Here is a 72,089-nt window from a genome sequence, read left to right as displayed (position 1 = left end):
ATAAAACCTCGTCCACCTCAGGGCGAGATAAAATGGGTGGCCGAGAAAGATATTGCTTAAGCTGTTGGAAAGCTACCTCGCACTCCTCGGTCCATTGAAACCCTTTCCACTTGTTCAACAACCGAAAGAAAGGACGGCACCGGTCGGTGACCGAGAAATAAATCTATTCGGCGCGGCAATCATTCCGGTCAATTTTTGAATATCTTTTGGGGTCCGAGGCGGCTGCAAATTTTGAATAGCCTTAACCTGCACTGGGTTCACCTCTATGCCCCTATGAGTGATCATATACCCTAGGAACTTTCCGGATCCCACGCCAAAAGAACACTTGGAGGCGTTAAGGCGCAGCTTATACTTCCTCAGCATTTTGAAGGTGTCGGCCAAATCTGTCATGTGCGAAGGTACTGTCTTACTCTTCACCACCATATCATCCACGTATACTTCTATGTTTTTCCCCAATTGCTGTTCAAACATTCGGGTCATCATTCTTTGGTAAGTAGCCCCAGCATTTTTTAACCCAAATGGCATGACCTTATAATGATAGTTCCCGGTTGGAGTAATGAAAGCAGTTTTCTCCTGATCCTCTAACGCCAAGGGAATTTGGTGGTAACCCTGGAAGGCGTCCAAGAAACTCATCCGAGGATGTCCAACAGTAGCATCTACCAGTTGATCAATCTGTGGCATTGGGAACGAATCTTTAGGACAGGCCTTGTTCAGATCGGTAAAATCTACACACACTCTCCACTGCCGTTCTTCTTCTTAACGACAACGGTATGAGCCAACCATTCGGGGTAGAAAACTTCTTTGATAGCCCCCGCCCTTTTGAGTTTAAGAACCTCTTCCTTCACGGCCTCGAATGTTCTCGGGAAGATCGCCGAGGTGGCTGCCTCCTCGGAACAATGGCCGGATTGACGTTTAAACGATGACAAATAAAGCTCGGATCCACGTCCGGAGCCTCATAAGGGTCCCACGCAAAGACATCTATATTGTCCTTTAGGAATTCCAACAACTCCATCTTCTCTTGGTATGGCGAAAGCATGCCAACTTGGAAGAATCTCTGCGGATCATCTGCTATTACAAACTTCTCTAACTCCTCGCAAACGGCCTCATCTTCGTCATCGCTCCAGGGTGCCTCGGAGCCGTTAATTGCTATGACTCTGGATGGGCAAGGTTGATAACTCGACTTCGACCGACGAAATACTGCCGCCGATATGCATTGCACGGCCACTACACAGGCTGCCGAGGATCTCCTCAACGTGTTCCCCCGAGGGGAATTTAACCTTAACGTGCAAGGTAGAGGAGACGGCTCCCAGAGCGTGTAGCCATGGCTGGCGAGGATGGCTGTATATGGAGAGTACGCGTCAACCACAATGAAATCTACTTCAACCGTTTCGTGCCGGATTGAACGGGTAAACGGATCTGTCCTTTTGGCACAACGGCTCTCCCTTCAAAGGCGATAAGAGGTGAGTCATAAGGAGTTAAATCTTCCAACTCCAACCTTAACCCCTTAAATAGATCGGGGTACATGATATACGCACCGCTGCCACGATCTATCATCACCCTTCTCACATCATAGTTGCCTATTCGAGGGTAACGACAAGAGCATCGTCATGGGGCTGGATAGTCCCTACCTTATCCTCCTCGGAGAAACCCAAGACAGGTAAGGTGCTCCTTAATCTCTTCGGCCTGCTACCGACATCCTCGGCTTTGCGGATGAGAAACCGCCATAATCCTAGTGGGACTGAACCGGTCCTACCGGGTGCGACGAAGATAACATTAATTGTTCCCAATGCTGGCCGAGATGAAGCTGTTCCTCCGGTTGTTTGAACCAACTTGACTTACTTGCCCGGTGGGGTGACACAAGTCTTTGCTTTAACTTTCCCTCACCGACGAGTTGCTCCGGATGGTTCCACGGGGTCCGACGGTTCTCGGTAGTATGGCCCACATCTGATGGTGCCGACGAGAAAAGGTTTTGATTTCTTCTCGCGGGGTCCCCTGCCATCTTGCCGGGCCATCGAAGAAGGGCTCCTTGCGAACTTTTTCTAATAGCGATGCCTTGGTTCTCGGAACACCGTACTTACGGCTGGGGTGCTTGCCAAGCCGGATTGTCCGATGTAATCCCTCCTCGGCTTGTTGTTGTGATATCTGTCCGACCTGAAATCCCTTCTCTCCTGCGGGATAACCTTCTCCTTTCCTTTTCCTTGCTGCTGGTCTTCCTCTACCCTTTTATATTCGTCGATACGATCCATAAGACGGCGTACGCTGCGGACGGGCTTTTTCGTCAAAGACTTTCTTAGGTCGTGATCAGTAGGGAGGCCTACCTTAAAGGTATTAAGCGCCACCTCATCAAAGTCGCCATCTATTTCATTAAACATCTCCCAATATCTGTCGGAGTATGCTTTCAGTGTCTCCCCCTCCTTCATGACCATGGATAGCAACGAATCCAATGGCCGAGGGACTCTGCTACACGTGATGAAGCGCGAAGCAAATGCCCTAGTTAACTCCCCAAACGAGCCCACAGACCCCGATTTGAGACCGTTAAACCATCTCATAGCCTCAGGGCCCAAGCTGGAGGGGAAGACTTTACACATCAAAGTCTCGTTATGAGAGTGCACTGCCATCCTTTGGTTGAAGTGACTCACGTGTTCCACCGGATCAGTCCGGCCATTGTAGATGGTAAAGGTGGGCTGGGTGAACCTCCTGGGAAGCCTTCCCCTCTCAATCCTCCGCGAAAACGGAGATTTAGAGAGTTGGTGCAACGCTCTACTCATGGTATCGTTGCCTAAGCCCCTAGAACGAAGCTTCTTACGTCTGCGAGTTGATTGGTCGTCCTCCTCGCCGGAGGATGTTGCGCTAGTGGGGGAATATGACCTTGAGCTGTAGCCAACTCCCTATCCTTCTGCGAGGAAGAACTAGATGAGGACGGAGAAACCTTACGTTTAGCACGGCGTAACTTCCTCTTCAAACGATTAATTTCCTTCGCATGGATTTAGAGCCCTCATCGTGGGTAGTGCTACCCCCTCCTTGAGTATGGCTATCCCCTGGGTATTCTGTATGGACGCTTCCCTCACGATCCCTATGACGTTCAAGACGTTCGAAATGATCTTCCGGTTGTGATCCTTGTGACTCTGCATGGTGAGAGCCTAAGCCTGCCATAATATCTCTACTACTTCCAGACTAGATTTCCCACAGACGGCGCCAATTGTAAGTGCACAATTGCACCTGGACCCAAGAACAGTTATGGGCTCAGGCCCAATGAGCCTTAAACAATGAAAATTTGTAGAGAGTGGGCTTGAAACCCAGGTTAGAAGTGAGTGAAGATTAAATGACAAACTAAAGATTGCCAGTATTAGGAAACAACAAAGAGTAATGTAAATAAGTCTCCTCGGACGTAAGCCGAGAGCTGTTCTTATATTATCTCTCTCTTTGTCTTTTTTCTTTTTAGGTTACAAAAAGTTCCGTCCCCATTTCTGTTCTAGGTCTTTCCTTAAATACTCTTCTTCTTAATACTTTATACACGTGTTGCCCCCAACTCCTCCCTTAGTATAGATATTTCTTTTCTTAGTGCCTTTGAACAGTAACTAGAAGTTTCCCTTCCACTGTTTAAGTGTCACCTCCCCATTAATGCGGCCAGGGTGGTAGGTGCAGGGTCTTTAATGTGGAGGTAGCAGCCTTTGTCTTTGACATTTCTTCAACACTTGGTGCTTCGGGGCATTCAAGGGTTCACCCCTTTTAACCATTGGTCTTGACCGTGTCATTCCCTAACCTGTACCATGAAGTCCCGGGTTCTCTGGTGTCAGTCCGAGGGTAAGTTCACCCTCGGCTGGGTCCTCGGACCCTCGGCGCATGGGCCGACCCATAGTATTAACAATTTCCAAACCCAGGGTCAGGTCGGCCCTCCTTAACACGGCCCAAAAGGCCCATGTTCCCATCAGGATCTTTTTACCCCCCACAATTAATATAAAAAAAAATGTTAAATATCATTTTTTTTTGTCTCTATTTTGATATATGGCATGGTAAATAGATAGGATTTTAGATATAACAAGTGGATTTACCTAAAAAAATCTTAGCAAATATTCTAATCCCTTGTTGAACCATGCAGTACTGGTATAGCTTATAGGTTCTGAACAAATTATTAGCTAGCTGCAAAATAAGATAACCATGATACATGTGTAGATTAGGCTCATTTTTCACTGTTCTTTTTCAAAATATACTTTCAAATTCCATCTTCACATCTCTAGGCCCGTCTTCTTTTTGCTAATATATCTTTAGTCCCGTCTCAGCTGCCTGCATACATCCACTTTCAAGTTCCTTCTTGTTGGGGGTGGGGCTGATATTGAACTATAAAATAATTTCAGCTTCTCCTTGTCTCTTTCTCTGTATTAATTATTTTTTGGGTATGTGATATTTTCCCTTATTTTTCAGTTTTCCCTGTCTACAGAGGAAAAGATTTTCTTCCGACCAGAAATTGATCATGGAACCTGACTGTATGTCCATATACCTATTGATTTCGTCAATAAATTTGAAATGTCTTAATTTCAAATCCATTAATTTTAGATATTATTTTTAATCCACAGATTTTTAAGGTTTAAAATCTTTAGTGAATTTTGACAAATTCAAATCTTTGATCTTTGAAAACTATCCAAATAATAAAAGGATTTTAATCGCCCAAATCCAATCCACATACCCAAATACTGCTATCCAAACACACAACAAATTCATTTTCTCGATCATTATCTTTTCTTCTATTTTAATCAACATGAAAGAAAGGTGGACTTCTTCCTTCACTCCTTCCTAACACTACAACAAAATGTATTTTCAGTGACGAAAAAATTCGTTACTAAAATTCCAATACTTCATCACTAAAAACTTTTAGTGACGAAATTGGACTTTTATTGACGAAATTCATTTCGTCACTAAAACCCCGTCACTAAAAGTCCTGGTGACGAAAAATTTCGTCACTAATAGTCCGACTTAATTTAATTTTTTTTAAAATTTTTAGAGACGAAAACATTTCGTCACTAAATGTTTTCCTCACTAAAAACACCATTCAGTGACGAAAATATTTCGTCACTAAAAACACTTTAGTTTATTAAATCATATTTAGTGACGAATAATGTCGTCACTAAAACTATTTATCGGGTACATATAGTGACGAAAAAGTTCGTTACTAAAACTATTTTTAAGAAAATCCATGCACATATAGTGATGAAAATTTTTGTCACTAAAACCATTTCTTACAAAATTTTGTTACATTTAGTGACGAAATATTTCGTCACTAAAACTTATTTTCTATTTTCATTTTTTTCATGGTTTTGATATTAACCTGTAACCTGTTTTTACATTACTAAAACCTCACATTTTAATAATACATTTATTTCAACAACGCATTTATAAAAAAAGATCCATACATTCCACAAGTAAAAACTAAAACAAGTATCTAATTCAAACTCCTTTCATACAATAATTGTTTTCAACATATACAATAACTCAAGATGTTTTATAACAATACAAAAAGTGTAGCATAATATAATTAGAACTAACGGAAGATGTCCTCATATGTCTTCAAGTAATGCCAAAAGTAAATCTTCTTAAAACCACCAATAAGAAATCTGCACAAATATAAAACCAATACTACATCAAAATCATAAAGTAAAAACATTAATTATGTTAGAAGAAACATTTCTAACAATACATTAAGAGTAGTCACACCATGTAATATGGGTCAATTACTAAAAGAAAGTACTAACCAAAACATGTTTTAACTTGAAGTTGAACCACCCCCATAGGTAAGAGTGTCATCATAACCATTCCTCCTTAAAAAATTAAGAATATTCTTTTGGACCTCTTCTTGCTTAGCTCGTGCTTCTTGGTTCCTAGCTCGTGCCTCTTGGTCCCTAGCTCGCTCTTCTTGGTCCTTAGCTCTTGCCTCTTTGAGCTCAATGATCTCATTTTCTAACCGTTGAATATACTCCACCGAGGAATTAGATGAGGCGGTGGTTACTAGAGAAGAAGAAGGTCTCATGCCAAGTCCTTTCACAACACCGGACTTCTTCTTAAAAACCAAGTTTGAGATTTCCTCATGTGTAAGGGGAATTGCATTAGGATCTTGACAATGATCCTCTTGCACTTTGAGAATATTTTCCTATCATTTGAAAAGGAGAAAGAAACAAACAATCACAACATTAATAATACATATGCTATAGCTTTACAAACATGATAGAGATGGAATGATAAGGATGGAATGATATACATACATATGTAGATTCATCCTCATGGTGTATCCACATATTTGTATTTGGATTGAAATGAACATCTTTGAAGATTTTTGCCAATTCAGGAACTTGACCGTCATTACTATTTGTCTGATTAATTAATATTCAAGTGTTAGATAGTTATACTTATTAATCACAACATGTAATATACTAAAGTTTAAGAAAAATGAAAAAATAGCATCTTCTCATCAACCCTAACAGCAAGTGCCTTTGTCCCGCATCTATGTTTGCCTGAAGTTTTCTTTCTATTTTCAGAGTTCTTTATTGATTTTTCCTAATAAACAACATTCAAGATATCTATTAGATTATGAATAAAACAGTATACATTTACTTTATCTAAGTATTAATCTAATTAGTTTACAACATAATATAGTAAACATTGGATAATAATAATATATGCATAAATAATTTACCAGTCAGTCCTTATTGGTCCATCTCTCATCAATAAGTTCAGTCCACAGCTCAAGTTTGGCATTCTTTGGCGGGTGGTTTCTTGCATAGTCAGCACCATGAGATTGTACGAGCTTTTTATAAGCTTGATGCAACTTGTAGGAGTTGGAACTCAATAATCTTCCACATTTTGTATTTAATGTTTTCGTTACCAAGTTGGAATCCCCTTGTAGCTCAAACTGATCCTGTAAAATGAAGTTTATATATATTATTAAAATACTATTATATGAATTTAATATGCTTAGTGACAACAAAGACGAGCTAGACATTATCAATGTAAATTTACTGCGATATTTTGAAGCATCACATCTCTAGTAGCAGCATCAACATTTTTCCAATTTTTCACGTTGTAACTGGACAAATTACTTCACACTTGTAGGCCAATTTGATTGACAAGCTTACACGCATTCTTCCCAACAGGAGCATCATATTCTGCAGCTATACGTACTGGTAACTTACCATTTTTTTAAACAAGTGCCCGTACTGCTAACCACGTGTTGTTCCACGGGTATTTCTGCTAGCAGATCCTATTTAAACATTATTAATGTTAAGAAATTATACATTCCATGTATATTATAACTAAATTAAGTGAAGTATAATCTCAATAGTAAAAATAGGGTGCAGTTGTAATTAAGTATATTCTATGTAATTACCAATCGTGCTAGTTAATGTGCCATTAGTCTGCGCCTCCGCAGTAGAAGAACTTTGGATTGGAGGATTTACTTCAGGAGGTGTTTCCGTAGATTGGACCGTAGATTGAACAACCGGGATAGATGCCTCACCTCGTGAGCGTGTAAGTTGTCCTGGTGCCATCTGTAACTAACAAACATACATATAATGGAACAACAAAGTTATTACAAGTAATGGAACATTAAAATTATTATCATCTATTGTATCCTATGAAACATCTATTGTACCTTATGGATTATAGAATTAGATGACTCATCATCATTGTCATCGTCACCAATAGGTGGTACATAATCATCATCTACCATAACACTAGCTCTACTTTTTTTTCCTTTTGCACAATTGGACTGAACAGTATCCTTTAGAGAAGTTGAGATGTGCTTCAATCCCAAAGCATCAATTCTCTCTTGGTTTTGCCTCATTTTATCCAATCTTTCCATCTTATACCTCGGTATGTTATGAGTGTATTTGGCATTTTTGGGCATTTTTTGAAACTATGTATTGATGTCATCAAGTTCAAAATAAGTACAAAACATCCCAATAACAATTACTACTAACTTTACATATCATAGTCTACGCCATTATCCATATCAAGCAATTCACAAGTGCAAATTTAAACACAATTACTACTAACTCAACACAACAAATGACCACATCAATATCCATATCAAGTTCAAGATAAGTACAAAACAATTGCTACTTAGACAAGCATAAAACTTTAAGATAAGCACACAACATTTAAGACAATTTTTATGAACTCTACATATCATAATCCATATCAAGATCAACATTAGATATGTCATGCTCTTCATTTTGATTAGCATCTCTTGAAGTTTCACCTTCAAGAACAACCTCAGTTTCAACATCACCCATACAATAGTCAATAATATTGTCCTCAACATTGATAGAGACAACATCAACAATCGCTTCTTGTTGAAATGCGTCACTATCTTCTGTATTATCATTGGATTCTCCACCCCCGACTTCCGGGACATCAAACACTCCCCTATGTTGGATGGATTGCACAAATTTCCAAGGTTCACCCAATTTGGTATCTTGAAGGTAAAAAACTTGTCTCGCTTGACTAGGAAGTATAAAATGGTCATTTTCATACCACCGACTTGTAACATCAATGCTTGTGCAGTGTGCATCAGTTCTTATTGTTCTCCTTCGACCATTGGTACTAGTATTGTACCATTCACACTGGAATAAAACAACTTTATGGCGAAACACATACTCCAATTCCCAAATTTTGCACACATGACCATAGAAGTCGTGCATTTCCCCCCCATGGTCCCCTTCCGTACATACACCACTGTTTTGGGTTACATGAAGATTGTCTAGGTCCTTTGTATGGAACTTTACACCATTGACCATACAAACTATGTACTCCTTCACATGCGGCTTAGGACCATTTGCTAATGACCATAACTCTTTAGTAGCTTCTAGTGACTCATTAACTTTCAATCTATTCATCTATAATGACATACAACAAGTGATATTAATTAGTAATAAGTAATGATGAAACTATTTAAATGTTTAATTTTTATTAGTGTGTGATTAAATTTCAAATGTCTTACACGTTCTCTGAACCACTTGGAAAACTCTTGTCATTGGATTTGAGTTATGGCTTCTCCAGTAGAATTATGCAATGTATTTTTGTGTTCACTGTTAAAAATAAGGTGATTTATTTTCAGCTAAACATTGCAAATAATATTCAAAACTTGATTAAACAATACATGCATATGAAATCACATACTTTAAATAAGGCTCTAGTTCAGGACTATTGTACAATAAGTACCAATGAGCAGTATCAAGCAATGCATGAGACAAGTTGCCATCATTCCGCCTACCACCTGTAGGTCGGGCAGTCTGTGAAAAAACTATCAATCATTCACTAGATTCACCAAAATCTTCATTTCTTTCTCTTCGATTATGCACAGTTTCGATTCCATCAATATACAAAGACCAGTTGTTAATACATTCTTTGAGAATGTAAGCCTCTGCAATCGAACCTTCTGGTCGAGCTCGATTCGATACATCTTTTCAATTTTCCAAGGTACCTACGAGGAAAAAATATACACATTATGTGATTTTATACCATGTGGGAAATATACAATTGATGGATGCATTAAAGGGTCTAATTACCTTTCAATTGGGTACATCCACCGATATTGTACCGAGCCTCCTAGAATTGCTTCTCGAGGCAAGTGAACAGCAAGGTGGGCCATAACATTAAAGAATGCTAGAGGAAAGAACCTCTCAAGCTTGCATAGTATAAGAACTATACGTTCTTCTAGTTTCTCTAATTCACTCCGCTTTAGGGTCCTTGAGCATAAGTCTTGAAAAAAGCTGCCCAACTCAAATAATACAATACTAATATCTTTATGTGCAAACCCTCGCAACCCAATTGGAAGAATTCGTTGTAGTAGCACATGACAGTCGTGGCTTTTCAAACCAGATAATCTACCATTTTTTGTATTCACTGACCTTGATATGTTGGCTGCATAGCCATCCGGATACTTGACTAATTTCAAAAAGTCATAGAAAGCATCCCTTTCATTTGGGCTTAATGAAAAAAAAAGCCCGAGGCTTGTCATATGATCCATCAGGACGTTGTTTCAAATGTAACGTGTGCCTAAAGTTCATATTTTGCAAGTCTATCCGTGCCTTGTCAGTATCCTTGTTTTTCCCCTCAATGCCCAACAAAGTACCGTAAGTACTCTCACTAATGTTCTTCTCCACATGCATGACATCAATGTTGTGCTTAAGCTTCTTATTCTTCCAGTATGGAAGCTTATACAAAATACTTACCTTTGACCAATTTGGCTCCCCAATGAGTTGTCTCTTCTTATTACTTAGATGCTTTCCTAAAATTATATTTGGCATTCTATCTAACTGCTCTTGTATCTTTCCCACTTGTAACTCTAAAGATCTCTTCCGTTTCTCTGATAAACCATTATGCAACTGAAACGATGTTCCATAGGCAAATAAGCTCGATGGTTAATAAATCCAATTTTACTTTCCAAAGCTTCTGAATATGGTTCATCGTTGCAAGTGTAACAAGAATGATAACCCTTTGTCCTCCACCCAGACATGTTACCAAATCCAGGATAGTCATGTATTGTCCACAACAAAAGTTGCACGCATCTGAAAATGCTCTTTACTATAAGCATCATAAGTTTCTACACCTTCTTCCCATAACTCCTTCAACTCGTCAACCAATGGTTTCAAGTAAGTATCAATCTCATTTCCTGGTTGATGGGGACCAAGAATAAGCAAGGACAATATAAAATATGGCTCATTCATAACCAGCCAAGGCGGTAGGTTATAGGGGATAAGTATGACAGGCCACATACTATAGTTGTTGTTCATATTCCCAAAAGGGTTAAATCCATCAGTAGCCAACCCCAACCTTACATTGCGAGGTTTGAGGGCAAAATCAAGATGTTGTAAATCAAACTCCTTCCACTCCTCACTATCAGCCGGATGCCTCATTATCCCATCATCCACTCGTTTGTCTATATACCATCTCATGTCCTTAGCTCTTTGGCCTAACATGTACAATCTCCTTAATCTCGGTGTCAACGGGAAGTAACGCAATACCTTATGAGGACTCTTTTTACCTTGGGCATGTGTATCCTTGTACCTAGGCGTCTCACACACCGGACATTTATCAAGATTTTCATTTTCCTTCCAAAATAGTGCACAATCATTTTTGCATGCATCTATATGCTCATATGACATGCCCAAGTCACGTAATATCTTCTTTGCTTCATAATTTGACCTTGGAACCAAGTTATCTTTTGGTAAAACCTTTGTTAGCAATTCTAGCATCATATCAAGTCCCTTATTACTCAAGTTAGTCATTACCTTTACATGTAACATCTCAATAACAAACTTCAAGATACTATAATCAGTGCAACCCGGATACAACTCGCGCTTTGCATCTTCCTCAAGTTTGTCAAAATGATGCACCTCCTCATCTTTGGTTGCATTTCTTGGATCCCCTCTAATTCGGTCACCTACCAAGGCATCGATATCATCCATATGATCATCATCCGACATTTCATTATCATGAATGTTCTCGTTCAATACACGAGGTTCTCCATGATTATACCAATTAACGTAAGATTGCATAATCCCACGATGAAGCAAATGGATACGCACAATTTGAAGAGATTGTCGATAGCAATTCACACAGTGAATACACGGGCACAGAATATTACCACTCAAGTCCACAACTGATCTTGCAAATTTAATAAATGTATTGACCCCTTCAATATATTGACTACTTAATCTGCCATCAGGTGTCTTAGCCATTGGCATCCAACTTTTATCCATGTTTGATTACAATAAGGTAAATTCTACTTTAGTAAAATAAGAATAACTCATGCATAATGTATTCTAACATCTAAGTCTATAAGCTACTTAGATAAAGTTCTATCTCATTCATGAATGCACAAGTTTTGAAATCAAATAAAATCATGCAAGAAATGAAAAACACTCCAATATTAGTTTAACCCATCTTATAACATCATGCAAGCCACCCGCTTGCTCTAACACAACATACCACCACAAAACCAATCACAAATATCACAAGTATAGAGTTTTACAAGTATTTAAATCAAATAAAATACTATTCATCATATCTAATCAACAATACTCATTAACATTTGCAAGAAATGAAAAACACTCCCAATATTAGTTTAACCCACCTTATAACACTATGCAAGCCACCCGCTTGCTCCAACACAACAGACCACCACAAAACCAATCACAAATATCACAAGTATAGAGTTTTACAAGTATTTAAATCAAATAAAATATTATTCATCACATCTAATCAACAATACTCATTAACATTTGCAAGAAATGAAAAATACTCCCAATATTAGTTTAACCCACCTTATAACACCATGCAAGCCACCCGCTTGCTCCAACACAACATACCACCACAAATCCAATTTCCAACATCACACGTATAGAGTTTTATAAGGTTTTCTAGTAAAATTTACTTACTTTGCTCAAACTAAGCTTACAACTTTCAGAAAAAATCCAAAGTTATTGCAAACAATGTGTATTTAACCTGCAAAAGAAAAGTTAAATTTATAAATACTTCAATCTTGAAAATGATCCTCATAATAAAAAGAAGCAAAGGCACTAGGCCAGGAGTGATCAATCACTAGTTTTTGCCAAAGGTACACTTACTGTCGAAATGCTTTCCTACAGAAAGAGAAACAAAATTGAAAATTGAGGAACACAAAAAATAATCTAAAATAACTAACTAAACCATAAAACAATAATCTAGCTTTATCAAAGTGAAGACCCAAAACTGAGACCCAAAAACATTTCACAACAATTTCAGTTAACCCAAAAAGGGTACCATCAAAGTCACCAAAATGTTAAAACAATCACCATTCCACAACCACAACCACCATTCCAGTTCACAAACAACAACAACGCAGCCCTCATCCAAAACAATCTATACAAAATGAGAACAGTCTCTATTCAAACTTAGACAAACCCACCAGAAGCCTAGATGGCAAAGGATCTTCTTTGTCAAAACAATGAAAAGAAATAAGATGTAGTGATATATATTTACAATTTAAACTTTGGGAGAGATCCTTTATTATGCAGCATGTATACTAAGGTTACTCCTTATGAGTTCTTGTATACTTCCTTTGCTTTTAATTTTATAAAGTCATCTTTAACACTAGGATAACCAAGCAATGTTACATGCATTGGATAAAATGAAGTTATTTTTTACTGAAATCAAGTTCCTGGTTTGGTGAACATTGAGGACAAGCCACATTGTGAAATGATCCTTACAGATTATTATAAACTTAGACATCTTATTTCAAAGACAGAAAAATGTAGACAATAACCATTTCCAATCAAGAGCAAAAACCCCTGCAGTTTGAATAAGTTTTGTGAGTGACTGTAATATTTGTTTGGATGTGAGTTTCACAACGATCTAAATTTTGCTAGCGAATTACACTCGAAGTCAATGTTGGAGGATCTGTACACTACGCATGCAAAAGAACCACAAAGGCTTGCAAAAGCAAAAACAACCAAATCAAAATAGCATGAACACAACAATACCACATGTAATAAAAGTAGGACCTTTTGGCCACATACAGCAACAAATACAAGTGAGGAACAAACAAGATTATGCAAAAAAGCATACTTTGAAAACAACACAATCTTCATTCAAAAAAAGAAAAGGAAACAACACAATCCATTAAAGCAATTCTCCACATTTTTAAGTCTAAACATAAACTTTGACACAATACATCAACATTACCAAACATAACCCATATCTCTCTTCCCTCACAAAACTTATCACACAATAAGTTGCTTAAAAATTATATCCAATTACAATAAGCAGAATTAATTAACAAAACCAGCCAAGATCATGATTCAAATTCAAACATAACCCATATCTCTCTTCCCTCACAAACCTTGTAGCAGTACAGTAGGCCCAAGAATGAGCTTGGGGCTGATACTTCTCAATGTCAAGGTGGAAGATGAGAGACCAACTTCAGTCTTAGGTGAGCATAGAATTTGAAAAGTCCATCAAAATCAAGTGTTGCCAAATAGAACTTAAAGAATCAAGCAAAAAAAAAAAAAAAAAAAAAACTGTAAAAAACAACAAAAGAGAAAAGCGTACAGAGAAGAGAAAGAAACTTACAAGTCGGCGTTGGGAGTTGAATCAGCGAAGGGAGGTGAACGGTCGGCGAAGGGAGGCGAAGAGTCAGTTGAGGTTGAATCGGCAACGGCAAGTTAAATTGTCGCGATTGGGAGAGAAGCGTCGCCGGAGAATCGTCGCGATTGGGAGAGAAGCTTCGCCGGAGAGTTGAATCGTCGTGATTGGGGTTGAATCGGCGATGGCGAGCTGAAGAGTCGCGATTGGGAGGAAGCGTCGCGGAGAATCGTTGCGATTGGAGAGAAGCGTCGCCGGAGACCGTCGTGATTGGAGAGAAGCGTCGCCGGAGACCGTCGTGATTGGAGAGAAGCGTCGCCGGAGATCGTTGCGATTGGAGAAAAGCATCGCCGGAGATCGTCACGATGGGAGAGAAGCGTCGCCGGAGATCGTCGCGATTGGAAGCGTCGCTGTCGCCGAATGGAAGCGTCGCCGTCGCCGACAGGAAGCGTCGCCAATTGTGTGTTGATCTGAAGGTTTGTGTATTTGGTCTGAAGGTTTGTGTGGGAGACTTTTGGGAGCTGAAATAAAAGAGAGAAATGACAATGAAGAAAGGGTTAAGGGACCTTATATACTTAGGTCTTTAGCAATGAACCTTTTCTGTTGCTAATGCCTACTTTGTCGTCGCTAAAGATATCAGGTTTTTATGTTTTTAGTGGCAAATGTCAATTTCGTCACTATAGAACCAAGGCTTTGTTAAGGTTTTTAGAGCCAAAATTCATATTTCGTCACTAAAGCATACTTTTAGTGACGAAATATTTCGTCACTATAAATTAATTAAATTTGAGCCAAAGTTTCCCTCCCCTGGCGCCCATTTTTCAGATCACAATAGTGACGAAATTTATTTTTCGTCACTAAATGTTATAATTTTTTTCACCATTAGTGACGAAATGAATATTTCGTCACTAAAGCTGTATTTTTAGTGACAAAAAATATTTCCTCACTAATTTTCGTCACTAAAAATACATTTTGTTGTAGTGTAAGTTACTTACCTTTCTTCCTTTCACTCTCCATCCCTCCTACCAAACATAATTTTCAGTTGTTATTAATATAGGAGCATTGGTGTCTATATGAAACAACAAATAATTTTATCAATGTTTTTTTTTTCTTTTCCTTTTTTGGGTTCCATCCCCCTCCCCTTTAATCCATTTTTGGCTTATATGATTGGCTCAGAATATCTTCAACTGAGGCAATTAAACCACCAACTGTATTTATAAGGAAAAGGGGCCTTGTGATATAGACTGGAAAAACTACGAAATTAAGAAAATAGGAAATAAAACTGAATAATGCTATTCAAAATTACAAAATAGCCGTTGATCTTTTTCGTGGTGCTGGCATTTGCATCTCATTTGGTAGAAGATGGAGCTGTCTCACTCTCACCTCATTAACCATGTGCCAGAAATCATCAACACACAATAATTCATCTGTTTTTCTTTGCATGCGACACCTAACCATATTACATAGGTTAGGTGCCATATCCTACGTACATATATATATATATTAGGCTTCTCAATTTTCATGAACAGGGAAAATGGGCAGTGCAGCAGTACTCTTTTCATTTGTTGTACTATTTTAGATAGTAAGGGTCCGTTTGGATAGAGCTTATTTTTTAAAACTGAAAACACTGTAGCAAAATAATTTTTAAATGTGTGAATAGTGCTGTGGGACCCATTTTTAATATTTTTTCTGAATAAAATACTTGTGGGTCCTATGAACAGTGCGTGAACAGGGCAGATACAGTGCGTGAACAGTGAAATTAGTCTCTCGCACAGTGAAAAAACGCGCATGAACAGTACCGGTTACTGTTCATGCACGTTGAAAAAAAAAAAAAAAAGCTACAAAACGCAAAATTTTGAAAACGTGGCAACAATAATCTGTATCCAAACTAAGCTTAAGAGTCCGTTTGGATAGAGCTTATTGTTGAAAACTGAAAACTGAAAAACACTGTAGCAAAATAATTTTTAAATGTGTGAATAGTGCTGTGGGACCTATTTTTAATATTTTTTTCTGAATAAAGTGCTTGTGGGTCCCATGAACAGTGCGTCAACAGTGCAGATACAGTGCGTAAACAGTGAAATTGGTCTCCCGTACAGTGAAGTAACGTGCATGAACAGTACCAGTTACTGTTCATGCACGTTGAAAAAAAAAGAAAAAAAAGCTACAAAATGTAGAATTTTGAAAACGTGGCAACAATAATCTGTATCCAAACTAAGCTTAAAGAAGAGAGAAGATATTAATAAATGCAGAGAATTTACGTGGCTCAGTAATGTGCCTAAGCAGGCTATGTCCACTGGAGCGCGTGACTAATAATCCATTATATGAGAAAATAAGGTTACAACAGTGGTAAGCACCTTTGCTCCATTCCCACTCCACTCCATTCTGCCCATAAGGCCATGCCTGACAGTTGCTAATCTGGTTAGTCCTAACAATGTATGAGGAAATCAAAGAGCTATAAAGTGTGTTTGATTTTATTTGGAAATTGAGGAATAATATCCACGGGGCAAGGGGCTGATCAAATTTCAAGAATTCCCCACTCAAAGTTTCAAAAGCCTTTGAGATGAATTTGATAGCTCTTTCAAATATAGGTGGAGGGGGAAAAAAAAGAAGCTTTGGGTGAAACTTGGCAATATAAATTTAGTGATGATGCTAAAATGGGGTAAAAAACATACGGCTAGTTTGGCTCTATTAATCTGAAATGAAAGAGGAGAAATAGTTGCAGCAATGCCTAAATTAATCCACACAGCAGGCCTAGAAGTAAATTGCTTTTGTCTGGTGGATGCCTTGGGAAAAGATTGTGGTCCTTTGTCTCTTTTGTCATTTCTTTTTTGTTGCTTCTTTTCTGTTGTTTTTCTGTTTGTACCTTTCTATCTTTTCCCTGGTTATAAAACTTTTCCATTTATATAAGAAATTTAAACATTATATTATTATAATTTAAACATGATTTTTTTTTTCTTTTAGTATAAAGAAAAATTTTAAATCGATTAGAGACTGTCATGACAATAATTGTTAATAGTACCACTTCAATAGTATATAACTAAATTTCTTAGCTACTTTTCTTGTCTTGTGCTTAAAATTTTACGCATCAATGTGGTTATTTACCATACTTCACCCATATCATGAACTTGTTACTTGTTAGTGGAGTATATGATTCAACCCATTATGATTGAGTTAATGGATTTTGGAATTCTCTTATCATTTAACTAGAGAAAAAACAAATAATACACCTCAATGACCTATGGTTAGAGTCAACAGACCATCCCAAAAAATTAGTAAATTAAAATCCATCCCTCCCTCCCTCCTAGAAATTCAAACGAATAAGAGTGAAATCAATTCAAAGGAAAATACTAAACCTGCCACCAATTTTAACTCAAAAGGCTTACAAATTAATGTGACAACAAATATAATTAATGCTATTTAAAAACCATAATAAACTAATATTTGGATCACCTTTTTGTGATGAAAAACTCATTAGTTTGTAAGACTAAGTCAAGAGCCATCCAGCGCAGCAACATTAACGGCTCCTTTATGAGAAGAACCAAAGTTCAAATCCCCACAACCCCCCCCCCCTCCCCCACCCCATTTGTTATAACAAAATTATCGAAAATAAATAAATTTTGCAAAGTTTATAGGGTAAAAAATTGGTTATAACCCTAACAAAACTCTAATCCAAAAACTGAAAATAAATAAAAGTAAAACTAACTCCATTACTTCCAAACCACAATTAAGGTTAGTAGTACCAGAAAACAGTTCACACCCACCCGATTTGTCTATTCCACTTACAAGATACAAGATGAGACAAAGTGGGATCATGAGTACCACGTTTCTTTTTGGGGTGAGAAATACTCACGCGAGACAGAAATGTCACCATACCTGCACAATGTCACAGTTCACATATATGCCAAATATACCCATTTTCACTTCCAACCTCAAGGAGAAACAAACATTTTTTTTTTTAATAATTTAAAAGGGAGATTTGAATCTTAGACATTTCAGTTATATACACCAAGAGGTGTCAACAACGTTCTTAGCTAGACAACCCTCAAACAATAATTTCCTTGACCAAGAAGAGAGAATGTGAACTTTACAAATATAACCCGGTAAGAGCTGGCTCAGGGAAAAAATGCCATCAGATACAATATAAATGAAATCAGAAACTATGAGACACAAGCACCACAAAAGACTACAATAACTACCATTGATTAATTTCTAAAAAAGAATTTAAAACCCTTCCGTTAGCATTCAGAAACATGAAGTCACAAAAATTTTTCCTTCATGCGAGAAATAAGCTTAAATTTTTCTTCAGCTTCAACCTGCTGGCGAATGTCAGTTTTTGATGCCCGGTCTGGATGAAATCTTAACAAAGCTCGTTTATAAGCTGCGTGCACCTGAAATGACCATTACTCTTCATCAGAAAATGATTAAAAAAAAAACTAGACAGGAAAAGGTTATAGATAAGAGGTGTGTCATAGCCAATTTCCCTGTGGGTTTGTACCATGAGAATTTAACCAAACCAACATAATTCTGATGCAAAGAACTCTATTTGGAGTAATGTAGCGGGTTTAGCCTCTGATGGTTATAAAAACAAAAAACAGAAACAAATCACAACTCCTACAGTACTAAAAGAGGATCAATCTAGCCCAACACTCCAATTACCTTTTGCAACATACAATATATGGTCATAATTTACCAACAATTCATCTCCACCTACACCTAGAAGCAACAAAAGAAATCACATCTTTCTATTTCTCCTTTTTTTTCTCAATACAACTTTTTCGAATTTTAAAACTATATTGATTTGCATAATTTTTATAGAAAATGAAAGCTTCTTCTTCACTATGAAAACATTGACCAACAAAAGGCTCAAACTCATTTTTTATTGAACTTATATCTTCATATTGTTTAATAACCCATTTCATCTATTGGACATTCATTCCAATCAATTATTTCCTCTCCATAAGTATTATTATTTTTTCCATCATTTGGAAATTCAACACAATTCTTTGAAACACTTCCATGAATTTCACTTACAATCAAATCATCATCAACTTGTGCTATATTAAAACAAAAATTAAAAAAAACAATCAACATCATATAATATGAATTATATATTACAAATAAAATGAAAATAATAATTCCTTGAGACAATTTATTTAAGTAAAAAAATTCATTGGAACAAATTGATGAGTCTCACTTGCATTTACATTATCATCCATTGGTGCTGTAAGTGCACAATTGCACCTGGACCGAAAGACAATTACGGGCTCAGGCCCAATGAGCCTTAAACAATAAAATTTGTAGAGTGTGGGCTTGAAATCTAGGTTAGAGGTACTGAGAACTTGATAACAGGCTAAGAGTCACAAACACTTGTAAATAACAACTGATAATTGCAAATAGACCTCCTCGGACGTAAGCTGAGGACTACTTTTGTATTATTTCTCTTTCTCTCTTGAAAGTTACAATTCTTAATTTCTTTCTTTGTTCCTGACCGACCTCCTTTCTCTGGCGTTCATCCTCCTTTCTCTGGCGTTCATCCTCCTTAAATACTTCTTTTTCTGATGCTTTATCCACGTGTTGCTCCAACCCCCTCCCCCCTAGATATTTCTTTTCTTAGTACCTTTGAATAGTGACCAGAAGTTTCAGTTCTATTGTTCAGGGGTCACTTCCCCATCAATGCGGCCAGGGAGATAGGTGCAGAGTCTTTAATGTGGTGGTGTCAGCCTTTTCTTTTGGTATTTTTCTAACACCGGTGTACCCCGAAGATTCAGGGTTTCCCCCTTTAACTATTAGTCTTTCCAGAGTTGTGCCTTGACCTTCATAATGAAGCTCGGAGTTCCCTTGGATCTGTCCGAGGAGAAGCTCGCCCTTGGCTGTATCCTCGGACCCTCGGCGTATGGGCCAATTCGCAGAGTCAACAAATTCTTAACTCTGGAGCAGGTCGGCCCTCCATGCTACAGTCCAAAGGCCTATATGCCCACTTGGGTTCTTTTACTCCCCACAATAGCCCCTCAAAACTCTATTTTTCATCATCCGAGGAGAAAAATAGGGTTTTGATCCAACGAGGACTTACCCCACACGTTTTGTAAATAATTGCACGTGTGGAGACCGTTTCGCGTTCTAGAAGATGCCACTTGGCGGTTTTATTTTAAAAAACGTGCGCATTTATTACCGTAAGTTACGCCTTATCCCCCACGTTCAACGGTGAGATAAGCATCCAACGGCCCTTATTACTCCATGAAAATTTGGGCGGGACAAATGTAATTTCGAGGCCGCTTCCCGCACGTCGTGACACTTCAGGAACCTGCACCTTCATTTATTTCTTCAGAGGCTAATCCCATCAAAACATTAGTAATCACCTTTTGTCTGCACAAATCCGTGGAAATTCGCACAACTTCAAATTTGTAAGTGATTATTCCTTTTCCTTAACCCATTCTCCTCGGATCCTGTCCTCAGCTCCCCTTCTAACCATTTTCCCTCTTAGAACTTAGTCTTTCGATCCTTTCTGATGGGAAAGTTTATGTGTCTAGTTGATACCGCCGCTGGGATAGAAGGTTTTAGAGCAAAGTATAACATTTCCAGCGATGTAGGTTTAAAATACTGCCCGGCAGAAGTCGTGGCCGGTTCTAGGAAAACCGGAGAGGTCATTATCCCAATGGTCGCCTTCGTAGAAGGTGGAATGACCCTCCCAATGAAACCCGTAACCAGGGAGTACCTCCGCAACCATCAGTTGTGTCCCGATCAGTGCGCTCCTAACATTTTTAGAGTCTTAGGTAGTGTCGACGCTCTAAACGAGCAGATGGGTCTCAACCTTACCTGGCACGACGTTGTTTTCATGTACGAGTGCCATAAACTTAAAAATATAGGTTATTACATCAAATCCCGTTCTAGCGTAGTTAGGTTAATTTCCTGTTTACCCAAGTCTAATAAAGGCATGAAGGATGACTACCTCATCGTCTCAGGCAACTGGCACGACGGCCCCCACTGCCCAGTTGAGTGGGGAGATCCAGGTGCGACACCTTAGGATTTAACTTCCCACCCTATAACTCCCTCTATCATCTAGGAATGTGCATTTGCATTTACTTGAGCATCTAACTTTAATTTATTACATGTTCTACGAATCTGACCATGTTTGTTTATTTGGATGTCTTTCTTTGCAGATAAGCAACTCGTACGCCCACGTTTAAGCCATTGCAACGTTGCCGATTTGAATCGAGTGCTACGCTCCGAGGTGTTCGTCAGCGAAGACTTACAAGTGAGGGCGGCTCATCTGATTCTAGGGTATAACCCTATCTCCTCGAACTTCCAGGAGATCGAGAACGCAATAATTGCGGGTGACAGGAGGCGAAGAAGGATTCACGTAGCCAGGCCGCACTTTTTGGCCGACCACGACATCCCTGACGCCCCTCACACCGTATTGTACACACAGCCCATAGCGGCAGTCCCCCTCGCTGTGCACTCTCAGGCAATTGCTGTCCTAGAGGAGCGAGTGTCTTCTTCGAACACGTTGGACGAGGAGATAGAACTGTTTCAGTTCGAGGACTCCCCACGACCTCCCGGAAACCCGTTCGTTGTTCTTTCCGACGAGGAAGAAGAAGCAGCTGAGGCCTCTAGGATCGAAGGTTTAGTGATAACGCGTCCAGACGACAGCTCCATTGAAGAAGAGATGGACAAGCTGAAGGACCTTAAAACCGCGAGAGGCGCACGAGTGGCAAAGAAAGGAACGAGGGGGTCCCAAGTTCCCCCAGCTTTACCACCACCTCCTCCTCCTTCAGCCGACCCCAAGCCTCCGGCCGAAGATCCAAAGAAGAAAAGGAAGGGGGAGGCCGAGGGGGCTGGTGGTGAGAAGCCAAAGAAATAAAAACAACTGCCAGTGCCGACCCAGCAGCAGAAACTGGATAAGGGGAAAGGGTGGGCCCGTTCAGTAGAAAGCGGGGAAATCAGGGACGTGGCCAAAGTGCACCGAGCATCAGCCACCTGGTCTCTTGACCTGAGACTGGACGGCGCACCAATTCCCTGCCACTCCAGCATTAGGGCAGTCCAGCAAGGCCACGCCCACCACTTGGCCGAGGTGTTGGAGCGTCCTCTTTTGCTGCCCAAGGACATGGAAAACTTGGAAAAAATGGGTCAGCCTCAGTTATTCCTTTCATTAAAAAGGGGTCTAGCTCTGGTAAGTTCCATCTGACACTTGTACTCTAGATTCATTTGTAGATACTTTACCATTTTTAACTTCCTGACATTTTCGCAGTCCATCCAAGAAGTTTTCGCTGCCGAGAAGTTTGTGGAGGACTATCGGAAGCGAGCTGGAGTGGAGCAAGAGCTAAGGCAGAAGACAGAAAGATCTCTAGGCCAGGCCTTAGCAGAAAAAGGGAAGATCACATCGCAGCTGGCCGACCTGAAAAGGGAAAGGGATGGCGCCGAGGCCAGCTTAAAGACAATGGAGACCCAAGTGGAGGGGCAGCGTAAGCTTCATCGCCAAAAGGACAACGAGCTCTCTCTAGCCCAACGGGCACGCTCCAACTTGGAGAAGGAGCTTACGCTGATGAAGGAGGAGGCTCGCACCCACAAGCAAGCACTGGAGGCTGCGAAGAAGGCCAGCTATCAGGAAGGGGTGACTAGAACGCAAGAACTGTTGACAGAGGCCTTCGCGGCGTTGTGCCGAGAGTACTGTCAACAGGTCTGGGGAGAGGCCATGAATGCAACAGGGGTTCCTCCAGCTTCCGAGCTGAGGAAGCCCGAGAACATCTAGCTCCCCCTAGACATACAGGAGATAGAAGACCCTCCTATAGCAGCCTCTCCTGCCCTTCCTCCTGTGATGCAAGAACTTGTTCCTGATCCTACAGAACCTGAAGGTTCCCATAAAAAGAAGGACAAGTGTGATGGCGCCGAGAATGAGCAAGTTCAAGACATGGAGCCCCTCATCCCTTCAACAGACAAAGGGAAGCAAGTTTTGTCCACCTTTGAGCTGGACCTAAAGAGTACCGAGGCTGGCAGTAGCTCCCTCCAAGACCCCCCTCCACAAGCTTAAGGCCTAGGATAGAACTTTTTGTACTCCTCCCCTTTTTTTGTATATGATTAATGAAGAACAGTTTTATTCAACTTTCATTCATATTGTATTTGTTTTACTTTATTCATGAAAGTTTTCACTAATAAATAGTTAAAGGGAGAACAGAATAAGTAAGTCTAACTCCACCAATCAAACAACTATAACTTCAAAACATCCGCATAACTTAGTTTGGTCATTAATCAATGCCTTAGTTAAAAGACCCACATGATGGTTGAACCTTTGTAATGTGAAGTATTACTCTCAGTAGGATGTCAGGTCCGAGGGTTATTCCTTGCAAACATTTATTTAACACTTAATGATATAGAACTTAAGATCTAAGTTAACGAATAGTAAAATAGTGATTTCCACAAAGCATGTGATAAGAATAAGAACAGTAACTGAGATATCAATTTCCACAAGGTTTGTGGTCCGAGGACCATACTTAAATAAATTTCTGTTTGACACTTAAGAATAGTAACTTCAAAATGTTAATTTTCCCAAAGTAGGAGGTCCGAGGACCCGGCATAACTAAGGTTCTGTTTAACAAATGACAAGATATCAATTTCCACAAGGTTTGTGGTCCGAGGACTATACTTAACCAAGTTTCTGTTTGACACTTAATAATAGTAACTTCAAATGTTAATTTTCCCAAAGTAGGAGGTCCGAGGACCCGGCATAACTAGGGTTCTGTTTAACAAATGACAAGATATCAATTTCCACAAGGTTTATGGTTTGAGGACTACACTTAACCAAGTTTCTGTTTGACACTTAATAATAGTAACTTCAAATGTTAATTTTTCCAAAGTAGGAGGTCCGAGGACCCGGCATAACTAAGGTTCTGTTTAACAAATGACAAGATATCAATTTCCACAAGGTTTGTGGTCCGAGGACTACACTTAACCAAGTTTCTGTTTGACACTTAATAATAGTAACTTCAAATGTTAATTTTCCCAAAGTAGGAGGTTCGAGGACTCGGCATAACTAAGGTTCTGTTTAACAAATGACAAGATATCAATTTCCACAAGGTTTGTGGTCCAAGGACTACACTTAACCAAATTTCTGTTTGACACTTAATAATAGTAACTTCAAATGTTAATTTTCCCAAAGTAGGAGGTCCGAGGACCCGGCATAACTAAGGTTCTGTTTAACAAATGACAAGATATCAATTTCCACAAGGTTTGTGGTCCGAGGACTATACTTAACCAAGTTTCTGTTTGACACTTAATAATAGTAACTTCAAATGTTAATTTTCCCAAAGTAGGAGGTCCGAGGACCCGGCATAACTAAGGTTCCGTTTAACAAATGACAAGATATCAATTTCCACAAGGTTTGTGGTCCAAGGACTACACTTAACCAAATTTCTGTTTGACACTTAATAATAGTAACTTCAAATGTTAATTTTCCCAAAGTAGGAGGTCCGAGGACCCGGCATAACTAGGGTTCTGTTTAACAAATGACAAGATATCAATTTCCACAAGGTTTGTGGTTTGAGGATTACACTTAACCAAGTTTCTGTTTGACTCTTAATAATAGTAACTGCAAGCCCCTGAAGTATTTATAATTTGAACTACTAACTAACAAAAGCACATTTTATTAATAATAATACTTTCGAAGGTTATTTACATTCCATGGGCGTGGTACAATTCTTTCATCTAGGTCGGCTAGCCGATATGACCCTATGCCCGTTACGGAAACAATGCGATAGGGGCCTTCCCAGTTTGGTCCTAACTTACCCCAAGCTGGGTTCTTAGAAGTGCCCACAACTTTTCTTAGTACAAGATCCCCAGGTGCGAGTGGCCTTAGCTTCACGTGGGTGTCATATCCCCGTTTAAGCTTCTGTTGATAATAAGCCATTTAGACCATAGCTGCCTCGCGTCGTTCCTCAAGTAAATCAAGGCCTTTCTCCAAGAGGCCGTCGTTATTCTCTAGGCTAAAAGAACTCGTCTTCAGGGTGGGAAAACCAGATTCCAGAGGTATCACCGCCTCGGCTCCATAAGTCATAGAGAATGGCGTTTCTCCCGTGGACCTGCGCGGTGTAGTCCGATACGTCCACAGAACATGTGGGAGCTCTTCTACCCATCTGCCCTTCTCATCGTCCAACCTTTTCTTCAGCCTACTGACTATGACCTTGTTAACGGTCTCGGCTTACCCATTTCCCTGAGGATAAGCTGGGGTGGAGTATCTATTTATGATGCCCATGTCACCACAATATTTCCTAAAAAGCCTTGCTGTCGAATTGAACGCCATTGTCTGAGATAAGTGTGTGTGGTATACCGAATCTAGTGACGATGTTTTTCCAGACAAATTTCTTGGAATCAACGTCTCTAATATTTGTTAAGGGCTCGGCCTCAACCCATTTAGTGAAATAGTCTGTCCCCACGAGAAGCCATCTTTTGTTTCCTGCAGCCCTCAGAAATGGCCCCACTATGTCCAATCCCCATTGTGCAAAAGGCCAAGGACTGGAGAGAGGGTTGAGAGCCCCTCCAGGTTGATGAATATTAGGGGCGAACCTCTGGCATTGATCACACTTTCGAGTATAATCCTGAGCCTCCCTTTGCATATTAGGCCACCAATAACCTTAAGTCAGAGCTCTGTGGGCTACGGACCTTCCCCCGGTGTGGCTCCCATAAATCCCTTCATGCAGTTCCTCCAGAAGCGCTTCCGTTGATTTAGGGTGCACACACAACAAGTATGGTCTTGAGAAGGACCGTTTATACAGTTTCTGGTCCTCGGACAACCAGAAACGTGGCGGCTTTCGACGTATCTTATCTGCTTCAGATTTGTCCTCAGGAAGGATGTCATTCTTAAGAAAAGATATAACCGGGTCAATCCAACTAGGTCCAGGCCTTATCAGATGAATGCGAACTGCGCTAACAATGGTAAGAGTTGGCTCTAGCAAATCCTCCACGAGGATAATCCTGGGCAAACCCTGAGTCGACGATGTTGCTAACGTAGCCAAAGAATCTGCATGGGTGTTCCCACTCCTAGAAATGTGAGCTAAGACAAAGGAGTTAAATTCAGCTTGCTGACGCTTGACCTAGGCCAAATATTCCTGCATTCTAGGGTCTCTAGCCTCCATGGTCCCCATGACTTGGCCGACCACTAACTGAGAGTCCGAGAACACATGGATTTCCTTTCCACCCATCCTACGTACCATCTTCATGGCGACCAAGACTGCTTCATACTCGGTCTCATTATTAGTAGCCGAGAACGCCAATCTCAAAGATTTTTCGAAGACAATCCCCAAGATTTTTCGAAGACAATCCCCTCAGGGGACATTAGGACAAGTCCAACACCAGACCCTCTCTGATTAGCTGCCCCATCCACATACACTTTCCAAGTCGGAGGTACTGCGGCTGTGATCACACCAACTAATTTTTCATCCATGTGCGCCTCTTTCAGAGTTTCTTTTAGCAATGGTTCGGTAAACTCTGCCACCAAGTCAGCGAGGACCTGCCCCTTCACCGAGGTGCGAGGCTTGTATTTAACGTCAAAAGCTCCTAAAATGGTTCCCCACTTTGCCACCCTACCAGAGTAATTGGCGCTGTGTAACATTGCCTTGAGAGGCAATTAGGTTAGAACCACCACAGTGTGAGACTGAAAATAATGAGGAAGCTTGCGCGTGGCATGAACTATGGCCAGAAGTGCTTTCTCCAAGAGTAGATAGCGCATCTCGGCCTCATTCAAAGACTTACTAACGTAGTAGAGTGGTCTTTGCACCCCGCTTTCATTCCTTATAAGGACTAGGCTGACCGCGTGGACGACCACTGCCAGATAAGCAAACAAGACCTCGTCCGCCTCGGGGCGAGACAAAATGGGTGGCCGAGAAAGATATTGGTTAAGCTGTTGGAAAGCTAACACGCAGTCCTCGGTCCATTGAAACCCTTTCCACTTATTCAACAATTGGAAGAAAGGATGGCATCGGTCAGCTGACTGAGAGATAAACCTATTCAATGCCGCAATCATTCCGGTCAATTTCTGGATCTCTTTTGGGTTCCGAGGCAGCTGCAAACCCTGAATAGCTTTGACCTGCGCTGGGTTTACCTCTATGCCTCTATGAGTAATCATATACCCCAAGAACTTTCTAGATCCCACGCCAAAAGAGCACTGTGAGGCATTAGGGCGCAACTTGTACTTTCTTAGCACCTAGAAGGTGTCGGCTAGATCTTTGACGTGTGAAGGTATTGTTTTGCTCTTCACCACCATATCATCTACATACACCTCAATGGTCTTCCCTAGTTGCTATTCAAACATTCTGGTTATCATTCTTTGGTAAGTAGCCCCAGCATTCTTCAACCCAAATGGCATGACCTTATAGTGGTAGTTCCCTATTGGAGTAATGAAAGCAGTCTTCTCCTGATCCTCCAATGCTAATGGAATCTGATGGTAACCCTAGAAGGCATCCAAAAAACTCATTCGAGGATGTCCGACAGTGGCATCCACCAGTTGATCAATACGGGGCATTGGGAACGAATCCTTGGGGCAGGCCTTGTTCAAATCTGTGAAGTCCACACACACTCTCCACGTTCCATTCTTCTTTTTAACCACAACCGTATGCGCCAACCATTCGGGGTAGAAAAATTCTTTAATAGCCCCAGCCTTCTTAAGTTTGAGCACCTCTTCCTTCACAGCCTCGGAATGTTCTTTGGAAGAACACCGAGGTGGCTGCCTTCTCGGAACAATGGCAGGGTTGACGTTTAAACGATGACAAATGAAGCTCGGATCTACGCCTGGAGCCTCATAAGGGTCCCACGCAAAAACAACAATATTGTCCTTCAGAAATTCCAACAACTCCATCTTCTCCTGGTGTGGCAAACGTATGCCAACTTGGAAGAACCTCTCTAGGTCATCTGCTATCAAAAACTTCTCTAACTCCTCATAAACAGCCTCCTCTCCTGTCATCGCTCCAGGTGCATCCGGAGCTATTAATTGCTATGACTCTTGGATGAGCAAAGCTAATGACTCGGCTTCTGTCTGATGAAGCACTGCGGCTGATATGCATTGCCTGGCCACCGATTGGCTGCCGAGGATTTCCTCAACATATTCCCTAGAGGGGAACTTAACTTTAACATGTGAGGTAGAGGAGACGGCTCCCAAAGCGTGCAGCCATGGCCTGGCGAGGATGGCTGTATATGGGGAGTACGCGTCGACCACAATGAAATCCACCTCAACTGTTTCTGAGCCGGATAGAACGGGCAAACGAATCTGTCCCTTCGGCACAACGGCTCTTCCTTCGAAGCTTATGAGTGGCGAGTCATAAGGAGTGAGATCTTCTAGCTTCAACCTTAGCCCCTTAAATAAATCAGGGTACATGATATCTGCACCGCTGCCCTGATCAATCATCACTCTCTTCACATCATAACTCCCTATCCTAATAGTAACTACAAGGGCATCGTCATAAGGTTGGATAGTACCAACCTTATCCTCCTCCGAAAATCCCAAGACGGGTAAAGTCACCTTCAACCTCTTCGGCCTGCAGCCTGCCTCCTCAGCCTGAGAATGGGAAACTGCCATCACCCTAGTGGGACCTAAGCCAGTCCTGCCAGGTGCAGCGAAAATAACGTTAATTGTTCCCAATGCCGGCCGAGATGGATTATTCTTCTGATTGTTCGAGCCAGATTGGCTGCCCTGTCCACCAGGTTGACACAAGTGCTGCTTTAGTTTTCCTTCACTGACCAGCTGCTCCAAGTGGTCCCAAAGGGTCCGACAGTTCTCAGTAGTGTGGCCCACGTCCTGATATTACTGACAAAAGAGGTTCTAATTCCTCTTCGCAGGGTCTCCTGCCATCTTACTAGGCCACCTGAAGAAGGGCTCCTTACGAACTTTCTCCAGTAATTGGTGTACTGGTTCTCGGAACACAGTGTTCACGGCCTGAGTTGCTGCCGAGCCGGATTGACTGATATAATCTCTCCTCGGCTTGTTGTTGTGGTATCTGTCCGACTTGAAATCCCTTCTCTCCTGCGGGATAACCTTCTCCTTACCTTTTCCTTGCTGCTGGTATTCCTCTACCCTTTTGTATTCATCAATACGATCCATGAGGCGGCGTACGCTGCGGACGGGCTTTTTAGTCAAAGACTTTCTCAAGTCATGATCAGTAGGAAGGCCTACCTTAAAGGTGTTGAGCGCCACCTCATCAAAGTCACCATCTATTTCATTAAACATTTCCCAGTACTGGTCGAAATATGCTTTCAACGTCTCCCCTTCCCTCATGGTCATGGATAGCAGCGAGTCCAATGGCCGAGGTACTCTACTACACGTAATGAACCGTGAAGCGAATGCTCTAGTGAGCTCCCCAAACGAACCTATAGACCCCGATTTAAGGCCGTTGAACCACCTCATAGCAACAAGTCCCAAGCTAGAGGGGAAAACTTTACACATCAGGGTCTCGTTGTGAGAGTGCACCGCCATCTTCTGGTTAAAGTGACTCATGTGCTCCACCGGATCAGTTCAGCCATTGTAGATGGTAAAGCTGGGCTGGGTAAACCTCCTGGGAAGCCTCCCTTTCTCAATCCTCTGTGAAAACAGAGATTTGGAGAGTTAATGCAACACCCGACTCATAGCATCGTTCCCTAAGCCCCTAGAAGGAAGCTTCTTGCGTCTGCGAGATGGCTGGTCGTCCTCCTCACCAGAGGACATTGCACTGGAGGGTGAGCATGACCTTGAGCTGTAGCTACCTCCCCGGACCTCCTCTGAGGAAGGATTAGATGAGGACGGCAAAGACCTACGTCTGGCGCGGCATAGCTTCCTCTTCAAACGATTAATCTCTTTCTGCATGGCTTTAGCACCATCCTCATGGGTGGTACTAGCCCTACCATGAGTATGGCTAGCCCCGGGGTATTCTGTATGGACACTTCCCTCACGATCCCTTCGATGCTCGAGACGCTCGAAAAGATCCTCCGGTTGTGATCCCTGTGACTCTGCATGGTGAGAACCCAGGCCTGCCATAGTATCCCAACTCCTTCTAGACTAGATTTTCACAGACGGCGCCAATTGTAAGTGCCCAATTGCACCTGGACCCAAAGACAATTACGGGCTCAGGCCCAATGAGCCTTAAACAATAAAATTTGTAGAGTGTGGGCTTGAAATCTAGGTTAGAGGTACTGAGAACTTGATAACAGGCTAAAAGTCACAAACACTTGTAAATAACAATTGATAATTGCAAATAGACCTCCTCGGACGTAAGCCGAGGACTACTTTTGTATTATTTCTCTTTCTCTCTTGAAAGTTACAATTCTTAATTTCTTTCTTTGTTCCTGACCGACCTCCTTTCTCTGGCGTTCATCCCCCTTAAATACTTCTTTTTCTGATGCTTTATCCACGTGTTGCTCCAACCCCCTCCCCCTAGATATTTCTTTTCTTAGTACCTTTGAATAGTGACCAGAAGTTCCAATTCTACTGTTCAGGGGTCACTTCCCCATCAATGCGGCCAGGGAGGTAGGTGCAGAGTCTTTAATGTGGTGGTGGCAGCCTTTTCTTTTGGTATTTTTCTAACACCGGTGTACCCCGAAGATTCAGGGTTTCCCCCTTTAACCATTAGTCTTTCCAGAGTTGTGCCTTGACCTTCATAATGAAGCTCGGAGTTCCCTTGGATCTGTCCGAGGAGAAGCTCGCCCTTGGCTGTATCCTCGGACCCTCAGCGTATGGGCCAATCGCAGAGTTAACAAATTCTTAACTCTGGAGCAGGTTGGCCCTCTATGCTACAGTCCAAAGGCCCATATGCCTACTTGGGTCCTTTTACTCCCCATAGGTGCTATATTAAAACAAGAGTTTAAAATATAAACATCATATTCTATGATAAATGGAATGTGAATTTACAAATAAATAAAATTATAATACCTTCTTGAAGTGGTTCATTTAAGTCAAAACAATTTTTTAGAGTAAAGAAGTGAGTCTCACTTGTAACTAGATTCTCATCCATTGGTGCTATAATATACATGTATTAGAAATAAAAATTAACATCATATTAATTTTGGTCTTATATTAAAACAAGAGTTTAAAAAATAAACACCATATTCTATGATAAATAAAATGTAAATCACTAATAAAATAAAATTATAATACCTTCTTTTTTTGAAGAACAAATTATAATACATTCTTGAAGTGGTTTATTTAAGTCAAAATAATCTTTTGGAGCAAAGTATTAAGTCTCACTTGCAACTATATTCTCATCCATTGGTGCTACAATATACATGTATCAAAATAAAAATTAACATCATATTGATTTTAATCTATTTTTTAAAAATAACTATGAATAAAAAAAATACAATAATGTTATCTTTTTAATAATTCCTCAATCCTTCGTTGACAATTCTTCATCTCTTCTTTTTTTTTTTTTTTTTTTTTGGTAAACAAGGAGATTTTATAAATTGAGAAACATGGCCAGCAGCCAATACAGAGCAGAGTCTAGGGCAATAAACACCCATAATATCATCATACATAAGCTTAATTTAATTAGCAACAGCAAGGGGGGGGGGGAAATAAAAAACTAAAGACAAAACAATGGATGCCGATCCCAGATTTGCGAGAGTATCGACACAAAAGTTTGCTTCCCTGAAGCAATGAGATAATTTAACTTGAGATAGACATAGCAACAATTCCCTTCAATCATCAATAAGACTGGACAAGTCACCATTAGAATTGGCATTGCTAGCAACTAAAAAAATTGTTGCGGAGGCATCAAGTTCAATTTCCATAGCAGTAGCTCCCCTTTCTAAACACAGCCCCAAACCTTCCCTTAAAGCCCACAGCTCCGCTGCAATACTTGAACTAACACATATGGATTTTGTGAATCCCACAACCCACTGCCCTGCGCTGTCTCTGAGCAAGCCACCACACCCTGCCCGCCCACTAGAGCTAACAAAAGAACCATCAGTATTCAATTTCTACCACCCCTCTGCAAGTTTCAGCCATTGAACTTTCCTAAAAAGCCTATCCTTCCCCACATGAGGCTCCAAAATACAATACATAATTTCTCGCGTTTGCTTTTCCACGGCCTTCACCAAAAAAGGGTTGGTGGGTTGTTGTTTGAAAGACAATTTGTTCTGTTGGAGCCACAAATTCCACAGCCCTAGCAAGAAGAAATTACTCCATTCATAATCCTTACCAGCTGCCTTCAAAGAACCTGCAACATTTTTTTTTAATTCGGGACTCAAGGCCATTAGAGAAGGAAGACTTGAGACTATCCGGGCAGCTACAACACTCCCAGAAGGCCTTAGCAATCGGACACTCCCTTAGAACATGGATGCTCTCCACCGAATTAGTGCAACTATCACAGCCACCCAAACCTTCAATACCCCTATAAGCCAAAATAGATTTCATTGGTAAGCTCAAGTGTAAGCACTTCCACAAGAATATTTTTATTTTTGGCAAAGTTTGTAGCTTCCAAAGCCATTTTCCATGAAAATCCGGTTCCTCAAAATTCTCATCAATTGCCAATAAATACGCATTTTTTGGGTCAAAATGCCTCCTCAAGCTGGAAATCCAGCTCCTATGATCCTCCCTAACAGCATATCTACGCAGTGGGGTGGCCCTCACTGCCTGCAGAACAGAGGTAGGGAAGACAAAAGAGAGGTTTGCTAAATCCCAGCCATTGTTCACTATCACATCCTTAATGCACAACTCACACTCTCCTTGGTTCAATGGACCTTCAATGAGGGACCTCAAGGTGCCAAGGTTCAACCACTTATCATTCCAGAAGCTCAGTGGGCTGTTACAGCCCAATGTCCACTTTGAGCCCTTCACACATATGTTACTTCCAACCTTAACTGCATTCCAAGCTCTCGTATGAGCCTTGGACTTTCTAGTAGCCCCCACCATGTATTTTTTTCTCAGAACATCAGCCCAACCTCCATTTTTGGAATTCTCCATACATAACTTAGCAGCTAATGTTAAGTTTCTTCCTCTAGCTTCTTAGATACCCAAACCACCACGGCACTTAGGCTTAGCAACTTTTTTCCAGCCAACCATATGCATTTTTTTTTTTATCTTTTGTCGATCCCCACACAAAATTTTTGTTAACCTTATCAAAATTATTTAAAATTCGGGTGGGAAGAATACACCCCTACATCACATAGGCAGAGATTGCCGAAAGGACTGATTGGGCAATCACTACCCTTCCTACCATCAATAGTAAGTTTGCTTTCCAGCCTTGTAGCTTGTTTTGCACCATTTCTACCACGAAATTAAAATCTTGGAGGTTGAGCCCGGGTGCTTGATCGGGAAGCCCAAGTACTTACCAAGGTTTGGGGTCGAGTGGATGCCAAGAACCTCACACAGCTTCTCTCTAGTATCAAGACTAGTGTTTTGGAAAAAGTACACTTTGGACTTATCAAGATTAACTTTCTGTCTCAACAAATCACAAAAAGTATCCAAAGTTTCTCTCACACTAATACAATTCATCCGGTCAGCCTTTGCGAAAAGGACAAAGTCGTCGGCAAAGTGAGTTATAGATAATAAAATTTAATAAAATAAAATTTGATAAATAAAAAGTAAAACAGAGAAAAATGTGTTAAGACTTTAAGAGGTCAATTTTTTTAAAAGCAGAAAAATGCCCCTTGCCACTTGCCAGCGGACAGCCGTGTCTTCTTTAATTTTGTTCCAAGAAGAAAATTCTTCTCACCATTTCTCCCATTTATTAATTCCATTTTTATATTAAGCGGGACCCACACTATTTGAACTGCAGACTGTCAACATTTGCCATAAATATATAATTCTTAAAGTCTCATTGAAAAGTTTTTTAAAAAAAGAAAAATGGGTGCTCTTGGAATCCTTGTAATCTGTGTTTCAAGTTCTCTGTGTCTATACTTTCTCTCAGCTTTCATCAGGGTCCTTCTCAAACTATGTTGGACTCCAATTCGCATGCAGTATCTAATGGGTTCACAGGGAATCAAAGGTCCTTCCTACAGGTCCTTCCATGGAAGCACCAAGGAAATTATGAACATGAAAAAAGAAGCCATGCGCAGGTCCATGGATTTATCACATGACATACTTTACAAAATTCAGCCTCATATACACTCATGGGTCAACAAATATGGTAACCAAAAAAATTTATGCAAATTAGGATTTTGTGTTGTTTTTCTTACTCAATTTGAAGTATGGCTTTGTCAATTTTTTTTTTTTTTTTTTCATTATGAGTATATGAAAATCTGTCTCTTTAAGTACATATTTTGAGTATTATGAGTACATATTTCTATTAGTATCAGAGGCACAATACTCACCATAAAGACTATATATTTTCAACTAGGTTTTAGCTGGATTTTACTAAGTTTGGTCATTTTATATTTTCTTGCCTTTTTTTTTGGTTTGGTCCAGGGAAGAATTTTCTTCAATGGAACGGTCCTGAAGCTCAGTTCGTCCTAACAGAACCAGAGCTTATCAAAGAGATACTGAATAATAGAGACAACGTGTTCCCGAAGCCAAAGACGGCTGAAGGTTTTATAAAGAAGCTCTTAGGAGATGGGGTTGTGACATCTGAAGGTGAGAAATGGGCAAAGATGCGAAAACTGGCCAACTCTGCCTTCCATGCAGAGAGCTTGAAAGTAAGCTCTTAGGTTGCATTTAGGATTAGAGTTTAAAGTCAATTTATTTTATTATTTAGTTTATTTTCCAATCTTTGTTTAGTGTACTTCTAACCAAAAGTTTTCAATTTCAGCTAAATTAGTTGTTTTCAAATAGACACCAAGTGTTACTAGTTATTATTGGCATTGAAAAACTTGTTCAATCAATTATCTTAAGAGGAACTAAACACAATGTTAAGATATGTTTCTCATTTTTCACATGTTTAAGAACCACTTAGTGGCTTGAATCAAGGCATATCAATTATCATTGATTCAAGCCTAATCAAGAACCTTTCTTGTTCTTTCTTTGTTTGGTCCACTTTAATACTCAATGAAAAATAAGCTTATTAATAAATTATATACAAAAAAAATAGATATAAAATCTTAGAAATTAGTCTGAATTGTTACAAGGGGTTCACTTTTGTACGTAGAATATGATTCCAGCAATGATCACTAGTGTGGAGGTGATGCTAGAAAGGTGGAAACATCATGAAGGCAAAGAGATTGAGGTATTTGAAGAATTTAGGCTATTGTCATCAGAAGTGATCTCTAGGACAGCTTTTGGGAGCAGTTACTTAGAAGGGGAGAACATTTTTCAGATGTTGATGAAATTGACTTTGTTAGCATCCAGAAATATTCATAAACTCAAGTTTCCTGGCATCAGGTAAAGCCCTTTACATTAAACCAACAATTGAGAAACAAAGAACTAGACCCCATTTTATATTCTTAGTGAATTGATTTCTTGTCTATTTTTACAGTAAATTTTATAAAACCAGCGATGAAATTGAATCAGAGCAGCTTGAAAAAGAAATATTCAACTCTATATTAGAGATAATTAAGAAAAAAGAAGAGAAGGTAATGACTGAAGAGGTTGGCAGCCTTGGGAATGATTTTCTTCAATTACTTGTAATGGCTTATCATGATGCCAATTCTAGCCCAAAGATGTCAATACAAGATCTAGTGGATGAGTGCAAGACATTTTACTTTGCTGGACAAGAAACCACTAATTCTTTGCTAGCGTGGACTGTATTGCTTCTAGCGATCCACACTGATTGGCAAGAGGAAGCAAGAAAGGAGGTTCTCAATTTATTTGGCCACCAAAATCCAAATCCAGATGGTATCACAAAGCTCAAGACTGTAAGACCATCTCAAACTCGAATTAATTACTTATGTAAATAACATACCACATATCCAGCTCAATTGCAAATTCTGAATTTTTGACATTTTTTCCCATGCAGATGGGCATGATCATCAACGAATCTTTAAGGTTATATCCACCTATACTTTTAATGGCAAGAAAAGTTGAAAGGAAAACTAGACTTGGGAAGCTCACTCTTCCAGCTGAACTGGTGTTGCTCATCTCAAATATTGCAGTTCACCATGACCCTCAAGTATGGGGAGAGGATGTGCATCTTTTCAAACCAGAGAGATTCTCAGAAGGTGTGTCCAAAGCTACTAACAACAACATTGCTGCTTTTTTGCCATTTGGAATGGGACCCCGAAACTGTGTGGGCTTTAGCTTTGCTACCACTGAAACAAAGATTGCTCTTTCTATGATTCTACAACGCTATGCCTTCACCCTATCCCCAGCCTATGTCCACTCACCAGTGCAGGTTCTTACCCTTCGCCCACAACATGGACTTCAAGTGCTGCTACACTCACTGTGAAGAATAGAACTGGCAATAATATGTGCACTCGTACACAGTACATTATACATCAATGCATTCATGTGTGTACCTTTTTTTTATTCTAGCTGTTGCTGAGCTTTCAATTTGGTTGCTTGGAAGAGTAAGTGAAAACTGATGAGTTACACAAAAAGTGAATGAACTTTGAACTACTAAAATTAATGAAAACATCGAAGTCCAGGGTGACCAATTTGAGGATTAACATGTTGATCATTAGTTGGTGTAACTTAAATGCATATGCAGGGGTTCCAAATACCTCAAGATATGATATATACTGGACCATTTGGTCATAACTGTTGTCTTATGTGTGCTTAATTCTAATTTAATTTGATCCTTTCTTGATCTTGATTAGATGGTCAGAGTAAGTAGGCCCACGCATACGGAAGTTTGCATTAATTAAGATCACGACATACCAAAACGTAATATATAACATAAGAAGAATAAGCACAGTGAACACATCTTTTCTACCGAGTACTGACCCACAGCTATGTTGCAAATATGGAGTGAATTGTTATTGGGAGTAGAGAAGAAGATGTGGTACCAGGTCCTGGGTGTGGAAAGGTATTCTTAGTGCCTTGCATCTGTCGAGAGAAGGAGCTTGCTTCTGTGTAGTATATGGATTCGAAAATGATGTCTGGTTAGAAGTCTTCAAACCTGTAGTGAAATAATCTGTTTACACAAAGATTAAGGGTCCGTTTGGATAGAGCTTATTATTGAAAATTAAAAACACTGTAGCAAAATAATTTTTAAATGTGTGAATAGTGCTGTGGGACTCATTTTTAATTTTTTTTTTTCTGAATAAAATGCTTATGGGACCCATGAACAGTGCGTGAACAGTGTAACTACAGTGCGTAAATAGTGAAATTGGTTTCTCGCACAGTGAAATAACGTGCATGAACAATACCGATTACTCTTCATGCACGTTGAAAAAAAAAAAAAAAGTTACAAAACGCAGAATTTTGAAAACGTGGAAACAATAATCTGTATCCAAACTAAGCTTTAGTATCTGTTATTGTGTCTATGTTTTGCTGAAAACGCGTTTCAGCCTCTCGCTCTCTCTTCTTTCTTTTTTTTTTTTTTTTTTGGGACAATGCCTCTTTTACTGTTCATTGTCCATGAATAGTGCGTTTTACGCCTCTTTTTTTTTTAGCCGTGATTTTTTATTTTTCTGTACACCAGTAGGCCCCGTGCACTGTTCACAGGACTCACAAACCTCACTTTTCAGTAATTTTTTTCATTAAAAATAGGTCTCACGATACTGTGGGGAGTAAAAGAACCCAAGTGAGCATATGGGCCATTGGGCCGTAACATAGAAGGCCGACCTGCTCCAGGATTAAACTCTATGATTTGGCCCATACGCCGAGGGTCCGAGGATACAGCCGAGGACGAGCTTCTCCTCGGACAAGCCCTAGAGAATTCAAAGTTTCATTATGAAGGTCAAAGCACAACTCTAGAAAGACCACTGGTTAAAAGGGGACATTCTGAATCTTCTAGATGCATCAGTATTAAAGAAAATATCAAGAGTAAAAGCTGCCACCTCCGCATTAAAGGCTCTGCACCTACCTCCCTGGCCGCATTAATGGGGAGGTGACCCCTGAACAGTGAGGCGGAAACTTCTAGTCACTGTTCAAAATGTATCAGGGAAGGAAGTATAAAAGGGGGGTAAAGGCCAAAGAAAGGGGGGGGGGGAAAAAACTAAGAAAGAAATTAAGAAATTGTAATCTTAAAGGAAGAAAGAGAAATAACAAAAAAGTAGTCATCGGCTTGAGTCCGAGGAGATCCATTTGTCATTGTCGTTCGTTATTTACTTGTGTTTATTTACAAAAGCCTGTTATTAAGCTCCCAGTATTTCTAACCTAGGTTCTAAACTCGCGCTCTACAAATTTTATTGTTTAAGGCTCATTGGGCCTGAGCCCGTGATTGTCTTTGGTTCCAGGTGCAATTGTGCACTTATAGTTGGCGCCGTCTGTGGAAAATCTAGTCTAGAAGAGGTAGGGATACTATGGCAGGCTCAGGTGCTCACCATGCAGAGTCACAGGGATCACAACCGGAGGATCATTTCGAGCGTCTTGAGCGTCAAAGGGATCGTGAGGGAAGCATCCACACAGAATATCCAGGGGCTAGCCATACTCATGGTGGGGGTAGCACTACCCACGAGGAGGGTTCTAAGTCCATGCAGAGGGAAATCAATCATTTGAAGAGGAAGTTACGCCGTGCTAAACGTAGGTTTTCACCGTCCTCGTCTAATCCTTCCTCAGAGGAGGATAGGGGAGGTGGCTACAGCTCAAGGTCGTGCTCCCCCACCAGTGCAACGTCCTCTGGTGAGGAGAACGACCAGCCAACTCGCAGACGTAAGAAGCTTCATTCTAGGGGCTTAGGCAACGATGCTATGAGTAGGGCGTTGCACCAACTCTCCAAACCTCCATTCACGCGGAGGATTGAGAAAGGAAGGCTTCCCAAGAGGTTTACCCAGCCCACTTTTACCATCTACAAAGGCCGGACTGATCCGGTGGAGCACATAAGTCACTTTAACCAGAGAATGGCGGTGCACTCTCACAACGAGACCCTGATGTGTAAAGTTTTCCCCTCTAGCCTGGGACCTGTTGCTATGAGGTGGTTTAACGGCCTTAAATCGGGGTCTATAGGTTCGTTTGGGGAGCTTACTAGGGCATTCACTTCGCGGTTCATTACGTGCAGCAGAGTCCCTCGGCCATTAGACTCGCTGTTATCCATGACCATGAGGGAGGGGGAGACGTTGAAAGCATACTCCGACCGTTACTGGGAGATGTTTAATGAAATAGATGGCGACTTTGATGAGGTGGCGCTTAATACCTTTAAGGTAGGCCTTCCTATTGATCACGACCTGAGAAAGTCTTTGACTAAAAAGCCCGTCCGCAGTGTACGTCGCCTCATGGACCGTATTGACGAGTATAAGAGAGTGGAGGAAGACCAACAACAAGGAAAGGGTAAGGAGAAGGTTATCCCGCAGGAGAGAAGGGATTTCAGGTTGGACAGGTACCACAATAACAGGCTGAGGAGAGATTACGTTGGGAAGTCCGCCTCGGCAGCACCTCAGGCCGTGAACACTGTGTTCCGAGAACCAGTACATCAGCTGCTGGAGAAAGTTCGTAAGGAGCCCTTCTTCAAATGGCCTGGTAAGATGTCAGGGGACCCTGCGAAGAGGAATCAGAACCTCTTTTGTCAGTACCATCAGGATGTGGGCCACACTACCGAGAACTGTCGGACCCTTTGGAACCATTTGGAGCAGCTTGTCAGTGAAGGAAAACTGAAGCAGCACTTGTGTCAACCTACTGGGCAAGGCAGCCAGTCCGGCTCAAACAATCAGAGGAACAATTCGTCTCGGCCGGCATTGGGAACAATCAATGTTATCTTCGCTGCACTTGGTAGGACCGGCTCAGGTCCCACTAGGGTGATGGCGATTTCCCATCCTCAGGCCGAGGATGCGGGCAGCAGGCCGAAGAGGTTGAAGGGCACTTTGCCCGTCTTAGGATTCTCTGACGAGGATAAGGTAGGGACTATCTAGCCCCATGACGATGCCCTTGTAGTTACGCTTAGGATAGGGAATTATGATGTGAGGAGGGTGATGATAGACCAGGGCAGCAGTGCAGATATCATGTACCCTGATCTATTCAAGGGGTTAAGATTGAAGCCGGAAGATCTTACTCCTTATGACTCGCCACTTATAAGCTTCGAAGGGAGGTCCGTTGTGCCGAAAGGACATATTCGTTTGCCCGTTCAATTCGGCTCAGAAACGGTTGAAGTGGACTTCATCGTGGTTGATGCGTACTCTCCATACACGGCCATCCTCGCCAGGCCTTGGCTGCACGCTCTGGGAGCTGTCTCCTCTACTTTGCATGTTAAAGTTAAATTCCCCTCGGGGGAATATGTTGAGGAAGTTCTCGGCAGCCAATCGGTGGCCAGGCAATGCATATCGGCTGCAGTACTGCATCAGACAGAAGCCGAGTCTTCGGCTTTAATCACCAAAGACTTATAGCAGTTAACAGCTCCTGGTTCATCTGGGATGGTGACAGGAGAGGAGACACATTGTGAGGAGTTAGAGAAATTTCCAGTAGCCGATAACCCATAGAGGTTCTTCCAAGTCGGCATACTTTTGCCACACCAAGAGAAGATCGAATTGTTAGAATTTCTAAAGGACAATATTGATGTTTTTGCGTGGGATCCTTACGAAGCTCCAGGTGTCGATCCGAGCTTCATTTGTCATCATTTAAATGTCAACCCAGCTATTGTTCCAAGAAGGTAGCCACCTCGGCGCTCTTCTAGAGAACATTCCGAGGCTGTGAAGGAAGAGGTGCTTAAACTCAAAAGGGCTGGGGCTATCAAAGAGGTTTTCTACCCCGAGTGGTTGGCTCACACAGATGTTGTTAAAAAGAAGAATGGAACGTGGAGGGTGTGTGTGGACTTTACTGATCTGAACAAGGCCTGTCCCAAAGATTCGTTCCCAATGCCGCGCATTGATCAACTGGTGGATGCCACTGTCGGACATCCTCAGATGAGTTTTTTGGACGCCTTCCAGGGTTACCACCAGATTCCCTTGGCATTGGAGGATCAAGAGAAGACTGCCTTCATTACTCCGACGGGGAATTATCATTATAAGGTCATGCCATTTGGTTTGAAAAATGCTGGGGCTACTTACCAAAGAATGATGACCAGGATGTTCGAACAGCAATTGGGGAAGACTATTGAGGTGTATGTAGACGATATGGTGGTAAAGAGCAAAACGATACCTTCACACATAAGAGACCTGGCTGACACCTTTCAGGTGCTAAGAAAGTACAAACTGCGCCTTAACGCCTCAAAGTGCTCTTTTGGCGTGGGATCCGGAAAGTTTTTGGGATACATGATTACCCACAGGGGCATCGAGGTGAACCCAGCACATGTCAAGGCTATTCAGAATTTGCAGCCGCCTCGGAACCCAAAAGAGATCCAGAAATTGACCGGAATGATTGCTGCTTTGAATAGATTTATCTCTCGGTTGGCTGACTGGTGCCGTCCTTTCTTCCAATTGTTGAATAAGTGGAAAGGGTTCCAATGGACCCAGGACTGGGCGTTAGCTTTCCAACAACTCAAGCAATATCTTTCTCGGCCTCCCATTTTGTCTCGCCCCGAGGCGGAGGAGGTTTTGTTTGCTTATCTGGCAGTGGCTGTCCATGCGGTCAGCCTGGTCCTTATAAGGAATGAAAGCGAGGTGCAAAGACCGGTCTACTACATTAGTAAGTCTTTGAATGAGGCCGAGGTGCGCTATCTACCCTTGGAAAAAGCACTTCTGGCCGTAGTCCACGCCACGCGCAAACTTCCTCATTATTTCTAGTCTCATACTGTGGTGGTTCTGACCCAATTGCCTCTCAAAGCAGTGCTACGTAGTGCCGACTACTCAGGCAGGATAGCAAAGTGGGGGACCATCCTAGGGGCTTTTGACGTTAAATACAAGCCTCGCATCTCAGTGAAGGGCCAGGTCCTCGCTGACTTGGTGGCAGAATTTGCCGAACCATTGTTGGAAGAAAGTCTAAAAGAGGCCCGCATGGGTGAAAAATCAATTGGTGTGATCACAGCTGCGGTATCTCCGACTTGGAAAGTGTATGTGGATGGGGCAGCCAATCAGAAAGGATCAGGTGTTGGGCTTGTCTTGATTTCCCCCGAGGGAATTTTTTTCGAAAAATCTCTGAGATTGGCGTTCTCGGCCACTAATAATGAGGCCGAAAACGAAGCAGTCTTGGTAGGCATGAAAATGGTACGTAGAATGGGAGGAAAGGAAATCCATGTGTTCTCGGACTCTCAACTGGTGGTCGGCCAGGTCACGGGGACCATGGAGGCTAGAGATCCAAGGATGCAGGAATATTTGGCCCAGGTCAAGCGTCAGCAGATTGAATTTGACTCCTTCATCTTAACTCATATCTCTCGGAGCGGAAACACCCATACAGACTCCTTAGCCACGCTGGCAACGTCTTCGGCTCAAGGTTTACCTAGGGTTATCCTCGTTGAGGATTTGATAGAACCCTCTCTTATCGTTGTCAACGCGCTTCGCATTCATTTGATAAGGCCTGGTCCTAGCTGGATGGACTCGGTCGTGTCTTTTCTTAAGAATGACATCCTTCCCAAGGACAAATCTGAAGTGGATAAGATACGTCGAAAGGCGCCACGCTTCTAGTTGTCCGAGGATCAGAAACTGTATAAACGATCCTATTCAGGACCGTACTTGCTGTGTGTGCACCCTGACTCAACGGAAGGGCTCCTGGAAGAACTGCATGAAGGGATTTGTGGCAGCCACATTGGGGAAAGATCCTTAGCCCATAGAGCTCTGACTCAAGGTTATTGGTGGCCTAATATGCAAAGAGAGGCTCAGGACTATGCCAGAAAATGTGATCAATGCCAGAGGTTCGCCCCTAATATCCATCAACCTGGTGGGGTTCTTAACCCTCTCTCCAGTCCTTAGCCCTTTGCCCAATGGGGATTGGATATAGTGGGGCCGTTTCCGAGAGCTGCAGGAAACAAAAGATGGCTTCTTGTGGGAACAGATTATTTCACTAAATGGGTTGAGGCCGAGCCCTTAGCAAATATTAGAGATGTTGATTCCAAAAAATTTGTCTGGAAAAATATTGTCACCAGGTTTGGTATACCATGCATACTTATCTCAGACAATGGCGTTCAATTTGACAGCAAGGCCTTTAGGCAATATTGTGGTGACATGGGTATCATAAATAGATACTCCACCCCAGCTTATCCTCAGGGAAATGGGCAAGCCGAGGCCGTTAACAAGGTCATAGTCAGTGGGCTCAAGAAGAGGTTGGACGATGCGAAAGGCAGGTGGGTAGAAGAGCTCCCTTATGTTCTATGGACGTACCGGACCACACCGCGTAGGTCCACGGGAGAAACACCATTCTCTATGACTTATGGAGCCGAGGCGGTGATACCTCTGGAATCTGGTTTTCCCACCCTAAAGACGAGCTCTTTTAGCCCGGAAAATAACAATGGACTCTTGGAAAAAGATCTTGACTTACTCGAGGAACGACGAGAAACAGCTATGATCCAAATGACTTATTATCAACAGAAGCTAAAACGGGGATATGATGCCCACGTGAAGCTAAGACCACTTGCACCTGGTGATCTTGTACTAAGGAAAGTTGTAGGCACTTCCAAGAACCCAGCTTAGGGTAATTTGAGACCCAACTGGGAAGGCCCCTATCGTATTGTTTCAGTAGCAGGCATAGGGTCATATCGGCTAGCTGACCTAGACGAAAGAATTGTACCATGCCCATGGAATGTAAATAATCTTAGAATGTATTATTATTAATAAAATGTGCTTTTGTCAGTTAATATTTCAAAGTTATGAGTACCTCTGACGCTTGCAACTACTATTCTTAAGAATCAAACAGAAACTTGGTTAAGTGTCGTCCTCAGACCACAAACCTTGTGGAAATTGATATCTTGTCATTTGTTAAACAGAACCTTAGTTATGTCGGGTCTTCGGACCTCCTATTTTGGGAAAATTAACATTTGAAGTTAAGGATCTTGAGAATCAAATAGAAACTTGGTTAAGTGTCGTCCTCGGACCACAAACCTTGTGGAAATTGATATCTTGTCATTTGTTAAACGGAACCTTAGTTATGCCGGGTCCTCGGACCTCCTACTTTGGGAAAATTAACATTTGAAGTTACTGATCTTGAGAATCAAACAGAAACTTGGTTAAGTGTCGTCCTCGGACCACAAACCTTGTGGAAATTGATATCTTGTTATTTGTTAAACAAAACCTTAGTTATGCTGGGTCCTCGGACCTCCTACTTTGGGAAAATTAACATTTGAAGTTACTGATCTTGAGAATCAAACAGAAACTTGGTTAAGTGTCATCCTCGGACCACAAACCTTGTGGAAATTGATATCTTGTCATTTGTTAAACAGAACCTTAGTTATGCCGGGTTCTCGGACCTCCTACTTTGGGAAAATTAACATTTGAAGTTACTGATCTTGAGAATCAAACAGAAACTTGGTTAAGTGTCGTCCTCGGACCACAAACCTTGTGGAAATTGATATCTTGTCATTTGTTAAACAGAACCTTAGTTATGCCGGGTCCTCGGACCTCCTACTTTGGGAAAATTAACATTTGAAATTACTGATCTTGAGAATCAAACAGAAACTTGGTTAAGTGTCGTCCTCGGACCACAAACCTTGTGGAAATTGATATTTTGTCATTTGTTAAACAAAACCTTAGTTATGCCGGGTCCTCGGACCTCCTACTTTGGGAAAATTAACATTTGAAGTTACTGATCTTGAGAATCAAATAAAAACTTGGTTAAGTGTCGTCCTCGGACCACAAACCTTGTGAAAATTGATATCTTGTCATTTGTTAAACAGAACCTTAGTTATGCTGGGTCCTTGGACCTCCTACTTTGGGAAAATTAACATTTAAAGTTACTGATCTTAAGAATCAAATAGGAAATTGGTTAAGTCTTGTCCTCGGACCACAAACTTGATGAAAGTTGATTTCTTATTACGTCTGAAAATTAGCGTCTTACTGGTCATTAGCTCGGATCTTAGGTTCTATATCTTTAAGCGTTAAGCAAATTTATATAAGGAATGGTCAACGGATCTTACATCCTATTGAAAACACTACCACACATTATAAGGGTTTAATCGTTATATGAGGTCTTTTTTTTTTTTAACCAAGGTATTGTTTAAAATATCTCAACCATGTCATCTGCTGTTAAGTTTTTAATGCTAAAACATGCGCATGACTGCATAGAGGTTATGGTTAATGCTAATGGGAAACTTTTTCGACAAGTACAAAAAGAGTAAAGTAAAAACAGATACAACACGAATAAAAATCAAATAAAATTGTTCTTCATTAATCATTTAGATATAAATTACATATTAAGTCTGAATATAGAGAAAGAGAAGTCCTAAGCTAGGTCCTAAGCTTTTGGATGAGGATCTTGCTGAGAAGTGCTGGTTGCCTCGGTCTCTTTCAGCTCCAACTCAAAAAGAGATAGAACTTGATTTCCTTTGATTGCTGCCTTCGTTGGAGGGACATCGGATTCTACGGTTTGGCTCAGGCCCTTCTCGGCATCCCTGCCTCCTTCCTTTTCTTTATTGGAACCTGAAGGTTCTGTAGGATCTGGAATTAGCTTTGGGACCATAGGAGGAAGAGCAGGAAGAGTTGTTTCAAGGGCAGGAACAGCAGCAGGAGCCTCTTCAATCTCCTGTATCTCCAAGGGAAGCCAAACATTCTCGGACTTCCTCAGCTCCGAGGCTAGAGGAACTCCTGCTATGTTTAGAGCTTCCCCCCAGACTTTCTGACAGTATTCCCGGCACAAGGCCGCGAAAGCCTCTGTCAGCTGCTCCTCAGTGGCAGCTACCCCTTCCTCGTGACTCGCCTGCTTGGCAGCTTCTAAAGAGCGTTGAAATGTGTCGGCTTCTTCCTTCATCAGCGCAAGTTCCTTTTCCAAATCCGAGCGTTCTCTTTGGACTCGGGAGAGCTCATCATCTCTTTCATGAAGGAGCTTGCGCTGCCCATCTATCTGGGTCTTCATGGTCTTCAGGTTTGCCTCGGCCCCATTCCTCTCTCTTTTTAGCTCAGCCACCTCAGAGATAAGCTTCTCATTTTCAGCAATGGTCGTGCCTAAGGACTTCTCAGTCTCCATCCGAATTTTAAGCTCTGTTCTGGCTTTCTTCCTAGTATCTTCTATAAACTTCTCGGCCATGAAGACTTCTTGAACAGCCTGCAATAAAGTGTGAGGAAATTAGGTATAGCAGGACACTCATGAATAATCCAATGCTGTTAAAAATGTAATCTTCCTAAAAAGTTAAACTTACCAGGGCTAGATCCCTTTTTAGAGACAGGAATAATTGAGGTTGGCTCATCCTCTCCAAGGTCTCCATATCCTTTGGCAGCAGAAGAGGATATTCCAACACTTCTGCTAAGTGATGGGCATGACTTTGCTGGGCCGCCCTGATACTGGACTGGCAGGAGATAGGTGCGTTGTCCAGCCTTAAGTCAGGAGACCAGGCAGCCGGTGCTCGGCGCACTTCGGCCTCGTCCCTGATCTCCCCGCTTTCAACTGAGCGGGCCCTGCCTTTGCCTTTATCCAGCTTCTGTTGCTGAACGGGTGACGGTTGTTGTCGCGGTTTCTTTGGTTCCTTGCTGCCTTTCCCCTCGGCCTCCCCCTTTCTTTTCTTTTTGGGATCCTCGGCTGGAAGTTTTGGCTCAGCTGGAGGAGGGGGAGGTGGCAAAGATGGAGGAGCTTGGGACCCTCCCGTCTTTCTTTCAACAACCTTCGTAGCTTTCTTGGTTAGGAGATCCTGCATCCTATCCATATCCTCTTCGGATTCGTCTTCTGGTCGGGCAACGACTAACCCTGTAAGTTCAAAGGCCTTAGTGACTTCTTCGTCCTCGTCAAAGAGTACAACGAACTGGTTCCCTCGAGGTCTTTCAGTGTCTTTAAGTTGGAACTGTTCTATCTCCTCGTCTAGCGTGTTTGAAGAAGACACTTGCTCCTCTGGGACAACAGTTGCCTGGGAGTGTGTAGCTAGAGGGACCGCAGCAATTGGTTGTAAATACAGTATGGTGTTAGGGCTGTCAGGGAGGTCGTGATCGTCCAGGAAGTGAGGTCTGGCTACGTTGATCTTCCTACGCCGCCGATCACCTGCAATAATGGCGTTCTCTATTGCCTGGAAGTCCGAGGATACAGGATCGTATCCTAGAATCAAGTGAGCGGCCCTAAGTTGTAGGTCCTCGCTGACAAACACCCCGGAGCGCAGTACCCGGTTTAGATCTGCAACGTTGCAGTGGCTTAAGCGCGGGCGTACGTTTTGCTTATCTGCAAAGAAAAACATCCAAACAGACAAACATGGTCAGATTCATACAACATATAATAAACTTAAATAAACATGAATACATGTGAATACGCATTTTTGTGAATGTTAGAGGAAGTTGTGCGGTGGGGGGGGGGGGTTTAATCCTAAGGTGTCGCACCTGGATCTCCCCACTCAACTGGGCAGTGGAGGTTGTCGTGCCAGTTCCTAGAGACGATCAGGTAGTCATCCTTCATGCCTTTGTTGGACTTGGGCAAACAGGAGATCAGCCTAACTACGCTGGAGCGGGATTTGATGTAATAACCGACTCTAGTGAGTTTGTGGCATTCGTACATAAAGACGACATCATGCCAGGTGAGGTTCAGACCCATTTGCTCGTTCAGAGCGTCGACGCTGCCCAAAACTCTAAAAATGTTTGGGACGCACTGATCGGGACACAACTGGTGGTTGCGGAGGTACTCCCTGGTTACAGGCTTCATTGGGAGGGTCATCCCACCTTCTACAAAGGCTACCATTGGGATGATGACCTCTCCGGCCTTCCTAGAACCGGCCACGGCTTCCACCGGACAGTATTCTAAACCTACGTCACTGGGAATCCTATACTTGGCTCTAAAGCCTTCCATTCCAGTGGCGGTATCAACTAGACACTTAAATTTTCCCATCAGAGAGGGACGAAAGACTAAACTCTAAAAGGGAAAGGTCTACAAGTGTAGCCGAGGACAAGATCCGAGGAGAAAAGGTTAAGAAAAGGAGAATAAAAAACTTACGAATCTCAAGTTGTGCAGAGTTCCACGGTTTTCTGCGGGTAAAGTATGTTTACTGATGTTTTGATGGGATTAGTCCTTGATGAATTAAACGAAGGCGCAGGTTCCCGAAGCGTCATGGTGTGCGGAAAGCGACCTCGAAATTATATTTTTCTTGCCCAATTTTTCGTGAAATAACGAGGACCGTTGGATGCCCATCTCACCGTTGAACGTGGGGGACAAGGTGTAACTCATAGTAATAAATGCACGCGTTTTTGAAAATAAAACCGCCAAGTGGCGTCTTTTGGAACGCGAAACGGTTTCCACACGTGCAATCATTCACATAGTATGCAGAGTTGGTTCTCATCGGATCAAAACCCTAATTTTCTCCTCGGATGTTGAAAATTAGAGTTTTGAGGGGCTATTGTGGGGAGTAAAAGAACCCAAGTGAGCATATGGGCCATTGGGCCGTAACATAGAGGGCCGACCTGCTCCAGGATTAAACTCTATGATTTGGCCCATACGCCGAGGGTCCGAGGATACAGCCGGGACGAGCTTCTCCTTGGACAAGCCCTAGAGAATTCAAAGTTTCATTATGAAGGTCAAAGCACAACTCTGGAAAGACCAGTGGTTAAAATGGGACATCCTGAATCTTCTAGATGCATCAGTATTAAAGAAAATATCAAGAGTAATGGCTGCCACCTCCGCATTAAAGGCTCTGCACCTACCTCTCTAGCCGCATTAATGGGGAGGTGACCCCTGAACAGTGAGGCGGAAACTTCTAGTCACTGTTCAAAATGTATCAGGGAAGGAAGTATAAAAGGGGGGTAAAGGCCAAAGAAAGGGGGGGGGGGGAAACTAAGAAAGAAATTAAGAAATTGTAATCTTAAAGGAAGAAAGAGAAATAACAAAGAAGTAGTCCTCGGCTTGAGTCCGAGGAGATCCATTTGTCATTGTCGTTCGTTATTTACTTGTGTTTATTTACAAAAGCCTGTTGTTAAGCTCCCAGTATTTCTAACCTAGGTTCTAAGCCCGCGCTCTACAAATTTTATTGTTTAAGGCTCATTGGGCCTGAGCCCGTGATTGTCTTTGGGTCCAGGTGCAATTGTGCACTTAAAGATACTATTCACATAATTCAAAATTATTTTACTACAATGTTTTCAGTTTTCAATTTTCAATTTTCAGCTGTATTTAAACGGACCCGTCGGTATAGCTGGTAAGTTTTGGAGTGTGCTGCTGCTCAATGATTGTTTGTTGTAAGTTGTAACCTAAAAAGTATAGATATGGACATGACATGAGACGTGACTCTACAATAAGACAATTTTTTGACAAATAAGGACACATCATAATAAAGATAGAATAATTGAATTAATTAATATATACTTATATAAATTTTATGCTTAAGTTTTCAAAACAAATAAAAAATTATCAAGATCTTTGAAACCATATCTAAAACTTAAAGAAGAAAACATTTTAAATAATAAAAAAAAAAGTTGTATTTTTTTCCCTCCTAATATGTTGAGAGCACACGTGTAGAAGCATCATATCTCACATATTTGTGTTCAACACAGACACAGGCAGAGGATTTGAGAGTGTTTGTATTTCCAAGGTTGTAATGTGAATACGTTCAATTCAAGGTATTATCATTTTTTTAGCAATAAAATTTTTCTTAAAAAAAAAGAGGTTATGTGCCGTATTCATTAGACATATTTTCCATGCCTAAGAAAATGAAAGAGAAATTTAAAGAATATGGGACCCATTTTGTTGTAAGGATGAATATCTACTTGAAGACTTTTTAGGTATTGTCATATATATGTATATATATATATATATATATATATATATATATATATATTTCATTCATATATTCTAGTTTTGGACACACTCACACAAGCAATGTTTGCTTGTAACAATATATGATTACAATTTGAACTTATTAGTGTACGCCTATAGTCGTAATTCATAAACTATCATTACTGTAATAGTACTTTCATGAGTAATTCAAGTTTCAATCAGTGACAACTACTTATCAAAAAAAAAAAAAGTTTCAATTATTGACAACTACTTATCAAAAAAAAAAAAAATTTCAATTATTGACAACTGATGTCATGACAACAATATTAAAAAGGTTGTTGTTTTGATTGTCATGACTTTGCCATCCAACTTAATAATTCGTATATAACTTTTAGAATAGAAAGTTGAATTAACATTAGCTACCAGTCTTTCTCTCTAATATTAGATGCTTGCTCTCTTTCTTTTTGGTGACAGTAACATATTAGAAATGCAATTTAATTGTCAAACACTTAGGCCTCAATTAATTGGTGGAATCGCAATGAATTATATATAAAGTAAAAGTGCGAAAGGCAAAACAAAAAAAAACAAAGTTCGAAAGGGGTCCGGTAATTGAAGGTAAGTGCATGCATGCACATGATATGAGTGGTACATTTCACGCTGCTTTGAGGAAATGTGAGTGATATGGTACTGGAAAAACTATCATAATCGGACCCCTTCTTAATCTTCTGGAATTGACGTTTTTAACGTATGTTGTCAGTCTATTATTAGCAGCACTTTAGTCTGATTAACGAGCTTTAATTTGTCTTTTGAAGTGACTATAGTGGATGGGTTGCTACTTTAATTGTTTGCACAAAATTTTTAATCATAATCTAAATGCTTAATAGAATCTCTCTTGTGAATCACAGTCCAAATACAATTGTCACTTTGTTTATCAGATTTTAAACCAAGCAACTTGTCCCTATAATACAGTACTACTATGATTGATGGCTATGTTGTTAGCCTCGGTGATCAGATAGGGTTCAATATTCGGACCCCATGACAACGTAAAATTCATGCCTGCTTTGCTCACGAACAGCTTGCTCTCATGTTCATGTGCCCTTCTTGGAGATTAAAACTTGGATATTCGCTGCTCTTTTCAAGTTGCATCATAATAATTATTAATTCATTAATTATTATTATTTTCCAATGCCTCTTTATCAATTATTATGTCAATGAATTTATGTTGAGATCTGGGCAAGCCTCCAAATCAAATAATTGTTCTTACTCTAATTTCTCTAACCTAGATTATATAATAATAAAAGGTGTTTTTGGTTTATGCATGTCGATATGATTTTGGGTATGTCATATACACCTGTGAATGTGATTATTGAATTATATAAATATAATAATCGCCACTAAATTAAAGCATCTCAGAAGCTCAAGTATTGAGTGGATTATGAGTCATATAGATCAATGATAGTTTTGTCTACTAACATTTCACAAATTTTGATTTTCATCTTTTTAAGAGCATCCACAACAGTGGAGCTAAAAATTTAACTTTTTAGCTTTACAAAAAGTTACTTTATCTATTTTACCTATACATTTTACAAAACATGCTGCAGCAGTGAATCTATTTTAACTTTCAACACAATAAAATAATATAAACCTCACAATAAAATAATATATCTACTACAATAAAATAATATATTCATTACAATAAATAACAATCACAACCAACCGCAACCGCTATCACTACCACTACCACCACCGCCACCGACTCTTCCACCGCCACCGCAATCACTACCGCCGCCCACCGTCACCGCCGCCACCGCCGCCACGTAATAGAATAATATATTCTCTACAATAAACAACAATCACAGCCACTGTCATCACCACTGTCACTACCACCACCGCCATTGCAACTGCCACCACCACTGCAACCGCCACTATAAAAAAAATTATTTTTTTCTCACCAATATTAAATAGTAATAATCTGCCGCTTAAAATTTATTACAAAAATATTATAAAACATTACTTAATTTTAATTTCTTATTATGCTTTATTTTATTTTTCTTATTTATCTTATTTGTTGGTTTCATCTAAATACACGTATTTTTTTTTCCTCTTTGTTTGCTTCATTTCTTCAATCCTCTGAACTTTTCTTTCTGAAAGTGAATGAGAGACAGAGAGAGGCACGGTGATAAAAGAAAGGAAAAAAAATGGAGCAAAACCCAGAAGGATCGGCGGTGAGCTCAGAAGGATCGGCAGTCAAACTCAACCAAAAACCCAGATCAAACTCATAAGGATCGGCGGCGTGGGTCTGAGCTAATCGGCGACTTGGAGGGTCGGTGACGGTGTGGGTTTGAGAGCTTGGGACGGAGTGGATCTGAGGTTGAGAGGGTTGATCGGCAGTGGGTCTCAGCTGGTGGGTCGATGACGGTGGGTCTCAGCTGGTGGGTCTCGGCGACGGTGAGCTTGAGCGAGTTGAGAGCTTCGGACGGCGTGGGTCGGTGACGGGCCGGCGGCGGTGAGCTTGAGTGAGTTGAGAGAGTTGAAAGAGAAGAGATGAGAGTTGAGAGTTGAAAGCTTCAGTGCACACAGAGATGAGAGTGACTGAGAGAGAGAGAGAGAGAGAGAGAGAGAGAGAGAGAGAGAGAGAGAGAGGCTTTGAATTATTTTAATCGGGGCCCGAATAAAAGATTTTTTTTTTTATAACTTTCAGCTACAGTGCTCATGTATTGATACATGAGCACTGTAGCGCAAAGCTAAAATTTTTTAGCTTTACCTCCACTGCTGAAGGTGGGTTTTTGTGGTTTGAGTGAAGCTAAAATAGCAATATAGCTATTTAGCTCCACTGCTGTGAATGCTCTAATCAACAAGAATATTGTGATCTCTTAATGCAGTAATGATCACTTCTATCTTCTTCTCTCTCTTTTTTTTGGGTTTGATGATGGTGCTCAACTGCAACAATCTGGGTCTATCCTTGCTGTTTTTGTGAATCAAAGAGCTAGGGGTCTCTCGACCAGACTATAAAACGATAAATAAGGTCAAAATCCATACGATATGACTTAACCTGATTTCTGTACTAAGGCCCCAGTAGTATTTGACTGTTTTTAAATATTTGCTTCCAGCTCTGCTTTTAATTAAGTTCAATATTCTATGTTTTTTGTTCTCTTGAATTTATGGTTGCAGTGTACATATGCTGACCAAGAGATGCCCCGTTCGGTAACATTGTATTAATATTGTTTGTATTTTTTAAAAATAGGTGTGGATAAAAAGATATGTATAAATTGAAAATATATATTTAAACACATGTATTAAATAGGTCTTACACTGCCAAAAGTCATTTATAATTTAGTTTTGTTTTTTTAATGGGAGGACCTTTTTTTTTTTGGCTAATTTAAATATTGAGACCGGAAAAGTTGTAATTAAAGTTAGGATTTTGTTAATGTGTGCTCTAAGGGCACACAATAATAAATCACTTTTGAAAATATTTTTTCAAAAATTAAAAAAGTATTGACAACATTTTTTATTCTCGAGAAAATATTTCTAAAAATAAAAAGCTTAATGTGTGCCCTTAGAGTTATGCATTCTCACTGATGAAAATGTAGTAAGGTTTATATATTAGTCAAAAGTTTTGTACCTCAATTGATATTTCTTAGATTTTTAATGGTGACATCCATGATTCAATCATTGACTGTTGAATTATAAAAAATTAAAAAAAGAAAAAAACAAAAAAAGGTTTACATTTTTATAGATACTCCATCAAAAAATTTTAAATACAGTTGTATAAGTGTTATGCCTTAGTTTCCATAATTAAATTTAATCATGAGGATCATTAGCAAATGCAGCACAACTGTGTCACTTATTGCAATGTATTTTCTTGTGTATAGTTACAATTCTAAGACTACATAGTTAAATTTAATTGAAAAACAGTATAATATCAAAAACAATAATACTTAAATATTATCCATGGTCAATAAAATTCATTCATTCGTCATAAGTTCAACCTCCATAAAAATTCATTTAGCCAAAGAAAAATTGTCAACCTCTTATAGAAGATACGCATGCTCATTGCTGAGTTGAATGGAAGATACGAATTCTATGCCTCTAAATTTGCCTTTCCTTAGTTTTTATTTTATTTTATGTATCATTTTTTTTTCATAACAGGTGGGTCTCACCCAATTATATAGTTCACATGTTATGAGTGAATTATGGGCCAAAATGAGCTTTTGCTTCTTCTTTTTTTCCTTTTTTTTTTTTTCTTTTTTTTTTAAATCCAGCAAAATGTCTCATGTCTAAAACTAATTAGGGAAATTCCCATGTTTTGAAACTCGATTTTTCTAAACATCGAATTTCAAATGTATAACTCGATTTTTGGAATATCGAGTTATAGCAAACGTGGACTTAGAATTTTTTTTTTTTTTTTTTCTCCTGGAACTCAAGTTCCATGTAAAGTACTTGAGTTCCACTTGATTTTTTTCAAGAAACTCGAGTACTTCACATGTAACTCAAGTTCCAGAATTTTTTATTTTTATTTTTAAATTTTCAATTCGTTATAACTCGATTGTCCAAAAATCAAGTTTCAAAACACGGGCATTTTCTTAAATAGTTTTAAATATGGGACATTTTGCTGAAAAGTTTTGGCGAAATGGGCAAATGTCCATTTTCTCAGGAAATTATGTATATGTTAGATGCACTAGTTAACTATAACAGTGCTGAAACTAAAAGGCTAAGATGATAAAATTGCCGTTCAAATATTTGAAAGTTGAAACCCCAAAAAGTAAATACCTAAGGCCTTTTCTTTCTGTTTTAATTTGCTAAAGCAATCAAGAATATGTTAGTAGATGAAACTCATTATGTAAATACTTTAATATCTGATATTTAAATGAACAGATGATCATTTGTTTTGTAAATTCGTAATCTGAAAAGTATCACAAACTTTTTTTTAGATATTTTTTTATACGACTTTTTTTTAATTAGATATTGATATTGTGGTAATGGTATATTTTGTGTTAACCCAATGATAATTGAATTTTTTTTGGTAATATTTCACGTTTGTGATTCAAATTAATTTAATCTCTCTTTCTCTCATTATTTACTTATAAAAAAAATGTTGATAATATGAAAATTTTAATTCACCCATTTAAAAATATAAATGGATAGGATTTGACTAAATTATTTTAGAGAATTTTAATCAATATCTATAAAAGCACCTAATAATATATGCTTAACTCAAAAGGCATTCTTGGCTTCTTTTTGGTTGGTCTTCTATCTAAATAAATTATTTGATGTGTTAATCCCAATCGATGCACAAACTACCATGCATCTTGAGAGAATCATCCTTAACACATGCAAAAGATGCTATCTAGGGAGGGACTATATGGGAGTGCTTTATTTATTTATTATTGTTATAGATAATTGACTATGACAGTATTAATTTGATCAGTTTTTCATTTTGTTATAGGCTTTATAGCACCTAGTTTTGCATCTTTGTGTACAGCATAAGAGAATCTCCAAAAATAACTTGAATTTTCATTCAAAGTTTATTTAATTAATTAAAGTCTTCTTTCTAATTAAGTAAGCTCCAACAACCTCTTTATTTTCTCCCTTTATTTCATTTAAATAATCTTTTTCTTTAAAAAAAAATCATTTATCCTCTCTCCAAAATATTTTTTTATCCACCAAACTTTCTTCTCCAACCTATCTTATCAACTCAAAACCTAGAGAGAGAGAGAGAGAGAGAGAGAGAGAGAGAGAGAGAGAGAGCAAAGATTGCAGAGATCTAGACAAAACTAAGGAAATTGAAATTCAAACCCAACCCCCCACAAACTGTTTGCCTCTTCTTTTTCTTTGTTTCCTTTTTCCTTAACTCTTTGTTGTACTAAATTACTAATAGTACAAATCCTTTATTAATGAATTATAATAGGAAAAGGCAAAATTTAAACTTTCAAACATGCACGATATTATAGTTATACTTGTATGGTCATAGACAGAAGACACTAGATAGCTATTAGTCAATACGCATGATATAAAATAATCAAAGGTTTAATAGTCATGAAACACGATGGTAATTTTATAATCCCTCATGATGAATATTAATACAGTGTAAAATGGATGGCCATTTGTTTGTATTACATGCAAGTTGTCTATAGACTCTATAAGCCAACTGTCCCCTCCAAATTAATTGTGTGCATTTTGTTAACTTTTTTATCTTATAAAATAGGATATCCAATTAGAATGGCCAAATAAAGGAATAAATGACTCCAGAATTTGCTTAAATGCTTCTGCTTACCTTTTTCTCAAAAAAAAAAAAATAGAAAAGAGAAAAGAAAAATTGTATTGATTTCATACTGTATATGGTACATACAACTCATGAATATGCTTGGCCAAGATGTCGGTCCTTTGTTATCATTTGCTTAACTCGAGTATCTTAATTACGATGAACTTAATTTTATTTCAAAAAAGAATATAAAACATTTTAAAATATCTTCTTCTTTTTATACAATAAACAAAATAAAATAAGCTCATTGCTCGGGTTAAACTTAAATGGATTTTATTAAAATGTGCCTTAAGAGCGCACAATAATATACTATTTTTAAAAAAAGTTTTCTTGGGAATTGAAAAAGTTTTAAAATTTTTTCAATTTCCTATAAAATGTTTTAAAAATAGATCGCTTAATGTGTGTCCTTAGGGCACACATTAACCAAACCCAACTTAAATTTCCAAGTTTAGCTAGCTCAATTTTGTCCTAAGATTTGATTAGCTTGGTAAATAAATGACTTGTTAAGTCACTATCTTGCTTCCATCAACAACAACAACAACAACAACAAAAAAAAAGTCACTATCTTGCTTTATTTGTGGATTGAGATGTGGTGCACCATGCAATAATTCTTTGAAGAGTTTGGATTTAAAGAACCTCTTAATCATTGGATTTTTAAATTTTTTTTTTTTTTTACGTTTACTTTGTTAACCTTCCTCTCCCACTTTTTTTTTTTTTTTTGGTTAATGAGAAATACAAACAGAACTACCTCACTCTATCAGTGAGCACAGAATTAGAAGTCCTATTATACAACATACCAGCAACATCCATATTAACAAAATACAAAATATCAGGGCTAGGGTGCTACCCCATCTTGCCAACGCATCAGCGCACCTATTCCCTTCCCTGGACACATGCACCACTCGGGTCTGGAGGAATCTGCTCAGCAAGTATCTGCAATCATTTAGAAGAGGGAGATAAGGTTTGTTAGAACCACCTCTAGATGTGACTAGGCTAGTCACCACTTTAGCATCCAACTCCACAACCAGCCTCTAGACTCCAATGCTTAAAGCCATCTTTAATCCGTCCCTTAAAGCCCAAAATTCCGCAATAAAGCTGGAAGCATGCCCAATGGATCTCGAAAATCTCTTATTAGACCACCACCCCCTGCCTTACCTGGATTCCCACTTGAAGCTCCATCTGAGTTTAATTTAAACCACTCGTCAGGCGGCTTGTTCCATTTCACAAGTATAGAAGTTACCTGTTTCTTCCTCCTAGATTTTGCAATACAATAAAAATACTCCCTTGCTTCATTAAGACAGAATCTGTGGAGATTCAGGTTTAGAGGAACATTGTCAAACACAACTTTGTTGCAGTGTTTCCAAATACTCCAAACAGCTAGTGGAAAGATAATATTCCACGGGATAAAGCTGTGATAAATTGTCTTGCTTTGGCAATTAACTTGCAACCAATTACTCACATTTTGAAGAGGCAAAAGAGGAAATATGAGGGGCACGAGTTTCAGTCCAGAATTGTTGCGCAAAAATGCATTCCCTGAGCATATGCTCTATTGACTCATCTTGATTCCTACAAATAGGGCATAATTTGCTGCAATTAATGCCTCTAGCAGCCAAAACCTCCCTGACTGGGATATTGTTATGCATACATAACCATAAAAAGCTAACAATTTTTGGGAAAGTGTCCATCTTCCAAATCCAATTGCCCCTGAAAGTATTACCATCCCCAACACCACCAATGGTTTGGAGATAAGCCGAATTGACAGTAAATTCCCCATCCTTTGTGTGCTTCCACATTATAACATCCTTCTCATCACCAAATTCTTGGCATGGAATAGCTCTAATTTTTTTTCTTTATTATAGGCGGCAAGACAAAGGATAAGCTCTCCCAATTCCACTCATGATTAACCCTGATATCAGCTATAGCTAAGTTCATATCGTTCCTTATTAATGGCCCCTCAATTAGTTCCCTTAAGGATTGCCCTTTAATCCAATTGTCTATCCACACATTTTTCCTTGAGCCATTTCCAACCCCTCAACAGATACCCTTAGCAAAGGTGGAAAAACCAAGTTTAATGGCAGTTCAATTAAGAGATGAGGGAAGAGCATCTGGATTGGCAGCTCTCCTTCTAGAATTAGAGCAATACTTATTCAGCAGAATCCTTGTCCAAACAGCTTCCTTTTCTTGGTACATTCTCTGTAAAGTTTTTAGACCCCTTAAAACACAATTGGATTAACCTAGTTATTTAGCCAAGTTATTAACTTAGGTAGATTATGCAGATCTAGGTTAACACATATAAATCATATCATGCAAAGTAGTGGAAAATAAAGAACACAATGATATGATGACTCAGGAAAATCAAACCGGTAAAAAACCTGGGGAGGATTTAACCTAGCTATTTTCAAGGTAAAACTGAATCCACTATGAAAGAATCAAAGTTTGTACAATAACAACTTAGACCACTAACATCCTATTGCTACCCACCAGTAGAAAACTTATTGACACGACCACGTGCAAGCTCCGAGACCACAGACTCCTTCTTTCTTGGATTCTCCAACAAGTACAAGCACTCCCACTTGTATATCTCTAAGCTCTTAATGCAGCAACTGAATGATCATCAAGTTCTTGACATAATCTTGATTCTTGATAACCCTAAGTATATGTGAAGACAAACACCTCTAGATCTCACAAGAGATTCACATACATAGCAACAACAACAACAAAGACTCTAGAGAGTTTTTGGGTACAAACCTTAAATACAAAAAGAGGCACACTCTTCTCTCTTTTAGAAGCCTTTAAAAACGTGCTTAGGGTTTCCTTTATATAGTGGGAGAAGTAGATCTGAAACCCTAATCCTTAATGGGCTTGAGCTAAGTTGGAAAAATCTGTAGAAAAATAATCTGCACGACTTTCGATCGGTTGAGTCTAATTCTCAATTGATTAAGTCAGACAGAATTGCACAGTAAATTCTACAGCAACTCGATTCCAACTTTACATATAAAACACATACTTTAAGCAGTCTAAACAAGACTAAAAACGTTTTGATCATGGTTTGCCAACATTACAAATTAGAGTTCTAATATATTTAAACCAAAAGGTCTTAGAACCTAACATTCTCCAGTTCAGCTTTGCCAATAGCACAATGTTCTTAGCTTTGGCCAATTGGATCCCCAGGCCACCTTCCTCTTTGGGCCTGATAATTTATTCCCACGCTTCTAAATACATTCTCCGCTTCTCATTAGATAATCCCCAAAGGAAGTCTCTATTGATTTTATTCAACTTATCATATAAATGGGCTGGGAGGGCAGCCCCCTGCATGACATAATTAGGGATAGCTGGCATCACAAACTTCACCATAACTGCCCTACCAGCGAAGGACAAAAATTTAGCCTTCCACCCAGCTAACTTACCCATCATCCAATCAGCCAGAAAATTAAACTGCCTTCTAGAAGCCCTTCTATGTCTAAGGGGAAACCCCAAATATTCCCTGAAGTCGATAGTTTCAAGCATCCCTAAACTCTCACAAACTCTTTCTTTTAGCTTAGGATCGACATTAGAGGAAAAATAGATTCTTGACTTATTTGAACTAACCTTCTGCCTAGATTCTAAGCAAAAAGTACGTAAAACATCCAGGATGGCTTCACAAATTTCTCTATTAACTTTGGCAAACAATATAATATCATCCACGAAAAATAGGTGGGAGATCTTTATATTCCCACATGAGGCCTTAAGGGGAATCCAAGCTCCTTTAGAGAACTTCCCTTTAATATGGTATTCCAAATATTCCATGCCCAAAATAAACAAGTATGGTGACAAAGGATCACCTTGCCTTATGCCTCTAGACGGAGAAAAAGCTTCAAGGGCACTCCCATTAACCAAAACGGAGATAGTTGATAAGGAAACACAGCTCATGATCACCTTAATTAAACTGTAGGGAAAATGGAAAGCTTGGAGGACTTTGTGGATGAAACTCCACTCCAATTTGTCGTAGGCCTTTTCAAGATCCACCTTCACAGCCATATACCCCTCTCTACCTTTCAAGTTATCCATGGTGTAAATAAGTTCTTGAGCAATGATCACATTATCCACCATTTTCCTTCCTAGCACAAAAGCAATTTGGATTGGGGAGATAAGATTGTTAAGCAACAGTCTAATCCTAGCCACTAAAATATTTGAGATGATTTTGCACACCGAATTACATAGACTAATAGGTTTGTAGTTGGCTAGAGACTCTGGATATTGGCACTTGGGAATCAAAGTGATCAAGGTTTTATTCAAATAATTTGGAATGACAACAAGGGAAAATGCTTTCTTGATTTCATTGCATATATAATCTTTAACATCATGCCAAAAATGCTAAAAAATCTAGCATGTAACCCTTCGGGTCCAGGTGCCTTGAAAGCCTTGAGGGTCCACAAGGCTTCCCTGATTTCCTCATCATCCACCACTCTTTCCAAACAGCACATATCTTCCTTGGACAGCACACAACACAAAAATCTAGTAACAGGGGACTTAAGATGGACCATACACAATTTAGAAGAGTACAGTTTCATGAAGTTAGATTGGATAAGGTCTTTAATTCCTTCCGAATCTTGAATACATTCCTCGACCCCATTAACAAGACTTCTAATTTTATTTCTCTACCTCCGCACCACAGTTGTGATGTGAAAGAAAGAAGTATTGAATCTCTAAAAGTAGCAGCATTCGGCCTTGATTTCAGTGCCCAATATTCCTCTTGCAACATAATCAAAGCATGCTCTTCAATCAAATGTTTCTCCAGTCTGAGAAGGGATTTACTTGCATTATTGGCAATAGCTTTTTGAACTCCCCCTAATCTAGCCAAAACTCTTCTTTTTATTGCAAATAAGTTGCCAAAAACTTCACTATTCCACTCTTGAGCTTTGTTGGAAAAATCAATTATAGCAGAAGAGAGGGCCCTTCCCTCAGACCAAGCATCCTCCACCACCTTAGGAAACTGTGGGTGGAGTAGCCAAATGGTGTGAAACCAAAATGGTTTATTGGTGCCATTGGGCCTCATTCCCATAAGCTTAATTAAAACAGGACAATGGTCTGAAAAGGATTTGGGAAGATAGGTTACCAATGCTTCAAGGTACAAAAGCCTCCAACTTGGGTTAGCAAAGCATCTATCCAGTCTTTCAAGAATAAGACTCGTGACTGGCCTTTTATTAGTCTAGGTAAACTTTGGGCTAGCAAAGCCCGAATCCAAAAAACTACAATTATCCAAACAAGCCTTAAATTCCAAAGCCCTATTTAAATTTATCTGATTCCCTCCAAATTTATCCTTACTGCTCAAAACCTCATTGAAATCACCAAGCATCAGCCAGGGGTGGTTATGGAGTTTAGCAATTTCTGACAAATTGGCCCAGACAATTCTTCTCTCAACCAATTGTGGACTAGCATAAATTGCTGAAATGAACCAGGAAAGACCAGAAAAGCGTACCTTAACAGTGACATGAATTTCTTGTTCCGTGGTAGCAAGCAAATCAATTTTAGCTTCATCCTTCTTCCAAAGCACCCAAAGTCCCCCTGCGTAACCAATTGTCTCAATTGTGATAAAAACATCAAAAGGCAGATTGGCAATGATCCTCTTAGCCCTATCTCCACCCACTCTAGTCTCTGTAATCACCATGATCGTCGGATTATGATTCACAACCATCTAAAAAATCATTCTCTTAAAATCAGGGTTTAATGCACCCTTGCAATTCCACATTAAGACATTCATTTGAGCAAACTGACCTAAAGGATATTCGATCGGATTAGGATTCATCAATGTTGCATCCACCATACCCCAACCTAGCCTCCTCAGAAGATCCTTGGATATTATCCAGTCCGGTTTCCATATCATCATACACTTGAGAATCCCCATTGTGTCCTCTCTACAATAAAGTAACAGATCGCATCTCTTGATTGAAACTAGGATCTAGATCAACTTCAACATTGGATGGTTCCCCATGTGTGCTGAGGCCAACCCTTTGAAATCCACAATCCTCCTCTCTTGAATGATCCACCCTGATTCGTCGAAGTGAGGCATGACTGATGGCCTCTTTTGCCTACTCAAAGTCTCTAATTCCTCCCAAGACAGCAAGGGGGTATAGGTGATGAACCTCCACCATGGGTTGGGCGTTTGAGCCCAAGCTAGATGATCTAGGGCAAGGTTCCCTGTTCTGATGCTGATAGGGGTAATAGGGAATAGATTCTTCCATGCGTTGCTCAAACTTAGTTCGAACCAACCCGGAGTGTCCGTCGGTGTTGCCTTTATCTGGGCTATCATCTTGTCTGAAATTACCACTACTCTGTTTTTGTACCAGATTGCCCATTCTGACTGAGGGAGAGGCGTCAATCCTAGGAAGCTTGTTTCCATTGGGTTTAGCGTGAAGCTTATCTAAAGGTGGCGAAGCTAGAGTAGTCAACGCCTTACTCCCAAACGAAGCTGCCTGGCGTTTCAAAGTTTTGGAACTTTTAATCCTAAGGCTTTTAGTTGTTTGAAATTTAGAGCTTTGGGTTTGCTTCTTGATGGACACCTCTTCTTTCCTTGCTTGTGGATCTGCTAGCAAATCCTCTCGACACTCGTTGTTGGTCAGCAAATCGTACTCCACATTATCCATGCCCTCACCTTGTACCCAATGCGTCGCTTCCTCACGTGCCGAGCCAGGCAACGTTGTTTCTTAGGTCTTAAAAGAAGATTTAGACATGGCATCATCATCCACCAACTGATACTTGATTTTACCTTTATGCCCTTCAGTTCCTGAATTATCTTTAGCTAGGGTGGGTCCTTATCCATTTCAGACCAAATTACGCTTTCTCGTGACCAACATCCAAGGCCTATAGTTGGGGTTTGGTTGAGATTCCTGGCCCACATCTTGGACTTTAGAGACATCACCAGGCTGACCAACATCCTGAGCTTTAAAAGCTTCTCCAACCTTTCCACCCTTTTCACATGGTTTGATACTATAGCAACATTTGCCTTGAGTATGAACCAGACGACCACAACTGAAACATAAAGCAGAGATGCCTTCATATAGCACCGCCTGTCTGCACTTGCCAATTCTTACCACATTAATAAGGGGCCTCTCTAAGTAAACTTGAACACACAACCTTGCATAGCTTTCCTTAGTCCCTGATGCAGTGTATGAGTCTATATGCAACACAGGCTTGGCACTATCACCCTCAATAGGGTCATGCAAATCTCTTTGAGAACCGACCTGTCATACAACTCTATAGGGAGTTCTGGAAATCTGACCCAAACTGCCACAAAGGACAGTTTAGCTTCAGAAGCTTTAAAATAAGGCTCCCATGGTCTAATAGCTAAAAAGTGCTCTCCAACAAACCAATGACCCCCTTTTTAAAAGCTTGTCATAATCATTAACACAATTCAATCTAATCAAGAAGAAATCCCTTCCAAGATGCACACTGTCCAGTTTTGCTGCAGGTTTCCATAAAGCATTGATTTTATAAGTGAGGTAGTTGTAACCTACAGTTCTACCAAACACTTTTACTACCAATGCCTTGGACCAAGGCTCCCTAATGCGCAACAGAGTCTCTTTGGACAATTTTACATCAACCATACCTTCAATAAGAGGTTCTAGATCAGAATTCGAGTCCTCAACATCATCTCTGATTATGTCAAACTCTTGAATGCTTGCTTATAAGCACCGGGAATATCTCCCACTAAAGTATCCTTATAACTAACAAGTACATGAGGCAGAAAGGATTGCCTAGCACCCGTGCGGCTGTGCTCTCCTTAAACTTCTTTACACTTCGTCAAAGTACATCTTCTTCTTCAATCGAGCGAAGAGGTTCCAAGGAAAACTCAGCGTTCATTTTCGTTCTCGTGGTTATGTTGTCTTGTCTTTAAGAGTCATCAACCTTAATAACTCACAACCAAATATAAATGCTAGATCTTCCTCTCCCACATTAAAAGTGGTGGGTATTGGTTCTTGTCTATATTTTGCCCATAAATTAAAATTTCCTAGAGATGCACACTGTCAAGTCACTCATCCACTCTGATTCCATGAAAGGTATGGATGAGCAGTACTACTACTACTATTGACGCATTCATGTCCTTGAGAGTGTTGGGGAAAAATCATATTCCCCTCTATGTCTATGTGTGAATTAAAATATATAACTACCAAGCAATAGCAATAGCAATATTATGGAAACAAAAAATATTTCAGCAAGCATTACATAAACACAACCACACAAGAACACCAAATCTTACTTGGAAAACCCTTCGGTGTAGAGGGAAAAACTACGGAGTAGCTCCGAAAAATATCCACTATAAAATAGAAATTACAACTATCAAGTTTGTGCTAAACTTAAGTCCACAATAAATTGGATATACAACAAATAAATCTTAAGGAGTAAATACAATCTCACCACAAAACTAGTAGCAAAATCTTCCTCTGAATACTCCAACTCTCCATGGTTGTAGCACTCAAAAACTCCATGGGAACTCCACAATTTATCTTCCTTGTGTGTAACTTGAGCAAAGAAAAATGTCTCCTTTTTCTATGTCACTCTCTTACACTCTCTATCTCTTCATTCGGACTGCACCACTGAAGCTGAAGCACTCTCTTTCTCTATGTCTTGTTCTCTCTAAAACTCACACACAAAATGGCCGAATATGGCTCTCTTGCTTAAGCTCTTCTCACTAGGCCAAATGGCCTCAGTTTTCTTTCTTTTCTCCTTTTTCAGTTTCAGCGTGTCTCACACGCCTATGTCACTACCCAAGGAATGGCATGATAACTTTGGAAGCTTGAGGAAGCAAGCTCATTAATTGAGCTTTGATAAGGCATGTGGGCTGGAATCCAAGGGTGTCACATGCACCCAACAATCTCCCCCTCCAACACACTACGAAGGAGATCTTCAACCCAAGTCTTCAGTTAGAATACATGCCGGCTAACCCGACACAAAGCTTTAGCTTCTCTCTAGACACAACCTTGGTCAACATGTCAGCTAGATTTTTATCTGTGTGAATCTTCTCTAATTCAAATGATCATTGTTCAACAACTAGTCTCAACCAATTGTATCTCACTTCAATGTGCTTCAAGCGTGAATGGTACATAGAATTCTTGCTCAAGTCTATAGCATTCTGGCTATCACAATTAACTACATACCCATCTTGCTTCAAACCCAATTTTTGGAGAAACCGTTTCAACCAAAGCATCTCTTTACCTGCTTCATTAGCTGCAATATACTCAACCTCAGTTGTAGATAAGGCAACACACTTCTGCAATCTTGACTGCCATGATATAGCTCCCCCTGCAAAAGTAAATAAATACTTGGATGTAGATTTCCTACCATCAAGGTCACCTGCCCAATCTGCATCTACATAACCCTCCAAAGCTGGTTTAGAATTACCAAAAGTCAAGAACAATTTAGAGCTACCCCTCAAATACCTGAAAATTCACTTCATTGCTTCCTAGTGATCTTTACTAGGATTAACTGTGAACCTACTGACAACGCCAACTGCATGAGCAATATCTGGTCGTGTACAAACCATAGCATACATCAAACTCCCAACTGCTGAGGAATAAATAGTTGATACTATGTCTTCCTTCTCTTTATTTTATGAAGAACAAGATCTCTTTCTTAGCGTGAAATGAGCACCAAGAGGTGTACTGACTGACTTGGCATGCTTCATATTGAACCTTTCAAGAATCCGCTCAATATATTTTTCTTGTGATAACCATAGCTTCTTAGCTTTCTTATCACGAAGAATCTACATACTCAAAATTTGTCTTGTAGGACCCAAGTCTTTCATATCAAATGACTTGAACAAGTCCTTCTTTAAATTTCCAATCACACCTACATCTTGTCCTACTATCAACATATCATCTATATATAGCATAAAGAATAACAAATTTACCATTGAGAAATTTTCTAACGTACACACAATGATTTACATTTGTCCTTATGTACTCGTGACCCGCCATGAATGAGTCAAACTTCTTGTACCGCTATCTTGGAGCTTGCTTCAAGCCATACAAACCCTTCTTTAACTTGCAAACCATGTGTTCTTTCCCTTTCACTTTGAATCCCTCTGGCTGATCCATGCAGATTTCTTCTTGCAAATCACCATGAAGAAAAGCTATCTTCACATCAAGTTGCTCAAGCTCAAGATCCAAGCTAGCTACTAATCCTAGAACTACCTGAATGGAACTCATCTTGACTACTGGAGAAAATATCTCATCAAAGTCAATCCCTTGTTTCTGACTGAAACCCTTAACCACCAATTGAGCTTTATACTTCACTAATTTGTCACCATCTTTCTTTAGTTTGAACACCCATTTGTTTTTCAATGCCTTCTTGCCTTTAGGAAGTTCCACTAAGTCATAAATCTTATTCTTGTGCAAAGAATTCATCTCTTCATGCATAGCCTTCAACTAGCTCTGCTTATCCTTATGAGACTGTACTTCCTGAAAACTTTCTGGCTCTCCCTCTTCAGTAATCATAGTACACTTAAAAGTGGGATATCTAGTCAATGGACGACGCTCTCTTGTAGGCATTCTCACCTAAGGTTCTACAATCTCTAGTGGAAGAGGCCGCTCCCCCTGCTCAACACCATCTATATCTATCGCATCATCACCATCACCATCAACACCTACTGGCTCATCAGCATCAAATTCAGTTGGTTCATCACCATAATTCTCATCTTGTACCTCTTCCCTATTTGTGGCATTATCTAAGGAAGAAGAGGTAGGTGTAAGATCAAGAACACCTTCAACTATAGCTTTAGGCTTCTCAATTTTCTCAAAGTCTGCCAAATTTCATTCTCATGAAAAACTACATCTCGACTTCTGATCATTTTCTTTTCCTTAGGAACCTATAACTTATAGCCAAATTCTGCATCTCCATATCCAACAAATATAAAAGGAGTGGATTTGCTATCAAGTTTCGATCTTTGTTACTTAGGCACATGTACAAATGCCTTGCACCCAAATACCTTCAAGTGAGAGTAAGAAACATCTTTTCTTGTCCATACTCTTTCTGGAATATCAAAATCCAAAGAAACTGATGGAGATCTATTAATTAGTTAGCATGAAGTCACAACAACTTCACTCTAGAATGACTTAGGCAGATCAACCATTCTTAACATACATTTGATCTTCTCAACAATAGTGCGGTTCATCCTTTCTGCCACACCATTTTGTTGTGGGGTACCAGAAATTGTCTTCTCATGTCTAATGCCTTTCTTGAAGCAGTAACTCTTGAATTCATTAGATGTGTATTCACCTCTATTAGATGTGTATTCACCTCCATTATCACTACGGAGACACTTCAAAGGCTTCCCTTTCTCTCTTTCCACCATGACATGGAATTTCTTGAAGTGCTCAAATACCTGGTCTTTTATTTTCAAAACATAAACCCACACCTTTTGTGAAGCATCATCAATAAATGTAACAAAATATTTATTGCCACCTAAGGTCTCAACATCAATGACCACATACATTAGAATAAACAAGATCTAATACCTTGGATTTTCTAGTAGATGGTATATTAAATGAAACTCTATATTGTTTACCAAATAAACAAAAGTCACAAGGATTTAATGACGTATCTTTGGAAAAGGGAATGAGAGACTTCTTTGCCAAAATCTGCAACCCTTTTTCTCTCATGTGAGCCAGCCGCCTATGCCACAAGTTAGGCAAAGAATCCTCTTGAGCTGCACTAACAACATCCTTGCACAACTTTACTTGTGTCTTGTAAAGGGTACAACAAATCTTCCCTCTAGCAAACACCAATAATCCTTTGCTAAGCCTCCATTTTCCATCATGGAAATAATTGCCGTAACCTTCTTTACCAAGAACATGAGTGGAAATCAAATTTAGGTTAATATCCGAAACATGTCTCATATCCTTCAAAATCAGGGTGTATCTAGTGTTAGCCCTAACACATACATCACCAATTCCCACAATGTCTGCATAACTATCGTTGTCCATCTTCACTCTCCCAAAGTTTCCCGCTTTGTAAGAAGTGAATAACTCCTTTCTTGGAGTGACATGGCAGGAAGCAGCTGAATCAATCGCCCATTTAACATAAGGATCTGAAACTGTACAACAATTATCTTGTCCTATGGCTAGGACCTCATCTTCCAACACTATAACAGCTCCAGTGTTCTCATCATCCACCATTTTTTGATTTTTATCCTCTTTCTGTTTGTTCTTCCAAACCTTGCAATTCCTTTTTATGTGACCTTTCCTATCATAGTAAAAGCACTTGAATTTTCCTTTTGATTCTGATTGACTTTTGGATTTACCTCACCCTTTAGAACTTCTACTCTTACTTCTCCCTCTGTTCTCTGTGACAAAAGTATGTGCAATATCCTTACCCATATCCTTTCTTCTAGTTTCTTCACTAAGCAAACTAACTCTAACCATGGCAAGTTGTAACACACCATTCAGAGCAGAATTACTAAGTGACACTACCAAAGTCTCCCAATTGTCAGGTAAGGAACTCAAAAGCAATAAAACTTGCAACTCATCATCTATTACTAGCTTCATTGTAACCATCTGATTAACCAAGTCTTGAAACTCACTAAGGTGCTCGGCAATGGACTTACCCTCCCTAAGCTTCAAATTCAAGCTTTATTTTGAGTTGTTTTTCTTTCATAAAGACTTCTTAATTTTTTCCAAAGAGCCTCTGCATTTGTTTCTTGAGACACGTGGTGAAAAATACTAATGTCTTTGATGCATTGTCTAATACACCCAATAGATTTTCTATTTAATTTCTCCCAGTCTCTATTTGACATATCACTAGGCTTGGCACTATCACCCTCAATAGGGTCATGCAAATCCTTGCAATAAAAGACATCCTCCATCATCGGCCTCCATATCGAATAATTCGATGCCAAGAGTTTAATCATAGTGTTCATAGCCATATTCTCCATTTAATCTAGCACAAGACAATCAAACCCAAGCAGCCAAAAGCTATGATACCACTTGTTAGGGAAAAATCCTAATCCCCTCTATGTCTATGTGTGAATTAAAATATATAACTACCAAGCAATAGCAATATTATGGAAACAAAAAATATTTCAGCAAGTACTACATAAACACAACCACACAAGAACACCAAATCTTACGTAGAAAACCCTTCGATGTAGAAGGAAAAGCCACGGGCAGCTCCGAAAAATATCTACTATGAAATAAAGATTACAACTATCAAGTTTGTGCTAAACGTAAGTCCACAATAAATTGGATATACAATAAATAAATCTTAAGGAGTAAATACAATCTCACCACAAAACCAGTAGCAAAATCTTCCTCTGAATACTCCAACTCTCCATGGTTGTAGCACTCAAAAATTCCATGAAAACTCCACCAATTTATCTTCCTTGTGTGTAACTTGAGCAAAGAAAAATGTCACCTTTTTTTTTTCCACTCTCTCACACTCTCACTCTCTATCTCTTCATTCGGACTGCACCACTCAAGCTGAAGCACTCTCTTTCTCTATATCTTGTTCTCTCTGAAACTCACACACAAAATGGCCGAATATGACTCTCTTGCTTCAGCTCTTCTCACTAGGCCGAATGGCCTTAGTTTTCTTTCTTTTCTCCTTTTTCAGTTTCAACATGTCTCAGCATGCTGACTTTGGAAGCTTGAGGAAGCAAGTTCATTAATTGAGCTTTGACAAGGCATGTGGGCTAGAATCCATGTGGGCGAGAGAGCCTCTTAAAAACAAACACTAGACACAATACAAAATCCAAAAATCTTGTTGTTTCGCTTTTATTTTACTCTTTTATCTCTACAATCTGGCACATTTTTCTTTCTTACTTTCTTTTTGTTCAGGTACCACGGGTGGGATGGGATAAGATTCGGGCTGTAATAATATTGACACAAAACAAAACACACAAACACACACACGTGTGTATATATATATATATATATATATATATATATATATAATTTACATTTTATATAAATCATATACATACTCTTGATTCATTTTCTTTTGAATTTTCTTATCATGATAAGTTCTTATTACATATCATCATTTCATGTAAGATTATATAAATTTTAATAAAAAAATATTTGTACTTTCTAAATTATAATAATAATAATAATTATTATTATTATTATTATTATTATTATACTCTTCAGAAAATAGAACTAGTTTTATCATTTTTTAAATACTCAAAATACACTCACACTTAAAACATAATAACCTTAAAAAAAAAACTTTAAATTTTAGGGTTAAATATTTCAAATATCTAAGTTTAATTGAGTTACATTTAATTAAAAACTTGAAACAAATACAAATCTTGTCTTTTTTTGCTTTTCTTATTTTTTTTGGGGGCCGGGATGTGTATTCGAAGAATATCCTCATTAACTAGATAGCCATCAAGAATAAATTATAACTAAAATAAGTAGTTAAAATGTGGAGATGACAAGTTTTCCAGTTTTTGCACTTTATTTTCTTAAAATAACTTATGTCCAAGGTTTAGAGTTTTGACATCTTATGATTTTTATACTTTTATATAAATTATTATCTACAGAATCTAGACATTTCAAGGGTTTAATTTTGTATGACTTAAAAAATGTTTTATATTTTTTAATTAAAAAAAATGGTAAAATGTTGTTATAAATTTTGGGGAACAACCTTTCCAGCTAGATTTGCCTTAGGGGGAGAGAGGGGGTTGGTGTTGGTGGTTTGCTTTATTTATATATACACACATGGTAGAGTGTTCAATATATATAATATCCACCACAAAACAAGGTGAGAGTGTGAGACTCCAAAACTCCCACCCTTAATTCTCAGATTAGTTCTCTCTCGCTACCATGCCTACACTCGAACCACCTATTCCTCCTCTTCCCAAATACTTGAAAGAAGATGAAGTGACCCAAGAATGCAGAAACTTCATATCCTCCTTACCCACAGAGAAAGGCTGGGTTACAAATAACCTCCATCAGTACCAAGGTTGTTGGATCATAACTAGGTACATGCAAGGTGTTCTATCATTCCAAAAACACTTCCAAGCTCATGACACTGATATCATCCTTGTTACCTCTCCCAAAGCCGGCACCACTTGGTTGAAAGCTCTCTTGTTCGCCTTGGTGAACCGTGTGCACTATCCCAATCCTCAAAAACACCACCCTCTTCACACAAATAATCCTCATGTTCTTGTACCCTTCTTGGACATCAATCTCTACACTGAAAACCAAGTCCCAGACCTCACTTCATTTGCCTCTCCAAGGCTCTTTTCAACTCATTTACCCTAAGGACACTTTTGAGTAGGAACCCTAAGGACACTTTTGTGTCACTCTGGCATTTCACAAACAGCTTGAGATCACCAGCAAGTAAAGGCCCCAATTCACTTCAAGAGGCTTTTGATAAGTTCTGTAGGGGAGTGAGTTTGTATGGGCCTTATTGGGACCATGTTTTGGGCTATTGGAAGGAAAGTTTAGAAAACCCTCAAAGGGTACTTTTTTTGAAGTTTGAGGAAATGAAAGAGCAGCCCAATGCCCATTTGAGGAAACTAGCTGAGTTCTTGGGCTGTCCTTTTTCCTCAGAAGAAGAGGCAAAAGGTGTTGGGGATGAGATCCTAAGGTTGTGTAGTTTTGACAATTTGAGCAGCTTGGAGGTGAATAAAAGTGGAAAATTGTCATCTGGGGAGGACAATAGCAAATTTTTTCGGCAAGGTGAGGTTGGAGACTGGGTGAACCATTTGACAGATGAGATGATTGAAAAATTAGACCGTATCACGCAAGAGAAGTTTCATGGTACTGAATTGAAATTCTAGATCTTCAAGTTTCATATCATCATTTATCGTTTATTGTCAACTTGTATGTTGACAGTTGGTTGCATTTCTATTTTCGCTAAGTAGCTGGTTGCACTTCGATATTTCTTTTCATGTCTAAGTGAATAAAAATTAAAATGTTTGTTCTATTCTACAATTTGTCGATTTTTCATTTGTTGATAGTAATAAAATTGTGTTTGAATACCTTTAAGGGAATATATATAGTTGCATAAATTTCTCACTTTTTAAAGATATTATAAAGTGATTGGTAAACCTCAAAGGATTTGGCTTAA

At 39.7% G+C, this 72,089-nt stretch overlaps 3 protein-coding genes and 1 pseudogene across 3 annotated transcripts; 2 read left to right on the top strand and 2 right to left on the bottom strand.

Annotated features, from left to right (window-relative positions):
• Window positions 1–10,526: 10,526 nt before the first annotated feature.
• LOC142629267 (uncharacterized) lies at window positions 10,527–11,753 on the bottom strand. Its single transcript, XM_075803218.1, has one exon. The coding sequence runs from the start codon at window positions 11,751–11,753 to the stop codon at window positions 10,527–10,529; it is 1,227 nt and encodes a 408-aa protein (XP_075659333.1).
• Window positions 11,754–33,886: 22,133 nt separating this feature from the next.
• LOC142627118 (cytochrome P450 CYP749A22-like) lies at window positions 33,887–36,730 on the top strand. The gene is made up of 5 exons (XM_075800917.1): window positions 33,887–34,187; window positions 34,466–34,692; window positions 35,142–35,374; window positions 35,469–35,847; window positions 35,949–36,730. Exons 1-5 carry the CDS (start codon window positions 33,905–33,907, stop codon window positions 36,375–36,377), a joined length of 1,551 nt encoding a protein of 516 aa, XP_075657032.1. The 5' UTR covers window positions 33,887–33,904; the 3' UTR covers window positions 36,378–36,730.
• A 26,109-nt stretch (window positions 36,731–62,839) lies between these two features.
• Window positions 62,840–63,622, bottom strand: LOC142629265 (uncharacterized). The gene is made up of 2 exons (XM_075803217.1): window positions 63,386–63,622; window positions 62,840–63,259 (listed from the first exon to the last, which is right to left on the bottom strand). Exons 1-2 carry the CDS (start codon window positions 63,620–63,622, stop codon window positions 62,840–62,842), a joined length of 657 nt encoding a protein of 218 aa, XP_075659332.1.
• Window positions 63,623–70,789: 7,167 nt separating this feature from the next.
• LOC142629818 (cytosolic sulfotransferase 5-like) lies at window positions 70,790–71,885 on the top strand (annotated as a pseudogene).
• Window positions 71,886–72,089: the final 204 nt, after the last annotated feature.

This window comes from Castanea sativa, chromosome 3 (assembly GCF_040712315.1).
Source record: "Castanea sativa cultivar Marrone di Chiusa Pesio chromosome 3, ASM4071231v1".
Taxonomy (NCBI): Eukaryota; Viridiplantae; Streptophyta; class Magnoliopsida; order Fagales; family Fagaceae; genus Castanea; species Castanea sativa.
The sequence above is the reverse complement of the archived record's forward strand: the minus strand, read 5'-3'. Positions and strand labels throughout refer to the sequence as shown.

Excerpts from the sequence above, each read along its gene's own strand:
- LOC142629267 (XM_075803218.1), bottom strand. The coding sequence starts at position 11,753 with ATGGATAAAAGTTGGATGCCAATGGCTAAGACACCTGATGGCAGATTA.
- LOC142627118 (XM_075800917.1), top strand. The coding sequence starts at position 33,905 with ATGGGTGCTCTTGGAATCCTTGTAATCTGTGTTTCAAGTTCTCTGTGT. Across the intron at positions 34,188-34,465 it reads CTCATGGGTCAACAAATATG|GGAAGAATTTTCTTCAATGG; the intron begins GTAACCAAAAAA and ends GGTTTGGTCCAG. Across the intron at positions 35,848-35,948 it reads GTATCACAAAGCTCAAGACT|ATGGGCATGATCATCAACGA; the intron begins GTAAGACCATCT and ends TTTCCCATGCAG.
- LOC142629265 (XM_075803217.1), bottom strand. The coding sequence starts at position 63,622 with ATGGTTGATGTAAAATTGTCCAAAGAGACTCTGTTGCGCATTAGGGAG. Across the intron at positions 63,260-63,385 it reads TTTTAAAAAGGGGGTCATTG|GTCGGTTCTCAAAGAGATTT; the intron begins GTTTGTTGGAGA and ends GTTGTATGACAG.